Below are 72,089 nucleotides of genomic sequence, written 5' to 3'. Positions count from 1 at the left end.
AAGTCTTATATTGGCAGAAGTGGCTAGTGTTGTTGTCAAAGCTGAATCCCCCCTCTGTCACTCCAAGTGCAGAAGTGGGGGCCCACAAGGATTTTAAAAATTAATACTGGCCACTCCAGGCTTGTATTACACTCTCAAGGTTACAGCTTTTCCTTGACCTTGGCTTGGTAAACGCTGCCACCACCCAAATGCAAAAAAACAAACAAACAAACAAAAACAAAACCCTTTGAACCCAGGAAGGAGCACTTGGGAATTTCTCTCTGTGGGGTACCCTCAAGCCCTTTCACTCTCCCCCCCTCCAGAAAAGAGCTGAGAAAGAAAATAAAGGAAACTAGCTGTGGCTATTAGCTAATCAAACAACATGCACAAACCTCTTAGGACACCAAAAAATCCAATCCTGTTCTTAAAAAAAGTAAATGTTATTAAAAACAAAATGGGAAAAACTACATCTGGAACTCAGGCTTTTTGCTAAATCTTAAAATAAACAATTACAAAAATTAAGTACCCAAAACAGCTTTCTTCGGGGTTCAGCTTAAAGGTTACAAGCAAACAAATGCATCAGGGGTTAGCACAGAGGAGATCCACAAGCCTTAAAAAATAAACAGAACTAATCCTGATTGCATCTAGCTAAACATTCTGATCTACTTGCACATTTGGAGTTCAGAGAAGTAGTTCTAGGAATGATCTGATGATTTATGATCATACCTGGCTTAAAGCTGCTTATAGCATGGCTGCTCTGTCCCTCCAGCCCAGAGAACAACAGACAAAGGGAAAGTTTCTTTCCCCAGTTTAAAAAGTTCTAGTCTTCCCATTGGCTCTTCTGGTCAGGTGCCCACTTTTTTTTTTCTTTATCTTTTACCCTTTCTTTTAACCCTTTACAGGTAAAGCAAGTAAAGAAGAGCTACCAAGAGGGATTTTACAGCTGACTGGGTGTCCATCAAAGGGAGCTATCCCCCCACTTTATTTATCACAGTTGTGTTCCAGTTGGGGCTCTGCATGTTTGCACACAGGGAAACTTTCAGACCAGCTTGTTAGTCATGCCCAAGTCCCTTAGTGCTCTTGCTGGGAGAGCAGTTAATGCTTTAATAGAGCAGGTCTAGGCCATAGTTAAGGAGCTGATCACCTACATCAGGGATTGGCAACCTTTGGCCTGCGGCCTGCCAGGGTAAGCCCCCAGGCGGGCCGGACCGGTTTGTTTACCTGCCGCGTCCACAGGTTCAGCCAATCGCGGCTCCCACTGGCCGTGGTTCGCCATTCCAGGCCAAAGGGGACTTGGGAAGTGGTGGCCAGCACATCTCTTGGACCACGCTGCTTCCCGCAGCCCCCACTGGCCTGGAGCGGTGAACGGCGGCCAGTGGGAGCCGTGATCAGCCAAACCTGTGGACACGGCAGGTAAACAAACTGGCCCAGCCCACCGAAGGGTTTACCCTGGGGGGCCATGGGCCAAAGGTTGTTGATCCCTGACCTACTCAGTGAAATTAGTGTACAGTGGGTGATATGGCAATACATATAAGCAAATCATGGATGGGTATTTAATACAGTGTTGGTGGCTGTCAATGATCACTGATCAGAAAGGCTGCTAGCAATGGCTGATTCCTAATGAGTTCTTGGATTTAATTATTTTTATTTTTAAAAGGAAATGCATCATTTTGGGGACAATGTATTCTGAGAACTCTTTACATGACACAGCTTCCTTTCCTGCAACATTTCTCCTGAGCCTAGAAAATGCATATGAATAATGTGAAGGATTTCCCTTGTCCAGATGGGCACTACAGGCATTTCCTAAATCTTGCGTATTTCCTAAATCTATGTTGGCTCTTACTATTACCCAGAGGATCACCACATAGACTCAGCCTGGCTTCAGGATTGAGGCCTACTGCAGTAAAGGAACACGTTTTTGTATTAAGCAACAGGTAGTCATGGCAACTGCTGTGTACCATGAACTACTCTGACAGATGCTCAGTCTGGGAACTCAAAAAGCTTGGATGCCCAAAATCAGAAGCTAGATTATCAGAACTCCTGCTCCACATACTCTGAGATCTGAGATTTTCTCCAAATCCCAGAGCATTCAAAACAAAGTACTTGCATTTTCTGCAGCACATCCAAATAGCCCCCTTTTCAAAATCCCTTGGTACATAATTTAAACAATGGCACACAACTCCTATGAGATTGTGGCAGTATACAGTGGAGTTTTCTCTGTTATAGTGTCAGTCTTTGGTAAATTTAAATTACAAATTATTTCAGTCACTAATAACCGACTTTTACTCAGAAGGCTATGTCAGAAATGTTGTTGTGTTTGAGATTGGTGACGCACACACAGTTTGTAAGCTGTACTTAGCACAGCCACGTATAATTGAAATCATATGAAAATAAGAGTGAGAAGTATAGGGAAATGCCCTCCTACCCCCGGATCATGCACACTTTTAGCTTTAGGCTGATACAAGATAAAGCAATCCCACAATGTAGACATACTTAACCTTGGTCATACTTTCAACCTTGTGGAGGCTATTAGATACAAAGATTGAAGAAACAGTCAGTGGAGCACACCAAGAGACGAAATAAAGTTTTGGGCTGCTGCCACCTCAATCACTCCCAGTGTCCCACTTGTGAACATTCAAGCATCATGTTTTATATCCCTTTTTTTCATACCTTTACATATCCCTGACCATATTTATGTAGGGTTCAGCCCCTATTCCATATGTGGCCTTCCGGGTACCCACAGTTGGGGTTCAGATTGCTGACATAAGTGATTTGCATCAACATGGTGTTAAAATAATTCCTGATGTTTCCAATATGCTGATGGATTAACCTCATACTTACACATACTAAAAATTCTCTCCAAAAGCATTATTTCACGCTTCTGTGGTGTACTTGTTTATCACAAGCTAAATATTGCTAAATCTTATAACATTAGGACTTAGTCATGCTAACTGCTTGGCTACTAAGGCTAGCTAGCAAAACCAACAGGCCAACTAGAGTTCAGCTTCTGGCCAAGCCTACTGTTATTGTTGTTGTTGTACAGATTCTTAAGTTTCCCTACTTTCATGTCTTGCATCACAGCTCCAATAGCTTTTATTTTCCCACCTTAAAGCATTTTAATATGCATTAGCACATGATATAACAGTTTGTACCCTAAGACCAAGTCAGAGGTTATAGGTCAACAGTGTCTTTCAAATTAGCTGTATTAAAAAAAATGGAAAATTCCATAAAGGTGAAAAACATATAAGGAAGAGGAAAATGAGATTTCTCTTGTCAAGGAGTAGAGAGAGAGAGAGAGAGACCATGGAGCCTGTTCTTAAGTTAATGTTAAATTATGTCAAGGAACTTAGGAGTTTGGTACTAGAAGGGGGAAAAAGAAATAGAGGGAAACAAAGGACTAAATTTTGCTTTGTTCCATTGTTATCTGGAATAACCTCACTGATGTCAATATAGCTGCTCCATATTTATATCAATGTATTTAGGAGCAAAATTTGGCTCATTGTGTATTTTGGACTTGCCCTGACCATGGTTTTACAAATGAAGTTACTACTCACTTGAACATAACAAAAATAAAATGTTGCTATGGACCAAATTCATTAATTTGTATTTAGTTTCTAAAAACAGTGTATATGAAAAACTAAACCACTAATTTCTGGGGAGATTGCTATTCAGATAATTTATAAAGACAAATTGCTTTATAATCCGTAGAACAAAATAAATTGCTCCAGAAGAAATAGCTTTCAAAAACCAGGAGTACTTGTGGCACCTTAGAGACTAACAAATTTATTAGAGCATAAGCTTTCGTGGACTACAGCCCACTTCTTCGGATGCATCCGAAGAAGTGGGCTGTAGTCCACGAAAGCTTATGCTCTAATAAATTTGTTAGTCTCTAAGGTGCCACAAGTACTCCTGTTTTTTGAAAGCTATTTCTTCTGGAGCAATTTATTTTGTTCTACGGATTATAAAGCAATTTGTCTTTATAAATTATCTGAATAGCAATCTCCCCAGAAATTAGTGGTTTAGTTTTTCATATACACTGTTTTTAGAAACTAAATACAAATTAATGAATTTGGTCCATAGCAACATTTTATTTTTGTTATGTTCAAGTGAGTAGTAACTTCATTTGTAAAACCATGGTCAGGGCAAGTCCAAAATACACAATGAGCCAAATTTTGCTCCTAAATACATTGATATAAATATGGAGCAGCTATATTGACATCAGTGAGGTTATTCCAGATAACAATGGAACAANACACACACACACACACACACACACACAGTACTTGACTGAAGTAAATAGTGTTATATTACTACTTGATGCTGATTTTTCCATTTCTTAATATTCCAAACACTTATTTTGCCAGAACTGACATCTTGTTTGCACTTAACTGAAACATTCAATTTTCCCAGTGAGTGACAAGTGTTTTAAATTTAAACCACATGCTAATAAATTATACATTAAAGACTAAATAATTCTTAGTGTTAGAAGCAGGTATTTTCCCCATACAGATTATTCTCAAAACAAGACTCAACCTACAGGGAAACAGCAGATTTGCAAAGGGAGAATAATGGATGTGAATGCAAAAGTGTGTGGATGGGAAAATGTTAGACACAAAGCTCATGTATAGGCTTTTGCTGGTGTAAGGATGAGTGACATCTCTACTAGTACGTACATACACTCCTATGGAAATACAGATTATATGCTTAGACTTAATGGGCCCATATCTGCCCTCCAATGTGCATTTACAACTTCCGTTGCTTTCATGGGAGATGGAGCAGAGCATTCATAGAATCATAGAATATCAGGGTTGGAAGGGACCTCAGGAGGTCATCTAGTCCAACCCCCTGCTCAAAGCAGGACCAATTCCCAACTAATTCATCCCAGCCAGGGTTTTGTCAAGCCTGATCTTAAAAGCCTCTAAGGAAGGAGATTCCACCACCTCCCTAGGTAACCCATTCCAGTGCTTCACCCGCCTCCTAAGTGAAAAAGTTTTTCTTAATATCCAACCTAAACCTCCTCCACTGCAATTTGAGACTATTAGTCCTTGTTCTGTCATCTGGTACCACTGAGAACAGTCTAGATCCATCTTCTTTGGAACCCCCTTTCAGGTAGTTGAAAGCAGCTATCAAATCCCCCCTCATTCTTCTCTTCTGCAGACTAAACAATCCCAGTTCCCTCAGCCTCTCCTCATAAGGCATGTGTTCCAGGTATAAACAGCAGGATTTGGCTCAGTACAGAGAAATAATCTACCAAACGTACAGACAGATGTCTAAATGCCTTCGAAAGCAAATGCCTTGGGAAAACAGCAGTTATTAAATTGTATGAATTTATAACCAATACCAAGATTCATCAGACTCCTCTCCAGAAAAGAAAATTAAATATCTGGTCTACGTGTTAAGAATTAAACTAGAATGACTTCCCTGGCAGGGGAGCCATTGGGCAACTGAAGAAACATGCAAAAGGGACTGACTAAAGGAATCCCTCCATCAGACAGCACTCAGAAAGGAAAAACTTATGGGTTTCAGTAACACAGAGGACATGCAAAGGGCAGCCCAGATAGACAGGAATGGCAGAGCCTTGTTCATCCCCTAAGTGACACCTGATGGCACAGGAAGATGTCAACTTTAGATAAAGTCATATCCCTATAGTAAGTAACGGCTGATTGGTTTGTGAACTTTCTTACAAAGTATGAGCGGTACTGATGAGCTAAATGATCCCTGAGGACAACAGGAACAATTTACACAGTTATGCATGGGAGGCATGAGCACTAACGCTATTTATATTTTGTGAATAGGGCGTTGAAAAATGTAGTCTGTAATGACTGTTGTAAGAACAATGAAGTCATGGCAAACATTAGGAAGACTGGAAAATGTAAAGGCTGAGAAAGCCTCATATGGTCTATTAAGATCTGTCCTTGTAAATAAATGATATACCAATTTATATAAAAAATATTGAAAATGTAACTACTTGCTCACACTTTGTTCACACTCTTCAAAAATATTCCCTTAAATAATCCTGTAGAGATCTTCAGCTAAGACCTGGCATTCCAGTTGACCATGTTGGAAGCTTATTCTGCAATACATTTCAACACTAATCTATGCAGCTGTGATTATAAGCAGCAGTTTTTTAGGGTTGGTTTTACGTCCTTTCAGACATGTCCAAACAGTTTTACATTCATATAAAGCCTCGCAAACTCAACTGAAAAATTAGGTCTTTAACATTTTTAAGATTATTATCTATATTGATATTATCATGGCTGTAAGCCATTGAATGGGTATCATATTTAGCAACAGTACTGAAAGGACCATTAGTTTTCTGCTATATATATTGTGCATATACTGTGACTATCTACCCAATGCTGTAACAATGTGTCATTTGAAAATTAAATGACAAATTCTTCCATTTAGTACATAAGGATAATACTTTAAAGAGTTGCCATCTTTCTTCCTGAAACTGTCTGTCACTTGTGGGTGTTAGGCTTCTTGGGCTAGATTCATAAAGAAATTAGGTGTGTGACACTGAGCATTGCCATGCCTAATTTTTAGATGCCTAGAAAATTACCAGGATTCACAAAGCCTGAGTTCTGTGCCTAGGCGCCCTATGTATGGGCAGAGAGAGGTGCCTTAGAATGAGATAACAAAAACAGCATACTAGTTGGCTCCTTGCCTAAAACAGACAATCCAGGGGAGGGTGCCAATCCCCAGTCCTATCTTTTACATAGGTACTTAAGTCTGGGCTGAAAGGAGGATAAATAATTTTTAAAAGTCATTAGAGCAGTGGGACTGAATCTATCACTTCCCAGAGGCATGTGCTAACCACCAAGCTATAAATTCATTCCCCACACTTGAGCTTTTTCTCTCTCTGGCCCAATGGGTCTTTAATTAGTTAATCCACATTGGAACAGCTTCAAGAGGTGAGACGGAGGTTGCCCTATGTCAGAATATCCCATAGCTTCATTATTAGGGCACTCCTCTAAAAGGGGGCAGAGCCCTATTCAAATCCCTTCTCCCCTGCAGGTGCAGGGGGGACTTGAATTGAGAAACTCCCACTTCTTAGGTGATTACCTTTGTCATAAACAGATAGTTAAGGGTTAATGCCTCTTTTACCTATAAAGGATTAAGAAGTTCACCTAGCCTAGCTGACACCTGACCAGAGGAACCAACGGAAGGACAAGATGGTTCAAAAGGAAGGAGGGAAGTTCCCTTTGTCTGGGTCAGTTTCACTTTTGACTGGAGTGGGAAAGCTCCAGAATTCAGCCTCTTATCAAGTAGTGAGTATCAGTGAAGGGAATAAATAGGTTTATGTTTATTTCTGCAGAGGCAGAAACATTGATGCCTCGGGGACTTTTGTGTCCCTCTCCCTCTGCCCCCCCCCCCAAAAAAATAAGGGTGCCAAGTGAGTTTAGGTGTCTAAAGGATTCGTCATAATTTGAGGTAGGTGGCTTTGTGGATCCCATTGGGGCATGAGTCTGGGATTTTGGTGCCCTAAAGAGGCAGGCCCCTAAGTCCTTTTGTGAATCTAGCCCATCCTGTGTTTTCAGAGGAACACAGTCACAGAAATAGCAGCATCAATATGACATGAGTCCTTGATTTTTGTCTTTGACTGAGAACCCACTTCTTGTTTACTATCTGTCCGAGTGAGATGGCCCTTTAACAGGAATGGAGGTTTGGCTGCACCTGTGCCACACTTCACTTATTCCCTTTACCTGGGGAGGCAAGGTAAATCATGTAAATAAACTGGCCTGCTTGAGTGAAGGATGGATTGGAGGAGTCTGAGGAGAGGCAGAACTAACTCTGGGGAGTAGTAGGTCTATGAGAGCAGAGGAAGACTTCAGGAAAGAAGGATGGTGAAATATGGGAGTGGAGTGTTTTTATAAAAGCGGGTGCAAAGCCAGTAGGTCTGGGAGTATAGGAAGAGGTGCTGGGTAATAGCAGGCAGGTTGAAGCTATAGAGGTAAATGGCCTGGTTGTTTAGTGTTCCCAGGGCTGGAAACCCATATACAGATTGGATGTGGGTTCTTCCTATACTGCTACGCTGTGTGAAGGTGACCAAGGGAACGAGACAAAGGAATTGATTAAAACCCAGGAAGGTTAGAGCTGAGCCCAGAAATGGGTTGGGTGGAAGAAAATGGACCCTTGAAGAAAAAGGGCTGTGCCTGGCATGAGGCAGTTATTGTTTGTTTAGACTTCTTGTGACTTGACTGGAAGGCTAAATCATCTTGGATGATGATGGTAGATTGGAAGGGGGGAAAATTCAGATGTGACAGAGGGAAACTGAAGCAGTGGATGGGTCTTAAGTTTAACCAGGTAGGCCCCTGCTACATCATCTATTGAGGGTAAAAGACACTGATGTATACTGACTTTATACAGTGACAGACTTTAATGAACTCTCCTAGAAACAGATGAAGATCCAAAAAGTCTTAATATTCTAGTAATCTTTTTATTTATTTGTATTCCACTATCTGATAAACAGAGATCACAGCCTGACAGTTCTCAACACTGTACATGAATATAATAGTTCCTGATCCAGAGTACTTACTATCAAAATGGCCAAAGGGCTGGAGGAAAGTATTATCTGTATTTTTAAATATAGACTTAAGTGGCCTGCCTAAAGTCACAAAAGAAGTCTATGGCAACACTGGAAATTGAACCCTGCACTCCTAAGTCCCAGTGTGTATTGAGGCAATGTCCAGAAGCTGCAGTCAGGATCCCAGTATGCTAAGCTTTGTGAGTAAGTAATCCCTACCTCAAGTTTATACCTTAGGTCAAACTAATTCAAAAAAGGGAAAATACACAAAAATTACAAGTCTAATATTTCCACTGAACCCTAGGAATTATTGAAGAGGTCAGAAAACATGGAGTTCATATTTTTAGGATTCAGTTTCTCCAGGCCTCTCCCTTTGACATATTGCATCCCAGGTTAGCTCCTAGTTTCATACTTCTTACTGTCGGTTGTTCATACCCTCAACTATTCCTTGTTCAGATGTTAAGATGCTTATTGCCAGGTATGAAAGCATTTCTTACAGTGCTTATTGTATAGCCTCCCTTCCCTGTCCCTAAACTTACTGTATCTTCCAACTTTATTCAGCATTTCATGGACCTGCTCAACTTAGGTGAGTGAAAACATCAAAAAGTGCATATAAAAGTGTGCTATTCCCACACCAAGCTCTCCTCTCCAAACTGTGTTAATGTGTAAATCTTCATTATTCCTATAATGTGACTTTTTTCCCCAAAGATGTTCATATTCCTTTTTCTCCACCACAGGATGACTCTGGCTTTTCTTGCTGAAGAACTATTAACTGATTGTTAAGGTTTCACTGTCATGGCTTAATGTTTTGACACAATTATCTGTACTGATCTTAGTAGTACTTAATTTGAATGATCAAGAAAGTAATCAGAATCAAATATGATTTCTCAACAGACACTATCCATCCTTCTGAACATCACCATATGTAAGAAGGAGCTCTGAACTTATGGAAGTAGTGTACGTTGCAGAGACATAAATGCCATCTTCTGGGGACTCTGTGCTATATCCTTGAGTTACAGTCAATAGGAACTTGGTCAAGTCCTTTAACCTTTCTGTGTCACAGGTTGCACATTTGTAAAAAAGAGTGTGACTCCTCCTCAAAGTTTAATTTGGTAGACACTTTGAAAGTGAATGAAAAACACTATATTCATTGAAAATAGTAATGTGTGTGATGCTGAAACTTTCCCCCTTATTTACATGAATAATGTACCTATCCAACACTTGGATGTGTGCACAATTAACTTGTTGAAATACAGAGAAAGCATCTAGGACCAATGTTCATGTAATAGACCATCCTAATACACCAAATATAAACATTTTATCCCCCTCCCACTACATGACCGTACACAGATACTCCAACATGCCCCCAAGAGAGATCCTGGGGAAACAAGTAAGCTTTGAAAAGTCCTCTGAAGGCCAAAAAATTTCAGCTGTCACACTGAGACAGGAATTGGTTCCGAAGTCAATGATCCTGTTGTTGGCCTACTCATATTTAGATCCTAACCAATTAGAGCTTAAATTAACTCACACCTGGAATTGTATCCAGAAACTAATAAACTACAATCTGCACCAGCTTCCAATTAAAGGTCTCCCCGCAGGAAAACTCCACTAAAGCCTTTCTTAGATGGGCATGTTTATTGGTTATACTTGTGTAACTATTAGTATAACTCCCCATGTAGACATGCTTATTCTGGTATAAAAGTGACTTTTAGTTAGTGATATAAGCTAAATAACAGCAACAAAGCACTCATATACAAAATTAAATTTCTATGTGGGAAGTTATATTGGTAATAGCTATAATGTTTTAAACTCTCACCTTAAGCTTTTTTTTAAGAAAGAACGAGAGATTTTAAAAAAATACTGCATAGAAAAAGGACACAATTTTCAAAAGTCCCATTTTCAAAACTTACTGGGGCACTTAAGAGTCTAACTTTTGAAAATGGGACACAGACTACTAAATCACTTTATTGCTCTTGAAAATTTTACTCATGGCCTAAGTGGGGTACCACATTTTATGCTAGCTAGTTTCCAAGTATCATTTTTATATAGTCCTAAGCGAAGACCACTGCAATAATTCAACTTGAATATGATAATCACATAGATAGAAAAGGCAACAGTCTTCTAGACACATTGTAGATAGAATTGGCAGTGTGTTTTATTCTATCAAGGTATGGAGAAGTAGTCGAATAAAGATTCAGGGTCACCATTTGGAGGTCCTATTGGATAGCAAAAGACAGGTGCAAGCATTCAGGTGAAGAGGTTGTTATATTACCTGTTTCCTCCATTTCCCTCCTCCCCCCAACCCAACAACATGTACACATGTTGTCTGAGTTCAGCCTTCAGGAGCTCTCTCATCCAAAAACCACCCCTGGTCAATCAGTGGATAAATTGATCAACTTGCACAATCAATATATGGTGAAACAGAGAAATGTCACTGTGTCATTCACATACCCATACAGTCTCTTAATAGTCCCATATACATTTTCAAAGATGGAGTTGGTTGATAATCCCATTTTGGCACCCCACCTGAGATTTCTTGGGATGGAGGAGCAATATCCCAATAACACCATTTGAGTCTTATCCAAAAGAAAATAATGCAGTCACTTAAGAACAACTCCCCCTACCACAATACACTGACAAATCCTCATGGTTGGTGGTTGTTGGAAAGATTTTCATCTAGTAGCTAGAAGGATATTGCCAGCTAACAAGCATACCCCTTTCAAAACAGGAGCTGAGCGACTTGTTTAAAATGGTGCAATAATATAGGGGAGGAGGGTTAAAGCAAGGAGGGTAGTGGGTGCCCTTGGTGATGGTGGCAGCAGTCTTTGGTGAAGGCTGGGATCACATTACTAGGGTATACTTAGGGTTGTAGTTCAGTGTTTGTAGTGGATGATGGTGGTTCTAGTGGTAATGTGTGTCTGGATGAGTATGTATGGTCAGATACCTTCATTTTTCATATAACTGTTTTTATGGTTTTGTATCGGGTATTCTTTGTGTGTTTAGATCAGTCTTAAATGACACACAGCATAGGGTTAGTGTATTAATATTAATGAAAATGGAATTTATTATCCCATGAATGCTTCTGTTACTAGTAATGGAGTTAATCATGTGCTTCAGATGCCTCAAAGGAACCCCATAACTTTTACCTGACTTCAGTAGCTATAAACAACAGGGTGGGTTAAAGAGAAATTCTAAATATATCATTAATCATAACTTTGTCTGGGCCAGAAGTTGCTTTTCTGAAAAATGTCATTTTATAGTTTAGTATGTCATCCTTGATGATTTTTATTTTCATACACAATCTGTTCCTGTAATAAGAAGTTTGCCTGATTGTTTGTCAGCTATTTTTCTATGTGATTTATTTTTGAATTAGTTCTACCTCAAAACCCCCATGTTTACATCAATCACTTTGTTCCTGACTACTCTCAAGAACCTTCTAATCATGTGGAGGTGCTTTTTCACAAGTAATAGACCAAGCTTGACTGACCTGTATGAGAAACTATAGTCATACGCCCTAAATATGAATTGCTATAGTTTGAACAACCCACGTGTTCTCTCAGTCTACCCTGAATTATTTAATGGCAACCTGTTTCTCATTCTCACTTTAACACACTGCATGTGCTAAGTAACTTAGGACTCCAGTTCATTGGACAGTACTATAACTTTTTTTCCTCAGATTCAATGTTTTTGTGCACTGACAACATTTTCATGAATATTTCATGGTTCTTCAAAATATGAAACTCTTATGAGTAACTGCTAACAACATTTCCTTTATTTCCCCAGTGAAGTCAGCTTTACAGATCTGTAATAACACATCTCTTCTCGATCCTTCCTGCAGTAGACTTTCCTGTTGAAGTTCTCTCTGCTCTTAGGATACATATCATATCATTAGTGGACCAGCAACATCTCTTCCATTTTTTCTACTCCCTTTACTATTTTCTTTAGAATTTGTTGTAATTTAACTGGTCCTTTTCCTCATTAGCTTCTATGATTACTAACTGACTGTTTACATTGGAATATCCATCCAGACTTTTTAGCATCAAATTTTGTTAAACCCCTCTCTCCTCCTGGGTGTGAAACCAGACTTCATTTGATGACAAAGTATAGAATTTCTTCAGATCTCCATGTTACAGTTAGTTGTCTACCCACCTTCCCATTTGTTTTCCTCATTAGTAATCATTGACTCTAAGCTAGCTATTGAATTATAACGTACATAGACCATGGTAGGTATTTAAATTTAGAAAACACATTAATATGAACTCTATACATGAAGGTAATTATTTGGATGGGGGAAATTAATAAAACTTCATAGGTTGAAGCAGTGTTCATAAAGCACTCAAATACCTCCTCCCTTCTTAATAATTCTGATTTCTTTCCTGAATCCCCTATGAGACAGTCAATATGAATAGATGAGCCTTGCAACATGTCTTGAGGATCAACAAACTAGGGTTCTTTGGGATCAGTGTAGTGGAGCCAGGACTCAACTGTAGTCTGATAGACTACTGAGTAGGTCTTTAAAAACTCCAGTTGTTTATATTGAATAGGAAGCTTTCTTATGCTTCAGCTTTATTTTATGCAGACTCTAAGCTTTCACTTGTGAACATTTCTAGCTCTCATGGTTGCAGAGTTAATCTTGGAAACTAGAACTGATACTAACTGAAGAAAAGCTGCCTTCCTATGTTTGCAACCAGTTCTGGTACCTCTCTGCTGCTCAGAACATTGACAATATGTAGCACTGTGAAAACTGATCTGATATTTCTAATTTTTCACTGCTGCTATTCAGAATGTTGTGAGCACTGTTAAACTGACTATCAGGTCAGTTTCTCTCCTACAGTTTGTGGGTGAATTTTTATATTTTTATATATAATATATTATACATGCACCCCGCCCCACACACAAAAATAGGATTCCAGGATTGTAATTCTGTATATCACTCTGAAGCTTAGAATGTCTGTAGAGTCAGTGTGAAGCAATGGAAATACCTATAAGTGTGGTTGAGACTCTGAACAGAAAAAGCTATCACCAGATTCAGTCATCACAGGGGTCTATGGTCTGTTACTGTCCAATCTGCAAATCTTCAACCATTTTGACCTTACAGATTACACCCATGTGAAAGCAAGGCAGATATCCATGCCATGCCAACAATTCTAGACTATTGTGGTATCAGAGGTAACTCAACTAATCCCTACCCTTACAACCACTGAAATTGTTGTATTCAAATTAGCTATAGCCTATGAGACACACTTCACAGATGGAGGATTACTTAGCTCATCTGCCATATTTATTCAAAACCACACACACAACCTAACCAGCATACATAAATGCAAACACATACAGCCCCTCACTACATCACACATCTCATTTGCCACCTCATTGCACAAATGAACACAAATCTCCCAGCACAACACAAACAGCACACACAATAACCTAAAACATCACTTTGAAGCCTAGAGTATGTGTTGACTCGATGTGAAGCAATAGAAACAGCTACAAGAATGGTTGAGAACTTTGTGTTGAGAGCTATTTGTAGCTTTCTTTATACACACATGAAAGCCTGTGCAATTGCTTGTAGTGAGCGACAAGCAACCATTAGGGAGGAAATGGATCCAACATTGGACATCTCAGAAATAAGAATAGCAGACATGCCAAGTGATTCTGAAGAGGGAACAAAACAACATTTTATTCACCCAAATCTAAAAGTGGAAAGCAAACTGAGCACAAGGAGATGAAGGCCCTGCTTCACAAAGGGACATAGGCATTGTGACATTCAGCATTTCAATGCTTAACATTTTTTGGCAAATCACAGGAGCAAAACTAAGATCCACAAAGCCTGGTTTAGGTGTGTAGGCTCCCCATACAATGCATTGGGAGAGAGAGGCATTTAAGTGGTATCCACAAAAGCCATCATGCTGTGTGAGGAGCTTCTTAAACTAGCCAATGGAAAATATTGATGAGAAGAGTGTCCTAAGCCCTGCCCCTATCATGGAGTTCAGTGCCTAAACCTGGTCTGCAAGGAAGTGTCTATCTCTCTGCTCAGTGATCTACAAGTGGGAAACCCTCTCTTGAAGTCAGGCAGCTTAGGCACTTAAGTTTCTTGCAAGAACAAGTTAGGTGCCTGCCTAACTCGACATAAAATGACCAGAGGTGGTCAAGTACTTAGTGACTGACTCTGTAGCCTGGAGGTCAGGGCACCCATGTGGAAGATGGGAGATCCAGGGGTCAGTCCCCTTGTTCCAATGACTCTTTAAGTATTTATTCACATACCCAGAGGCAGAAACTTGGGCACTTAGGGAACTTTTACTGCAAAAACTTGGACACTAAATGAGTTTAGGCCCCAACTGGGTTAAGCGATAACTGTACAAAGGTTTTGTGGATTGTAATAGAGCCTAAAACTGGGATTTAGGCACCTGTACCATTGTGGGTCTTAGGCAAAAGGCCCTTTGAATGGGCTAGTAACAGAAATCATCTTCCATTGAATAGCTGACATTAAAAATTCACTGAACCATGGAATATGGCTTTGTGATTAAGTGATTCAGCTCTGTCGGCAGTTGAGGTCAAGTATGGAGGCTAGAATAAACTGCTTTGCCTGTGGGAAGGAGAACCAAAACCAAGGGACTCGTGGCTTTTTTTTTTCTCTGTAAATGTTTACATAGAGGTGCAATTTCCTGTATTGGAGAAAATATAAGGACCATCTGAACACAAACTTAATGCAAGTAAGTGGTTAGGGCACTCACCTGGGATATGAGCCTGAGGTTCAAGTCCTGGACTTGAATGTGGGTTTCCCACGAAGGAGGTGAGCACACTAACTACTGGGCTTTTGGCTATTCTGGGTGTCTCTCTCTCTGACCAGAATTTCCATCCTGGATCTGACAAAGCTTCCTGATTTTTTTTTTTTTTTGAGTTGTTTTTGGATGAATCAACATTTAAAAAAAATGAAAATCAGGCAGCCAGCTCTAATAAATAGTGTCACTGTACTGAGTTTAGTGGTGTAGTCAGTCTGAATTTGCTTGCTCTACACTCATTTGGGGAAAACATGACTTTTGCTTACCCCTTGAAATGCTTACATTTAGTAGCTGTGCTATAGTTCATCCTTCACCTATAATTGTCCCAGAACTTATCCTCAGCCACAATACTTTCATGACTAGGTTGAGCTCCTCCCGAAACCTGCTATTCCTGAAACCAAAATCATTCTCTTCCCTGCTACTATGGTTCTACTGGCTCTCTAAATACAGATCTGGGCCCTGGGGAGAGGGCGTTAGAATTCAACACTTTCCAGTGCAAGCGGCACACCACACTGATATCTAAGTATGCAAACACACGCCAGAAGTACAGACACCCAAATACTCGTGTATCCTTCTAATCTGAAGCAGAATAAAACTAGGCAAAAAGACAATGTCAAGTTGATTTAAAAAGAAACACTTAACAGATTACTTCATCACTATATATACAGAACACAACATCCTGTTGACAAGAACTCCTGAGATATTACATACTCATGTCCCTACCCTTCTGTCTCCCATTATACACTGTTCTTTTTTTATCACATTTTTCCCATGAAGCTTCGGATTAAACAATTCTAAAGTAATAACTCACTGTCTTTCTTTTGGTCAGGTCTTTCTTTCTCTGCCTGCCTTATTTTCCCTCACATTCATCTGTGGTGTATTCTCACTTCCTCCTATCTAAATAGCTCCCTCTATTCTTTCTCTTCCCCTTATTTCTTCCTCTCTGTTTTCCGCTTTCACATCATCCTTTCTCGATACCCTGTATCTATCAAGCAGTTTAACCCCCACACTTCTCTTCTCTCCTTCCTCTGGGGTTTTTTGGTCCCTTGTATTTATCCCTCTCCTGCTCCCCCAGGATTTCTCCACTGTGGTTTCTCTCCCCATGGAATTCCTTGTGTCTCCCTGTCCCTTTCAGCCCCCTCCTTGTAGACATGAGGATCTCCTGTGTCCCCCTCACTTCACATCACCAGATGTTCCCTCCTCATTATTGGTGGAGGCATGGTGGGAGAAAGGGTCTGTCTTTTACCTGCTGCAGCTTACTACCTCCTATTACCCATGGGGATTCCTTTTGCATCACTGCAGTCTCACCTAGAGGTAGAAGGAAGGGATCTATCTGAGCCCATTCCTGAAAATCCCCCTCCCCCACTACCTTGCTTCACACACAGTAGAAGATTTTCCTTGGTGTCCTCTCCAGACTTGGGTCACTAATGTATAGATAGACAGCAGCAAGGTCCCCAAATCTGTGTGTGAGGGCAGGATAGAACCTCCTCTGTTTGCCCTGCTCCACACTTTTGGTAGAGATTTGGAAGCAGCTAGCAGAGGCAGCAGCAGCTGCACCCCTCTTTGCCCGCTGTAGCAGGAGACAGCAAGAATAGGAGCACTTGATCTGAGCAAGTAAAAATTAATGGGAAGTGATGCTCTCCAGTACACCCTCCCTGCCCCAGGTGATTACCACAAAGAACAACTTCTGTCAGAAACAGATTCCTGGCATGTCTAAAGTTTATGACATGCCATAATTATTGCAAGTGTTTTCTACAGTCCTTAAGTGCAATTTGTATCTGACACTTTCTCGGGGTGCCCAGGACTGAGAGTCTCTGTGTAAACCCCCTGCCTCAGTGACAGAGACTTGCTATTGCTAAGCTGGGTGTCAGCTCCTTGACACGACCAGCCTGTTTAGTGACCCAAGCAATCTCTTCAGGGCTCTGCCAGTGTTTACTTTACCTTGCAGGTTAACACTTGCTGTACCCCAGAGCCCAAGCTCTGAAGCATCTCTCTATAGTGACCAGCCTCTGTCATTGGATGTTCACAGAAATTACCATATAAGCTGTCCCCGAAGAGACTGCACAGCTCAGAATCAGGTCATCTGTAACATTACAGTACTGAAATGTTACTATCAATGTTAAGATTTAAAGAGATACTGAGTAAGGACAATGGAAACAAATGATTACATACAAACAAAAGGTATAAAACACTTTAACAGGCCAAAATCCTAAAGTAGTTTCTCACCTATAGCCATCTTCCAGCACAACCAATCTACATGGCTGGAATCCACTGTTCAAGGATTAAAAAAGCACCATTCATTTTGCTCCCTCAATGATGAACCAGAATATGTCACTAGTCCCCCAATGTTTTCTCTGGTGTGCTGTCCCTATATTTAACTCAGGTCCTCATGTTTGACTTGCAATGCAAATATAGCTTCCATGGTGTTTGACTTATGAATACTTAATTTACATCAGACAGGGGTAGGTGAATAGACCTGCTTCATCTGGGAGAAAACCTGTCTGTCAACTCTACCATGTTACATAGTTTAAAACATATATTTTAGTAGGTACACACAACTCTGTGAAATGTATGTAATGATGATATTTAAAATGATACTAATGACCAGGATGACACTAGTTTTCATTTGCTATCTTACAAGACACTATTTATGAATAAATTCTAGGCAAATGGTGTGTTAGACGTTATGAGTTTTTCAGGCCTGTTAGGAGTTGCTGACACAGAGTAGTGAACTCTTTTTTCCAATTGACACCAGTGGGACTCTGTCACAATATCTCAGTAAGGATGAAGGAACTCAAAAAACTTTCCTTTATTCTCTTCCCCCCCCTCCCCAACCCCCACAAAACTTCTCAAATTATATGAAATTTCACCACAAAAAATAATCTTTGAACAAATTTCAATTCAAACCATTTGGTCAAAAATGTTTCAAATTAATGTGAAATTAAATCTTTTTTTCTTCATTTTGATTTCAATGAAACTAAAACTTTGTTTTCCTCCCTTCCCTTCTTATTCCTCCTTCAAACCCTATCCTTCTGAAAACAGAAAAAAAAAATCCTTTCAATTTGAAGTCAATTTTTGGATTTGAATAATTTTGTTCAAAAATCACAGAAATGAACAGAAAAGTTGAATTAACTAAAAATAATTCATTTAGTGCCTAATCTTTTTGCAGAAATTAATTTCCATTTTTTTGACCTGTTATGTCTTTTTATCTGTCTCCATTTTACCATTGAGTGGAACCCAGGTCTGGCAATAGATAGAAAAATTGCCTATATATATCCAAAAAAAGAAACATAATTCATATTCCCTGTTTTTGGTAGGATACCACTAATTTGAGGAGCATATGCAGAAAATCCTAGACAAAGGAGACTTCCCTTTGCTTCCTATCTTCTTTCATCTACTGCCTCTAGCATAGATTTCCCTTTGTAACAGTCCAGCAATCATAAAGAAGACACTAGACAGGTTAATCCAAGAGCTTCTTTCTATTGCCAGAGCGGATGGGAGAATCATTCAGTAACAGCAAAGGTTGAGAAACACTATGCAAGAGAATAAGTCAAAAGGTTAAGATGAACATCTTCAAGTTGACTTTCTGTTGATTATGATCATGTTTCAGATCAAAGTGACTACATCTGAATCCAAAGATGCTACCTCTGTTTGATCTTTTAAAGACCAAGCTATCTGAGTGCTTTCAAAAATGATGACAAAAGGTCAAAAGACTAGTGGCCTAGAAGTAAAGTAGCTTTTGAAAACAAGTGCTAGAAATCAACATTTAAAAAAATCAAAACAAAATCCTCAGTGTTTTGTGGTTGGTTTTTAAAGTCTTGAAAGTAGTTTTGAGTAGATGTCTTAAAAATGGGTCTCGACACTGAAATACCATGTGTACACCAAACTTGGAGAGGTTTACACCTCTTGTACCTCTAGCTGCCTTTGACTCTCGCATTTGAGCCAACAGATTATTTTACTTTCAACGTATTTCACCTGTGCTTCGTCAGGGTTCCCTCCCCACTCTGAATTCCGGGGTACAGATATGGGGACCCACATGAAAGACCCCTTAATCTTATACTCCACAATCTTAGGTTAAAAACTTCCCCAAGGCACAAATCCTTTCCTTGTCCTTGGATGATGGTGTTGCCACCATCAAGTGATTTAAACAAACATTCAGGGAGGGGCCACTTGGAGCCCTATTCCCCCCCCCCGAATATCCCCCCAAGCCCTTCACCCCCTTTCTTTGGGGTGGGGGGACTTGAGAATAATATACCAACCAATAGGTTAACAAAGTGAGTACAGACCAAATCTCTGGTTTTTAGGACACTGGAAATCAATCAGGTTCTTAAAAGAAGAATTTTATTGAAAAAAAAAAAAGTTAAGGAATCAATTAGGACGGAAGATAGCTTTACAGAGTAAATAAAAAGATTTAAAACCCCTCTGATTCTGCTTCCCAGTTACAAAACAGGAATAAAATTACCTCTTAGCATAGGGAAAATTCACAAGCTAAAACCAAAGATAATCTAACACATTTCTTTGTGATTACTTACAATTTCTGTAATTTTAGATGTATCATTTCAGGATCTTTTTAGGAGATTTTTTTTCCCTGCCCTGGTCCCTCTCTCTGTCCAAGAGGGCACACACAGAGAGCACAAGCAAAACTCCCCCCCACCCCGCCTCCGATTTGAAAGTATCTTCTTTCCTTATTGGTCCTTTTGGCCAGGTGCCAACCAGGTTATTTGAGCTTCTTAACCCCTTTACAGGTAAAGGAGGGATTTTATGCTACCCTTAGCTGTATGTTTATGACAGCTTCATACTGTCTCTTTAGTGTAGAGTTCTGGAGGAGTCAAAGAAAAGGAGTTTACTTGAATGGTTTGGTCACTGGATATCCTGTCAGAAAGCTGTCAGATTCTAAGGTGGGCATGCTGCATGCAAAATGTTGTATTTGACTCCATCTTCTCCAGAGTTGTACAGAAGTTGGTGGGTATATGCTTCTGAGGAAAACATGACTGGATGACTTCACTCTCCCCTTCCACAAGTTTTAGAGCTCTTTGCCTATTTTTCCAATTCCTTTGATTCCATTTATCAGAGCAGGGGAAAGTGAGACCAATGAGGAGTTTTTTTGGGGTGAGATGGGGTGAGTAGGTATTCAAGATACTTGTACAAAATGAAATAAACAGAGGATTTCAGTTTCCTCCTGAACTGTATATCTAATATCTTTCATCACCACTAAATTAACATATAAGGGTGTATTTAGAAACAAACCTCTGAGAAAAGAAAGGTTTGCTGGGATATACTAATAAAACAATAATAATAAAAAAAAACCTCTCCTCCTCATTTGGAGGACAAGGGGGTTCCAAAGCATTTTAGTAACTATATAAAAGGTTCACTTAATCTATCACTGAAATATAGCTGCCTTTGGGTGATGTGTGGCAGCTGTTCAAGATTCACACACACTACACTGCAATGAAAGTTGACACAATTTATGATCAAATCATGGAATGCTGAGAGATTTGTTTTTCCCTGAAGTTGATCATGTAATTACATGAGAATCTCAATTTTAATTAAAAAAAAAAAGTAAATTTCTAGCCCTTATGAGTTTCAGAGGAAAGCTTGCAAATGTGACTTGAGGGAATTTGGGGATGACAATACTGAGTCAGTGGACAAAACCAGTGTATCCAGCTGAAGCTATGGGGGGAATTTTGTATTGGCAGAATGTATGTATTTGACTTTGGGATTTGGCTGGGAGACTGACATTTACATCTCTACTCTTGTGAAAAGTGCCAAGTGACATTTAATGAGAATAAGTGTCCAGGCTCTCGATTTTACAACCCTGGCAGCAGTGCTCTGTTTAACACCATGCTGGGACAGGTTTAGGCCTGAGTCATAGGAAGCAGTGCTACTAAAATTATGAACACCATTTCTGGCAATACACTGCATTTTACTTGGGGACCTCCCATTTAAGTACTGACTGGGTTCAATCACGGTTTAGCTTGTGAGAGCTGACAAGATTACATTTTGGGATCAGAGGGAAGCAGGACAGAGTTCTGACCTGAAGAAGAGCTCTGTATGGCTTGAAAGAATGTCTCCTCAACAAAAGTTGGTCCAGTAAAAGACATTACCTCACCCACATTTGTCTTTCTAACATCCTGAGACTGACACGGCTACTATTACGTTGCATACGTGTAAACAATTGTCACTTAAAATAGATTTGAGTGCACAAATCTGTATTCTACAATGCACTTTAGTTTCTAAGCCTCCATGCTTTCCAATTGTTTACAATTATTTATTTGGTTTAAAATTCATTTCTAGGTTTAGGGAGGAAAATAGTAGTCTTATGAGTTGTTGCTTCTGTGTGCGTGCATTTTCTGTCTTAAACTCTCAGTGAACAATCACCTTTTTGCTTCAACTTCAAAATAAACCAATAGCCTCACTGCACAGCTAGGTGAATAACAAGAAAGATACTTTCAGCTTAGTGCACACGTGAACAAAGACGAGTTGTTTCTACTGAACTATAAAAGTCCTTCTCTGCCCTTGAATTCAGACAGAAGCTATACAAGTTACAAATGGTTCAAACTTATGTTCTTCCAGTTAGTTTTATTTAAATAGAGTAGCTTTAAATATAAGGCCCCCATAGTGGGCGTGGGGAAAGGGAAGAATTGGATGGATGTGCATGTTTCTTTTTGCAAAAATGTCATGTTTTTATGTCTCTGCAGTGAGTGAGAACAAAGGATGTGATTATTTCCATAAAGGGAAATCAGCTACTCTAAAAAAGAGATACAAGAGGTTTCAGAATGAAACAACAAAGTAGTAAGTCAAGAATGGATGTTGTAAACAGATAGTGGTGTTTGATTCATCTGGGAAGGAAAGTGTGTGAGAGGGTGAAAAGAGTCTATTTTTTCCCCTTTTACAAGACTTACAACAGCCGTATATTTGCAGCTCTAAGAAAACATAGAGACATGAGTGTAACTAATGTGAGTTATCCATGGTAAAATATCTGGCAGGCAGATGCTAGAAGATAAATACATTAATCATCTGTCTGCTTACTGCTGATATTCAGTGGATATAGCTACAGCAATATGTTTAGTCTCTACAGGGTTAGGATGAAGATTTGATCAAGATGAAATTTGCTTCTGAACTCAGTTGTACCATTGAAATATATAACAGCATGTGTTACAGTAGCACTGCACTAGAATACTTTATATAGTTAGCTAGGAAAGCAGGCTTAAGTGATTTTAAAAGGAAATAGGGCAGGTGCCTTCTAAAAGTAGAAGAAAAGTCTCTCAAAAGTTTTGAGACAGTAACCAGGCTGAGGAAAGGTAAAGTGACAATATATTAGAGAGTATTTAAGTCAGTTAAATATTCATACAGGTTTCAGATTTGTAGGCAATTAATCAAAAAAACCCCACATATAGATGAAGGAGCGTGTGGTATAGTAGTTTAAGCAGAGGACTGACTTTCTGAGTAAACTCTGGAAAGGCCCTTAGTTCTGTTGCAGTCTTTCCATCTGTAAAGTAACTCTGTACTAGAGAGAAGAACAACATATTTGTATTTTCATCTACTTCCTCTAATACTAAGATGTTTACTCAGCCTTGAGGTTCAGTGCCAGTGTTCCCCACCATTATTGCTCTATCACCTCCAATACAGCAGCTAGACTCCAATGAGTAGCTGAAAGCTTGTTACTTACTTCTATCATGTAAAGCATCAGTAGGAGTCATTGGAAATCCAAACAATGAACAAATGTTCTAATGAGATACCTATTGCCATCTCACAATATTAATCTTGCAGATCAGTTTGTCTGGATGTCAAGACCTTTATGGAAATACAGCTAGAAAACTCAGGAAAGAATCTCCTGTTCTCAACTAGGTCATCTGCATAACAAAAATACTTCATTCTGACATCGCAATTTTCTGTCAGCCCACTGGCTCAGAAGGTCAAATATTCTCCATTATTGCCAGGGATTAGCAAAAATTTATGGGAATAAATTGTCACTTCCAATTTGGCAGCCAGTTTGCAAGGATCATTCCATTTTTTTTTTCTGAAGTGACTTTTATATTAGGATAACAATTTTTGTTTTTAGGTTCTTTTTCATAGCTGCATTAATACTTAACTCTATGCTCTTTATAATTAAATATATTGATCTTAAATAGCACTTTTCACAGCTTCCCAGGTCAGGCTGGTGTCTGCACTGAATTTTTAGTCCAGTGTTCATTATAATACCATCTATTGCCATGGAAATTATTATGGTGTAACAGACTTATCTTTAATGCATCATGCAACATCCAAACAGGAGGTCAGATGGAAAATGAGGGGGAACATTAGTGTTTTAAATATAACTGGTAGTCTCTTAAAATATTTTTCATTGATAAAATCCCTACTGGAAACACACATTAAAAGGCAAAATAATTTATTTAGATTCTTTTTATCACTGGAAAATCCCATTAAATATGATTATGGTCAGGACATTGATGTAATTAAAAATGACATTAGAGAAAATTAAACTATGTGTATTTAGATATATTAGCTTGTAGATAATATGAAAAAAACAAACTATGTTCATGAAAGACGGAATTGAGATATGGTGTATAAAACTAGCCACAGCTATGGAGCAAGACATGAATCAACTCATTTTATAACATTATGAATGAAAACTGCATTAAAATTATTTTAGCAGTGGCATCTCTCTAGTTCAACTTGCACACACTTTTAATACTGGTGCAGATAGGTGCCAGAATAAATGTTGTGAAAGAGGGAGCTGTATCCATATGTAGTGGGCTTGTAGTAATGTAAAAATATGACTGGAGAAAGACTGGAGAGTCAATAAAACTAATTACAGCCTGCAGTATTGCTAATGTTCTAAAAAAAGTCACACAGGGTCTCCCAGCGAGAGTTGCTTTCTACAGTAGTAATTGCTTCCCAAGAGCACCAGTACAAGCAATAAGATTGTTGTACTCATTTGGGGTGGGTGGAAAGCACATGTTTGCATGCATCCCCTTCTTTCAGCATATTAAAGACTTACATCACAAGTTATGGTCAAATATTAAATGCCTTTTATGTATTCAGAGAAGTAGTTTAGTGGCAGTAAAGCCAAAAAGTATACAGCCTTTTTCTCAATTTCTTTTTGATAAAAATGCTTAAAAATCCATCACATCTATCAAAAAGACAGAAAATAGAACTTGCTAGAACAGTTGGTCTAAGCTTATTATTGTAGAGAAATTCTTGATATTGTGTATGAATTTAAAGTCAATCATTATATAGAATATTTCTAAACAGAAGGGGGCAGCTGGGAGGCAAAGGGCCAGAGGAACAGTATCTGGTACAGAATGTAAAGATGGAAGTTATGGTAGTAAAAGTTTATACCTGTTGTTTGAATTGTAATTGTCTTTTTAGATATAGATTTGTATGTCACCTCCATGTGGATTAAGTAATTCATGTTGATTTAGCTGGCAAATCGTATTGACTTTGCATTAATTGACAACACTGCAAGCACAAACTAATATTTGAAAGCCAAGCTGTGGTTGTTTCTATCTTGCACATTTATGTGTGAACTATTACAATTTTGGAATTCTGCACCAAATGCTTATGTATACATCTGTTTCTACAAAGTATATTCCACTACTTGTGTAACTGTCGGTAGATAAAAAGCTTGCATCAAATGTCTATATATTCTTTGGTGAATAATATTTCAAGTATCTGTATACAAAATCTGTATATTGGATATGTGTATTTTACATCTGTACCTGTATGTCTCTGTAAATACCCCTAGAAACACAAGGTTCAGATCTCCCTTGCACCACATCTAATCTAAGACTCTGTGTTGCTGTAACATAGGAAAGTGTTTCAGTGAGCCTAGAGAACATTCTAATGGTCCAAGATGACTGGAGCGCATCACATTCTAGCCATGCCCTTTGCTTGCCTCAGAATGCTTTCCATGAAAGGGTGTGTGGCATGAATAGTATAGACCTTTCTATGCTGGCTTTACATTACGTGGGATTGCCCTACAACAGAGCAATTTCCATCTTCCTTTTACGTCTATTCCAACAGAATTTAGCTTGACCTGAAGTTCTTGTGTAAACAGATTCTAAAATAAAAAACTTGACTGGCAAGTTTATTGCATGAACAAAATAGAACAAAATAGAAGGCAGCTCATTTTTACACAGGTCTATGGACTCTGTAGTTCTGACAGCAGTAAAAAGTCATTTCTTGTTAGAAATTAAACAGCTGTTTTTCAGAACATGCACATCTGATATGTGACAGTTTTACAGGCACTTTTGTGACCATAATCTCATTAACCAAGTCAGTTATCTCCTAGTATGAGTTGACATTAATAGGCAGTGAAAGTAAAACATTCAGGGGCAGGTAAAGTAAAATTAGAAAAATACCAAAACCTATTTTACTTCATTATCACATTGTCAGAACTAACTTTCAGCACTATAAACAGTGTTGACAGTGATGAGATTTTATCTTGTTGGTCTGCAGAAACTTGAGCTGTGTGGTATTTGACAGATACTAGAAACGATAGGGTTAATGACATCATAAACGTTAAGTATCTGTATGCTCAGAGAAATTACGTGGAAGTAATGACTTCTGAGCTGATAGAAAAGGCTGGTTGCTGTTTCCTGCTGTTTGGGAAGATGGTTTAAAATAATAATGGACCAAGGTTGAGTGGCTCAGACTGGACAGGAACTAAAGTGTTGAAATGCTGATCTGAACTTTATCCAAACTCTTTGAAACTCTTGAGTTTGCAAAACTTGACTGAATAAATCAACAGACTAGACTTTTTTTGGTCAGATCTAGGGTATTTCATATTTCTAGGAGGGCCTGAAATACATTAAGAAAAGGCTTTTTTTTGTGATATTTCAAAATTTATATGTCAATATCTGCAATTTCAGTCTGAGCCAGAATCCAGAAGTATTGAGGCACAGGGGAAAAGAGAAGTAGAAAGAAATATTAACCAACTCTTTTTGTACCTCAAAAAGCTTGATCTGGGATGTGTTGGACTTCTGGAAGAATTATTGAATGGGATAGGAACTACTTTCCACATCCCTAGTTATAACAGGTTATATATTTGTAAGTGTCTGTTTTATATAGTAACACACTGAGACCAACTTAATTTGACATCTGTTTAAGATAATAAAAAGAACAAATTTAGATTTGCAGCACACAGGCTTCTTTGTACAAGGCCCCAAATGGTTGTATTTAGATAAAAGATTATGAATAACAATAGCATATCTATTGCACACCAAACCTTTTCATTTTTTGACACTGAAAAGAAACAATTGAAATTTAAAACATAAAAGATATTTTGCTTATATTGAATATATTACTAATTCTGCATTTTCTGTAAATAAGGTTATACCCAGGATGGTTCTGTTGCGATTAAGTGGAGACAAACTGCTGTCATTGGCTCAAATATGATCTCTGAGGAATGACTGTGTTTTTAGACAAAATAATTGAGTAGATTATCACCCATCCTGACTGAGGCCCCAATCATGCAAGCACATTTATATGTGCATAACTTTACCCTCATAAGTAATGCCTATACAATCAATGGATTAAATCTTGGCCTCCCTGAAGTCAGTGGTAAACTTCCCATTGATTTGAATGGGACTAGGATTTCACCCAATGGGACTATTAACAAGAATGACGGTGTGCACATGCTCGATGAGTTTTCAAGATTGGGGCTTTAGTACAAGGCACAGTGCTTCAGACTGCAAGTAGTCTGTTCATGGTGTTTGAAAGTGGATGTTTATATTCCTTTTCCTTGATCTTCTTTGAAAAATGTACATTATTTATATTCACTGAAATAAAATTGTTCCCAAATGCAAAATCTAAATTAAAAATCAGGGATTTGGAGCAGTCAAATTTTTGAATTGCTCCGCTCCAGCTCCGAGCAAAATCCTACTGCTCTGCACTCCAGCTCCAGGCTCAGCTCCAAAGCCCTGTTAAAAATATCATTGATCTGTCATTAGAGTATGCTACAATAAAAAACACAATACTTTTTTGGTTTCATTTTAGCAAAGAAAGAGTTTTACAATTTGAGCTTTCAAGGGATTGCAATAGCAATATAGCAAACATTTTCTCAAAGGACAAACTCGTTGGAAGAAATGATTGCATAAAACTGCAAGAGTGATAATATACCCAATCTAAAACTGTAAACTTTCTTTTTTGGGAGGGGGAAATAAAAAATCATGTACATGGTTGTATAAAATGTTTTATTCTTGTTGACCAACTGTTTAGATTCCACAAGAACACAGCCATGGGAAAAAGTGAGTAATGCTGACAGCAGATGTTCTTGCTTTTCTTCAGAGTTTCACAACTTATGATTCTAAACAACAAAAGCTATAAAGACTCTTCTTTCTATTTTTATTATCCTAGAGAACCTGTTATCTAGGAGCAATAATGGAAAAGTAGGTGGTTATCTTAGTTTTAGTGACTTCAGAATGCTTTTAGCACTCTAATACATGTCAAACCCCAAATGTCCTACAAACTGAAGCTAATAAGTTATCTTTCCTATAGAAAATTACATTCCATCATCGATAAAGATGAGGTTATGAAGTTCCATACTTATGACTGAAAACTTACTCTTGTTTGTCATCAGATGGATGTAGAATAGCTTTTCTCACACCTAAACAAGAAAATTCTGTAATGCCAGGGATCCCAGTTAATTTAAGATCAAGCATATACATTTAATAAAACTTGAGTATTACTTGCTTTTAGGGTAAAAATTCCTAAATGCCTAAGCTTACACTCCATCTTACTACTTTAAAAAAAGTGGTATGATGTGTACAGAGAGCCTCTAGGCATAGGAAGATGTAGTTCACAGCAATCACTGTCCCAGATATAATACTGATATTAAGAGGTATGCTAATGGGCTTTGGGTAAAATTGATTTTATTTATATTTGGGGGTTTTGTAGTAGCTGTTAAAGGTGGTCTTTTTTTTTTTTTTTTTTAAGCACTTAGCAAACAATAATAGAGATTAGGAACGTAGCAACATAGTGCAACTAAACCCACAAACATAGAAAAGAGAGGTTTATTTTCCAAAAGCTCTATGCCACAGGACCAATCGAGACAGACAGCGGAGTCTGTAAATGTAACGATCCTGTATATACACAGGATATGCATTGTGTAGATGATATCCTCAATATCTTACATTCTTCTTTTCTTCAGAGATCGCATCAAGGTCCATTGAGGCTAGCTCAGTGTTTTGGCTTGTTTGTTTTGCTTTTGTTTTTAAGTGTTCAAGGCTGAAATCCACTTCATAGTCGGGGCAAATTCTGACAAATATACATGCTAGCAATGAAATCATCATTTATTGCAACATGGGGTAAGGAATAGTAGGCTACACTGAGGCTCTGTGGTGGCTCTTTCTGTAGGAGGTTTGGGGTCAGGATTTCTACAAATGGTTGTGGTTAGATAAGTCTGCAAAGAAGGACCCCGATCCTGTGAATGATTAAGCATGTATGTAACTTTGCTCAGGTGAGTAATATTACATATGTGCTTAAGTGTTTGTAGGATTGGAGCTCTATGTGGCTCCCTTGGTCAACTTCTCCTGCCCCTGAGCACACAGTAAATCATAGCTGTGCTATTAGTATGGGGAGGCTGCTGTCACAGCTTCAAAGTGGTTGAGCAACTGCTCCACACTTGCGGATTCACAACGCTGCCGTGGCAGCACTGTGAAGTGCGAGTGTAGTCGCGCCACCAGCGCTGCGAGAGCTCTCTCGCAGCTCTGCAAGTACTTCACCTCTCCGAGGGGAATAGCTTGCAGCACTGCGAGTGAGCGTGCAGTGCTGCAGGCGCTGATTACACTGGCGCTTTTCAGTGCTGCACTCGCTGCGCGCAGGGGGGGTGTTTTTTCACACCCCTGAGTGCAGCAAGTGCAGCGCTGTGAATTGCCAGTGTAGCCAAGGCCTTAATCTAGATTTGAGGTGATTATTATATAACTCCCCCAAAAATCATTTTAAAGAGAACAGTGTAATGAAGAACCTTTCCATTTGAAAGGATATCTAATTAAACCCATAGCCTAAGTATTTCCTTTTTTTAAAAGGTTTAATTTGTTTGTTCAACAACGTTTTGGATTGTCCTGGTTGAGTTGCGATTAAGGCTTTGTCATCAGTTGAAAGAAATATATTCACATTATTCAGCGTAGGGACTTAAAATTGAGGCTACAGGACATGGATTTTGCGTACCTGGCATGCATCAATTTTTATCCTTCCAGCTCTTCATTTGCAGTAATTACATTGTTAAAAGATACAGAATAAGGAACATTATAGTTTAACTAGTGTGTAAATTGCAGCTCTACCCTGGCCAACTCCTGCAAGTCCTCTTTCAGTTCTTCTTGTGCAAAACTTGCACCGTCTTCAAAGAGAGCGAATACCCCAGATAAAGGACTGCAGGATTTGGTGAAATTAGCAAAACCATGGTATAGTGGTAAAATACAGGCAAAATCCAAACCCAATTTTGTATAATGTTTGTCCAAAGTCTGCTTTTTTTCCTCTTTGCTACCGTACTGCCTTTAGTTTTCACACTTTCCTATAGGCTATTGAGTATAGTGAAAAGTGCGTTTTTGAGAATTTTCATGTTTTTTGCTTAAGTCATGTCTAAGCTGAAGGGACTTCTTTGCAATCTTTTGCATTCAACCTACACTACATAAATTCTACATACTAATTTTAAACTGTGGACATGTGAGAAGTGACTTGGTTGTACATAAAATTGCCCCCCCCCCCCCCAATATCAAGGTATTTCCTAATTGTGGGTCATCAGCTTTCCTTGGATAACCTTGTAAATTTAAGAATGTGTGCAAGCCGGGGAATAATTTGACCCTCTATGACATGTCAGCTTTCTGTACAATTTTTACTACTGTGAGCAATGCAGAGTCAATATAACTACAGTAGTGATCACTGATTTCCCGTCTGACTCATGTATAATCAACACATTCGAAGTGCAGTCACTATTTGTGGTGATGATGCATGAACCAAAAAGATTCTAAGTTGATTTTCAGGCATTGAGTTGATTTTTTGCAGGGCTACTGATTAGAATTTAAAAAAAATCTTTTGATGTATTAACTAAGCAAATCTAATGAGGCTTGTGGGATAGGAGAATTATGGAATTCGGTAAAGTTGTTTTTGACAACAGTACTTTAGCCGTTAGTAGATACTGTATGTAAGTTAGTGAGTTACACTGGAGAATGGAGCTAGCTTAGTCTTTTGGATGGTTTACACTACACTTAGCCTTACAACTGAAGCCAAATGATCCTTTGGGAAATATTCTTCCCTTAGTTACCTCTGTGTTTCCCCATTGACTTTGTTGGGTTGCATAGGTTTATGAGGGGTTGTTTTTCTTTTTCTAAATGCTTAGACATAGCACCTAGAGGTCCCATAATGGTGGGCACTGAACAAACACTTAACAAGAGACCACAAACATTTACACTCTAAACAGAGAATAGGAGAGAAAACTGCAGGACAGTGGCTGAGCCAGAAATAGAAACTTAGGTCTTCTGCATCCCAGTACAATGGTCCACACTACCTCTGAGGTGTAACTAAGGCATTAACTGGGCCCTAAGCATACAAGTTCAACTAAAGTCTTGATGTGACAGCCTCAGGTGAAGTTAGATAGGAATAAAGACACCCCATATAGTGATTGTGGAGCATACCAAAGCCATGGATCTAAAGTAATCCTCATGAAATGCTCATGGGAGAAGGGCAGGGGTGAAAGTAAGATGAAAGACTTACTGGTACAGAGACCTGACTCTGGGCCCCCGGAAGGGGCAGGGCCTCGGGGGTCAGCCTCCCCCAGCCAGCCCTTCCGAGCCGCCTAATGCTCCAGCGGCGACTTAAAGGGCCCGGGTCTCTGGCCACTGCCGCAGTAGCGGAGGCTGGGAGCCCCGGGCCCTTTTAAACCGCCAGGCCCCGGGACAGCTGCCCCTTCCTCCCTCTCTCCTACCCATCCCATCTGCAGCCTTGGGGGGAGGGGTGCAAAAGGGGCAGCGACGATAACGTCATGTGTGTACGGGCCGGTGCCAACGGCCATTTCTTACCAGTATGCCATACCAGCATGTATCAGCCCACTTTCACCTCTGGATGAGAGAACCAACAAGGTTCAGAGAAAGTAGTTATTAATTAGACTGCTTGGTATTGGTTGGTAGTATGTATTACTGTTACAGGAATCTCTCACATGAATGGATAATGGCTCCTGCCATGTGACAAGCATATCTGCCTTGGGAGCCCTGAACCAGGTCATGTCACTAGCCAAGAAATAAAGTTGCAGTTTCTTGCCAGCACTCCAATATGTCAGACCTTCATACAATTAACACAACTATTTCCCTCTCAATAAGATCAAAAGACTGCTGCAACAAGTAGAGGCATGTTTGGGTGGGAGTGCAGGTATAGGGAGAAAGAAATAGATGTGATGAAAGTCATCTAAATAGAGTCTTAGGGCCTTTCCCAACACAAGGCCGCCCCCCCCCCCAAAACACAAACAAAAACACCCAGAAGATGGCAAGGAGAGGTACAACCAAATGAAGCAAAAAAAGAAGCAGATTTCAGGACTAAATGCCCCACATTAGCATGGAGTCACTTGGAGAAAAGGGCCAAAGTAATGACCTTTGATCACCTCGAGTCTCCGTCGATGAGCCTTTTTATCACCCATTCAGTATAGATGGTGATCTTCTACAACAAAAGCAGCCAGTCTGGGGAACTGATGGCTATTTGCAAGGTTATTTTTGTGGTGGGTCCCACCAGAGCAGGTAATGGGACAGGTTCTGTTCCTCCAGGAGAAATGCTTAGGGTCGCTTTTTCATGTGGCGTGGAGACTTCAGCTGAGTGCGTGGCCTGGGCTGGGGGGGCACTACCTGGTACTGAGTTTGAGACTGTGGAGGGGGTCTCTGCTGCTGACATGGCTGCTTCTGGGGAGCGTGAACTAGAGATTGAGAAAGCTCCCGATATTTCAATTCATCATCCACTTGTTGAATTTGCATCGGTGTCTCGTCATCTGCAATTACAAATCCGCCAAGTAATTAGTTTATGACTCAGCATGAGTCATGTCACCAGTATAAACAAACAGAAGATAATCCAGGCTGGTTACAGAAGGAGTCTGCAGGGCAGCCTGTGCCTGTCTTAGTTAAAGAAGCTGCTGAGATCTTTCCTAGGCCCTGTTCCTCTAATGGGGTCCAAGGTTTTCAATGCGCTGGGGGTCAGTGTTAGCAGAGGTATCACGCAGAAGCTAGTGCCTTTTAGTTATCTGGATATTTTGGAAATATAAACAGAATGGCAATAAGAAAAAAAATTAGTCAAAAAGGAATGTGGCATTATGGTGAATAGCTACTATCTAGGGAAGGAGGCTTGGACACTGGCAAGCAGTCAAATGCTTGCATAGTTTAAGTGGTATGGTGTGGGGCACCCTGTTTATTTCAATGAAATAATAAAACCTGAATTTGCCCTCTACTCCCAGATTACCCCTATGGCCCAGCTGTTGGCTGGTAGGGGTCATGGTGCTCATAGAGTATTTCTGTCAGTTCCATCCCCTCCTATCTCAGTGTGCCTGCTCTGCTGGATAGCTACAACAGCTTACAAGCAAGCAGGAAATATGCCAAGGAGACTGAACTCCTCTCATCTTTGGAGGTGATTCCTTGAAGACAGGGTTGAGACACATCAGCAGGGGGCAGCATAAAAAGAAGTTTGCCCTGCTGCTGTCCGTGCTGTAATTGTTCTGTAGGTAAATAGAGGAGTCCGTTCACAAGGGCAATCAATCTTGTACTTTTTACCCATACTAAATGTACTTCACATAGATGAAGTAGACTAATGGTCTTTGGCCACTTTATTACCATTTCTGAAAGGCCAGTGACCATGTATGATTTGATTTAGGGAGTGAGTGACCCACTGGCTCAGATACTGAACTGATCCTAAACTCCTATTGAACCATTCCAAAGGACTAGTTATCTTGATGGTAACTAACACAGAGTTAAATGCACCTTAACACTCAGTGAGGACAGAGACAAGTCAGTTTTAAAATTATGTCATGGATCATGGGTAAATCTTTGGTTCCAGTAAGGTTACCCATGATCACTGGTAAGACGTTAAACACAACAGTCCCTGTCTACACTAACTGCCAGGGCACAAAGTTAATGAAACATGGTAACTAAAACAAATTGTTTGCCAAAAGCTGGTAGTGGGTGACAGGGGATGAATCACTTGATGATTGCCTATTCTGTTAGTTTCCCATCAAGCACCTGGCATTGACCACTGTTGGAAGACAGGATACTGGGCTAGATGGACCATTGGTCTGACCCAGTATGGCCGTTCTTATGTTCATGACTCCTCAAGATCATGTTCTAACATGTCTTAGTTTTCTAGTGAAGACAGACCTAACAGGTCTGGAGTTTGGGTTTGGTTCAGATGAGCAACCAAAAGTTCAGTTGCTGAACTGTCCAAACCTCTGAGGTCTGCAGGGTCAGACTGGATATATTCCAAGGAAAGGCTATTGGGAGATTTATGGTTCTCCCTATTGCTGGTTAAGCCAGTCACACCATGAAAACATCTCATGAGCATGTAGGACTTAGTTAAACCCCGTTCACCCTAATCATATGATTTACCTGTAATGATGATTTCATTGTTAATTATTTATAGCTAATACCTCTGTATTCTTGAATTTGATTTCTCTCATTATATACCTTTTCTTCTTTTTCTGTGACCAACAAAACTAAAACTCAATCTAAATTTTCAAAAATTACTAGTGATTTTTGCATACCTCTATGTCCAGGTGCCCAAGTTGAGACACGTTAATGGGGCCTGATTCTTAAAGGATGAATAAATAATAACAAAACTTCTCTTATGCTCTGTACTTTCTGAAAATCTGGTCTCTCTGAAGTCTCAGGCTGCATATCCAAAAAAAATGAAGGCACCCCAAATCACTCTCTAGGCATGCCTACATTTCAAATGCAATTAGTGATGTTGGTTGTCTTTACATATATATAAGTTAATGAGAAAGTGTGTTGGTGAGATTCTCAAGCTTACATGTAGATCAAGGATGTTCAAATAATCATGGATGCTTCTCTGAGACAAGCTTTTGGACGGTCTGTTCTCCCCTCACTGGTAAATAATAGTTCTTGAAAATAGCACTGTCTTGTTAAAAACAACCATCAGTAACCAAAATTAAAACTGGCAATTTAAGTGTAGAATTGCAGTGTGACAAAACTCAGTTCTTTTCTCTCTCACTATTTCTGAGCAGTTTGTGGAAAGAACTAGGAGATTTTAAGTGGTCAGACAGCAACATGAAAATTTCAAGGGCTTACCCTGTGCATATCTTTCTGCTCTCTTCTTCCTGATACAGTAAATCAGCAGAGCCAAAAAGATGATAAAGACAATTGAACCTCCTGCAATGCTCCCGATGAGAACAATGTCCTGTGGCCCTAGCTCGGAAAGAAGAAGGAGATGTCACAGGGAGAGAAGAAAACTCCAATGCAAAGTCTGGAATTTGGTCCCAGTGATCTGGAGGATGTACACATGTGAAGCCTTTCACATGGATAATGATGATAATATGAAAACCTTGTAGTTATATAGCATTTTTTTGTCCCAGCATCTCAAAGCATTTTCACAAACAAATTAAGACTCATAACACCCCTCTGAGATAATGTTAAGTATTGTTATCCCCATTTTATAGAGGGATAATTGAGGCACAACAAGGTTAAACCACTAGCTTATGATCACAGAAAGAATTCTGCATCCTGCCAAGTTTTCATGGAACACAGAGTTCTGAAATGTGTGTGGGATGTGCTTTGTTTGATGAGAGTTCTAGGGAAAGTTTGAGGCAGAATTCACAGGAGTACCAAGGAGTTTTACTTAAGCAACAGTAGGTGTCATCTTGCTGCTAGTGATGGTCAAACCTCAAATGTCTTGTTCTAGATTGGCACACAAAGATCTGAATGGCCTTCTGGCCCTTTTAGGGACTTTCAAAATGCTTTGAATGGGCAAAAGTAGGGCTCAGAGTCTGACAAAAAACAGACTTTTTCAGGAGTGCTTCCTACTGGGCCAGAAATACTGTGAGAACAGCTGGTCTCATGGTATTTCAGAGCTTGCTCTTCTAGCCTTGGTTGGAACTCAAAACAAGAGCTACACAATAATTAACAATAGTGAAGAAACGGAAAAACTATCCAGACTTTATGTAACCTGAAAACAAATGTTTGGTTTGATCTGAGGGTGAAGGTTGATTGGGTTGTTCCTTATTTTATCCAAATAGGCTTGCTTATATCTCTACTTCTCCCATCCAGCACCACACCTCTTTGGGAGTGCACCTGTGCTTCAGGAATGTCTGTCTATTTGATTGCATACATTCAAGAGCAGGCCCTTTCAGAAGGGATGCTGAGGGGGGCTAAATTCAACACAAGTGTAAAGTTGCTCATTGGGGGTAAGTTGGTCAAAAAGTACAGTAATGTGCACTGGGTGTGCAAATGAATGCAATTTACATACTGAGGATCAAAACCTGACTCAGTCCTTCCTTGGGCAGAACTCCCATTGAAGTCGATTACAGTTGTATCTACATAAGGACTTCAGAACTTGTGCCCAGTGGACAAAAGAAAAGTGGGTATCAGGAAAGGCAACCAAAAGGAGTGTGTAAGACACAGTCCTCTTCTACCCCTTCAATATGTCACTTAGACTTGCTTTGCACACTCACTGAATACGAAACTAGTGCACATTACAAACCTTTATACCTTAAAGCTTGTGTGGGTTTGAGATTTTTGCACCTATACTGATGCACAAATCCCTAATGTAGAGTAGATCCTTGTCATAACTATAAAGGGAAGGGTAACAGCCCTCTTGTGTACAGTACTATAAAATCCCTCCTGGCCAGAGACTCCAAAATCCTTTTACCTGTAAAGGGTTAAGGAGCTCAGGTAACCTGGCTGACACCTGACCCAAGGGACCAATAAGGGGACAAGATACTTTCAAATCTTGGTGGAGGAAGGCTTTTGTTTGTGCTCTTTGTTTTGAGGGTTGTTCGCTCTTGGGACTGAGAGGGACCAGACATCAATCCAGGTTCTCCAAATCTTTCTGAACAAGTCTCTCATATTTCCAACTTGTAAGTAAACAACCAGGCAAGGCGTGTTAGTTTTTATCTTTGTTTTCTCAACTTGTAAATGTACCTTTTTGCTAGAGTGTTTATCTCTGTTTGCTGTAACTTTGAACCTAAGGCTAGAGGGGATTCCTCTGGACTCTTTAAGTTTGATTACCCTGTAAAGTTAGTTTCCATCTTGATTTTACAGAGATGATTTTTACCTTTTTCTTTAATTAAAAGCCTTCTTTTTAAGAACCTGATTGATTTTTCCTTGTTTTTAGATCCAAGGGGGTTGGATCTTGATCCACCAGGAGTTGGTGGAAGAAAGGAGGGGGATGGTTAATTTCTCCTTGTTTTAAGATCCAAGGGGTTTGGATCTGTATTCACCAGGGAATTGGTGAAGTCTCTCTCTCAGCTACCCAGGGAAGGGAATTAGCACTTTGGGAGTGGTGGCAGAGGACCAGATCTAAGCTGGTAGTTACGCTTAGAAGTTTTCATGCAGGCCCCCACATTTGTACCCTAAAGTTCAGAGTGGGGAAGCAGCCTTGACACTCCTACATAGAGCTGGTCTGATTTTTTTACTCCTCACTGAAAATTATGACTTTTCAAAAAATCATAAATGGAAATATTTTGGCTGACAACTGAAATAGTTGAGTTCAGAAATGGCACCTTGGAGCCCTATGGGCATGGTAGATCAAGTGCTTTATGCTTCAATTCTCTTTTGTAGGCTGGGCTCCCAGGTTAAAGTATATCCTCAGAGATGCACCACAGTCTCCCTCCACCCCCAGGTTAGGGAAGGGGATCAGGCTGGAGAAGTCCCCGTTGAACAGCTCTACAGTTGGTCTATTGCTTGGGAAGAGGATTCCTCCTTACTGGTCCTCGCCTCTTTGCCCATATATTCAAGACAGATCCTTGGCACAGAATTTGCAGAAATGGAGGTTCAAGGTCTGCACACATTTTTACATGGTTACACACATTTATGTTTGCATACAATTCTCCCAAATGTGTGTGCATATGGGGCACTGGATCATATAACAAATGGATATTGGAAAGCCCCATTTAAACTTGCAAATTCAAAGTTTTGCTCACAAAATGGGGGTGATTGGGTATGCAAATGTGTGCACATGTGCGTGCAAAAAGGTATACATACTTTGAGTTTTGTGTCTTGAAATCTGACTTTAATTATCACAGGGCTTCTCCTTCCCCTCTAGTAAAAGAGGTGGCATGCTGCACGGCTTAATTTCTTAGTGTCTGTGAAGTGCTTTATGATATTCCAAAAAAAAATACCCTATGTCATCATCATTAATATTATTTGCGTTGCAAAATGGCCCCTGTAAGTAGCCCAATTAAAACAAGAGATTCAAGTAATAATAATACTGAGCTCTTACATGTTACTTTTCGTCCATAGATCTCAGTAGATCAGTATCATCCCCATTTTACTACAGGGGAAAACTGAGTCACGGGACAGTGAAGTGACTTGCCCAAGGTCCCCTAGCAGGCCAGTGGCAGAGCACCGAATAGATCACAAGTCTACAGAGTCTTAGGCCAGTGCTCTGTCAACTAGGCCAGTGGTTTCTAAACTATTTTTCTGGTAACCCAGTTGAAGAAAAATTTTGATGTCCGTAACCCAATGGAGCTGGGGATGAGGGGTTTGGGGTGTAGGAGGGGCTCAGGGCGGTAGTGTGGCAGTGAGGGCTGCAGGGTGGGGCCAGGAATGAGGGGTTCAGGGTGTGGGAGGGGGCTCTGGGCAGGGGGTTGGGGTGCAGGAGCAGGTCAAGACTCTGGGATGGGGCCAGTGATGAAGGATTTGGGGTGCAGGAAGGGGCTCCTGGTTTGGGAGGGCTCAGGGCTGGGGATTGGGGTGCAGAAGCAGGTCAGGACTCTGGCCTGGCAGTGCAGGCTCTGGAGTGGGACTGGGAATGAGAGGTTTGGGGTGCACAAAGAGAGTGCTGATTTGGGGGAGGGGGGTTCACGGCTGGGGATTGGGTTTACCTTGGGCGGCTCCCGGTCAGCAGCACAGCGGGGGTGTTAAGGCAGGCCTCCTGCCTGTCCTAACACCACGCTGTGCCCCGGAAGTGGCCAGCATCATGTCCAGCTCCTAGGTGGAGCATGCAGGTGGCTCTGCATGGCTCTGACCCGCAGGCACTGCCCCCCCAACTCCCACTGGCTGGGAATCCATCAATGGAAGTGCAGAGCCAGTGCTCGGGGTATCAATTTACACCCACTGAGGATTGGCCCTGAATGACGAAAGAATGAATTATTCATGCAATAAGCTCCAACTATTTAATATTCATTTGTGTATGTGACAGTAAAACAGCAACTTTACACTGCCTTATGGTGACTCCATCTTTGGACCACCCATCCCATGCTTGTGCATCAATTTAACAGGATTATTCCTGGCTACCTTTGAGAACTGTTCCTTGAGTCTTATATCTGTACTTACACTCCTCTCGTGTTTCAGGATGCCACCACACTGTCTGACGTGGTGGTACAGCTAGGAGTAAAAAATTGGATTTGCCCCAACTCATGGTGGATGGGCAATGACCTGTCCCTGGGGAAAGTCTGGAGGGTTGGAGACAGAACTTCCCTACTCCTGCATAAGGGGGTGGGGCAGGTCTTTGTGTATGTCACTGGAGGATGGGGCTGAGGCAGTGCCCCCACCTTCAGATGCCTCCACCTCCAAATCACTGAGCAGAGGCAGGGGCTGGTCAGTGCAGAGGGATCCACTGCAGTGCAGGTGCATCTCCTGCCAGTTGGCCCTGGCTCTGTGCCAAAGGGCATGCCATCTTGGGCAGCTGGAAGTACGTGGCCTCCCTCTGCAGGTGGCTGCACTCAGGAAAGTGCTGAGGCAGTATCAGCAGCAGGTCCTGCATATAGTCCAGGATGTAGCAGAAGAGGAAACCAGTGCAGTTGTGGAAGAAGTAGCCTTGGCTATCCTGGGAGAACATGCACCACAGCAGTGTCTTCCACCGACACCACAATTCTATGCCACGTCTCTCACATGCCTCCCCACTTTCAGCCCCTCCTCCCCAGGAAGGTGGATGAGCCTAGACCTGCTGTGTTAGCAACACTCTACCCCGGTTCAGTAACTGCCCACCACTGTGCGCTGGGGCCATCCTAGAGTGAGCCCACTTTGACCAGGGAGAAGCCATTTCCTGCCCTTTTTCCCATAAGTGCCTGGGAGCAGCATCCTCTTTGCCTGCAGGTGGTGGGATGAGCCACTTCTTTCCCACTTTCGCTAGCCTCTACTCCGCCCTGGCAGAGCCTTTCACTTCTTCTGTCACTCCACATGCTGGTTAAGCTGCCACCTCTCAGGCTAGGTCTATGCTACCCACCTGAATCGGCGGGTAGAAATCGACCTCTCGGGGATCGATTTATCGCGTCCCGTTGGGACGCGACAATCGATCCCCGAATCGGCGCTCTTACTCCACCAGCGGAGGTGGTAGTAAGCGCCGCCGACAGAAAGCCGCAGAAGTCGATTTTGCCGCCATCCTCACAACGGGGTAAGTCGGCTGCGATACGTCAAATTCAGCTACGCTATTCACGTAGCTGAATTTGCGTATCTTAAATCGACTCCCCCCTGTAGTGTAGATGTACCCTCAGGCTCAGCTCGGGCTGGGCCTGGTGCTAATGGGTGGACCATAGCCCTGTCACTGGTCTGAAGGGAGCAGACAATCACCCTTTCACTGCAATGAGCTCCACCTTCTAGGAACCTTTCCTCACCCCCTTTGAAAGCTGACTGGTTTTATTTATTTGCAGGCTTTCAGTGGCACTTCATTCTGCAGCATCTGGCGTAAAGGGGGGCATGACCCTGACAAGTTTTGTGACCGGTGATCTAGATCAGTGCTTCTCAAAGTCAGGCTGCCGCTTGCGCGGGGAAAGCCCCTGGCCTGTTTGTTTACCGGCCACGTCCGCAGGTTCGGCCAATCGCAGTTCCCACTGGCTGCGGTTTACCGCTCCAGGCCAATGGGGGCTGCGGGAAGCAGCGTGGGTACTGGCCGCTCTTCCCTGACAAGTGGCGGACCAGCTTGGAGAAGCACTAATCTAGATTATAAACTAATTAGGGTATGGGCAATAGGCCAAACTCTCTACGTGGATAACTTCACTGAAGCCCAAGGAATTAAATTCCTTAGAGAAGTTGACTCCATATCTTCACCTGTATACCATAGAGCATGTAGTGCAGAGTCACTGATTAACACATTTTAAACAGTGATGATTTAACCCTTGGAATCCCTAATTTAGAATAGATGATTCTTTTGTAATAGCTGTAAATGCCCAGTTCTGCAGCTATGACTCTGGCAAAACTACAGGGGTAAAGCTTGTAGCGCTGTTCCCATTGTAATAAGTATGTAGGTTTCTATCACCTGATTAATAGTAATATAAGTAAAATTAACAAACTGCTTGGTGTCTGAAGCTGCCAGATGCCCAGATTAACACGTCAAAGGGAACACGTTAATTGCATAGATGGAGATTCCTAGACTATAAAGCCAGCAGGGACCATTGTGATCATCTAGTCTGACTTCCTGAATTACACAGGCCACAGGACTTTACCACAGGTGGGAAGCTATCAAAGCTGTTTAAATACTGTTAAAAACTAAATTTCATTACTTATTTTTCTATTGCCACTTTAGCTTATTTAATGTGAAAGGATTTTGGAGACCTGATTAATTTTTAATTTGTTGACTTCTTGCATTTTACCCAAGTTGGACAATTAAAGAAAAAAGACTGGTCAGTTTCAGGTGTTTCACCGATTGCACACTAGCCTAATGCTGCTGGACTTGCCTCTCCAAAACTACAGGACACAGTTTCAGTTCAAACAAAAACAAAATTTCCACTGACTTTTTCCCCTTAAAGTTTCATGAAAACATTTTTATGAAGAGCAAATTTTGTAAAACTTCTCCTTTAAGAAAATCTACATCCAAGGCCCAACCTACTTGATTGCTCATTTAAGCCAATTAACTCCTAAAACACAGCTAATTTCCCAAAAGCTCACTGCAAAGGAAGCCTATACTTTATATGCACATGTTAAATAACAATCAGGATATCCATTTTTGTTTTCTATCAAAAGAATCCATCTGCCAATATGGCACCACTGACTGTGTAGATACAAGGGTGGAAAAGTTGAAGACTTCCTTGCTTCTAATTCTCCTGGCACTTGGGGCTTGTCTACACTTTGAAACACTACAGCGGCACAGCTGCAGCACTGTGGGCACTACCTATACTGACAGGAAGGTAGCTTGGCATGGTAGCTAAGTCAACAGAAGGATTCTTCCGTCAACCTAGTGCTGTCTACAGTGGGGGTTAAAACCTCTGAGCGATGTAACTGGGGCAACCTAACTTTTAAAAAATGAGATTGACCTAAATATGTTGCTCGGGCCCATACAAAATTTTGTGCCTTGAGCACCGTAGTTAAGTCGACGTAACCTCCAGTGTAGACGCATCTAGGTTGATGGAAGAATTCTTTTGTCAACCTCGCTACGGCCTCTCAGAGAGGTGGATTAAGTCTAGTGATGGAAAAAAACCTTCTGTCACTGTAGGAAACATCTACACCATTGCACTACAGTGGCACAGCTGCAGCGCTATAGCTATGCCACTGTAGCACCTGTAGTGTAGACACAGCCTTACACTGGTGTAAATCAAGAGAAATTCCATTGAAGTCAACGAAGTCACGTAGGTGTACAGTGTAAATCTGGATTAAGAGAGAGGAGAATGAGGCCCATTCTTGGGAAATGTAGGGTGTTAACCGACATCCTGACCAATTTTCAACTTGGGTAATTTTATTCTATCCAACTAAAATGAACCCTGAAGTTGTAATGGTCTGTGTAGTGCAATGGATACTGTTGGTGCTGTAGAAATAATAAAAGAACAACAGCTGAAAAAAAGGGTTTTGTTTTTTGCTTCCTGCTGTGTAACACTGCATAAAACCTACTACATGTCAATTCCCTCGGTTATTTTATTGGGCTGACACTGGTTTTAGAATCAGCACCCAGGAGACAGCTGTACGTTTGTAAGTCTTTGTGGGCTGTGATTAGGAGACCTTGTCACAATATAGACTTTGTACCTGAACATTTGATTTCCTGATCATCAGTTCTCTTGCTAACGTCATTTTTAACTTCACATTGGAACTTTGCAGTAAGGATTCTGGCCTTGGGTGGATATTCAATCTTCCATGTGCCATTTGTATATATTGGCCCATTTACAGAAAGCGTTCTGTTATTTTGAAGCAAATACAAAGCAGGTTTGTTCTTCTGTTTCACCTCACATATCACCTTTATTAATTTTTGTGAACATATCCATTTGATTTCTGGTTTAGAGACAATTTCTGAAAGGGAACAGAAAAGGCAGTCAGTGAAGATTTCTAATTTTTAAAAGTTAATTATTAGAACTGGCAAGATCCACAGAATGATACAAAGGAACCTGGCGGGATTTTAGAGGCATGGACAGAACATAACAAAATGTGAAAGGCTCTAGGGCAAATTAGTCTGGAACACAGATATTCAGAGAGAGAGAGAGAGAGAGAGAGAGAGAAGCAATGCCTGAAAAAATAAAGGGGAGAGCGAACAGCAAATTAGACCCGAGGTGGGGATGTGATGTGGCAACAACAAAGAAAAGGCCAGCACAACACTGGCCTGCATGCTTTTTTTTGTTTGTTTGTTAAAACTTGTTTATTTAAAACCTTTATGACTCATTATCACTTTCCTCTCTGTTCCCTCCCTTCAGACCTGTAGAGTGTTCCTTCTTGAGATAACATTTAATTGTTTATTTACAGAGACAGAATTCCTGTCCAGGACCGGCTCTAGGCACCAGCAAACCAAACACGTGCTTGGGATGGCACATTTTCAGGGGTGGCATTCCAGCCACCTTTTTTTTTTTTTTTGCGCGCTTTGGGCAGCAAAAGCTTAGAGCCAGCCCTGGCAGCAGCAGCGCCTCGTGTGCGGGGGGTGCCCTGGGGTCACTGCGGTTCACACCGTGGGGGTTCAGCGCCCGCACCTTGTGGCTGGGCTGGGCAGGCTCCAAGCAGGGGACACTCAGGCTGGGGGCTGCCCCGCGGGGCACTCGGAGCCGCCTGCAGGTGCTGCAGGGCAGCCCCAGCGCCACAGCTGGGGCTGGGCAAAGCAGCTTAAGCCGCCCAGGGACTGCGGCAGGGTGGCCAGAAGCAGCAGCAGGGCCATAGAGGGCAGGGCACTGCCGTGCGGGGCCTGTGTCCTGCTCTCCGGGGCTGCCCTACCCTGGCTCTTCAGCCCTCTGCCGTGCAGTCCCCCAGCTTGGCCCTGCCAGGTCCCAGCCGGTCCTGGAGGCGGGAGCCCCAGCTGGAGGGACCATGGGCGGAGGCATGGCCCGGGAGCCCCGCTGCTTACCCCAACCCTGCCAGCACTGGACCAGCTGGAGGTGAGGGGGGAGCGGGTAGAGTCAGTACTGGTGGGGGGGAGCGAAGAGAAGAGAGCCCAGGGCTGAGGTGGCAGGGCACAGGGGTGGGGGAGGGGAGCAAACATTTTTTTGCTTGGGGCAGCAAAAAGCCTAGAGCCGGCCCTGGCCCAGTCCCTTTGTCCTATTCAGTTTTGAAACACAAGGGGCCAGATCACTCTAGCTCAGGCTATGTCCACACTGTGCACCTTACAACGGCGTGGCTGTGCTGCTGCAGTCATGCTGTTGTAAGGAGAGCTGTGTAGCTGCTCTTTAGCACCGGGAGAGACAGCTCTCTTGGCAACAAAATAAAACCACCCCCAATTGCCGGGAGAGCAGCTGATGTGGCGCTGTCTACACTGGCACTTTTTGTTGTTAAAATGTTTGCCATTTGGGGGCTGGGGATGTCAGACCCCTGAGCCACAAAAGTTTTAGTGCCAGCAAAAGTGCCAGTGTAGACATAGCCTCAGTAGACTGCGTCTCAGGATGTCTCCTGGGGCTCTCTGTAGCCCGTGATATTACAACACTGAGTGGTTTAATTATTAACCAATCAAGATGTTTTTACTGTGTTATTAACCAATTAAGTTACCAACTTGCACTACCTTATTTGCTGTGAGAATAATAGATAGATATACATACACACATAATATTTCCTATCTATCATACTGTTTGGATGTTTCATTTACTATAGTAATATTCATAATGAATTCACACTACTGTGGCTCTTTTGGGTAATGTTTATCATTAATTTGGCTCCTGAACCACTGAGGTCTGAATATCACTGTTCTAGTTCGTGGAGAACCCACACAGGCATAGCTGAAGGGAGGAGCAAACTACCAGCTTCCACCTGCAAAATTTTTGCTGCATCATCCCATCTGGTAGACAAGTTACAGGATCCTGCAGACCTGGTAGACTGCAAACACTCCCAACAACTCTGCTCTCAGGGGTCCATGGATACAGGAACGCTATTCCATCCATACAGAGCCTGGAGTCAACTTGCAGGCTCCACTGACCACCTCCCTCTTTGTTTCAGGAGTAGAGTTGGCACTAGCTGGGGTGGCTGCTCATTAGGCATCAGGGAGAGGACCCAGATCTGTATCTCTACTACCTTGCTCAAAGATTTAACAGCTTCCACCTCGATCTGTGTGCGGAAAACTGAGCTCAAAGCAGGGAGAAGAGCCAAGGAGAGCAAAACATCAACTGCTGCTCTATCTCCACCCACAAATACCACACAGGCTCTCAGACACTAAGGTGGTTGCTTGGGACATAGGGAGACCGCACTATTTCCTCTCTTCCATACAGGAGGCCATCAGTCCAATTAAGCAAACACACATTGCAGTTACTATGGGAGAGAAGCTATGCTATGCAGGGAGGAGTTGACATAGAAGGCATGGGGAGGGGAGAATTACATGAAGGCTTTACATCAGAGCAGAGACAATAGTCTCCTTCTATGCATGACTGCATCTGCAACCCTGCATTCAGTTTTGGGCACTAGAAAGACTGGAAAAGCTATGGCAGTTTTAAAAAAAAAAAAAAATTACATCCCTGCCTGCCATAGCTATGATGGTATAAGTGTATAGCCCAGGTCTTAGTCACGTTGCTTAATGCACAGCTGGAACGTGTTCAGATATGACAGTGATGACGGTGTTGGGATCCACTAGGCATAGCTACCAGGTAACTCGGGAGAGTGGAAAGCCAAAGTGTCGATGAAACTCTTTTGCTCTGGGCCTATCTGAAACCCCCAGACTCCATCTTGTGAACTTTCATCTACTTCTGTGCTAACTGCTTACATGTTAAAGCAGAAATGTACTGGTCAGCGTTTCTGGTAGATGGCTGCAGTTTCACTCACACTAGCAGAAATAATAGAGATAAGGAGGAGGGAACAGAGAGAGAGAGAGAGTTAGTTTGCAGCTGCTTTCCCATATATCCCCAAGGTATTTAGTGCAAAGGGTCAAGGGATGTACCTTCTTCTCCCTTCAAAATGACAAATGTATCCGCAACAGATGTCTCTTGTATCCCCCCCCCCCCAAAATAATATATGTATCCTGTGTAATCTATTATCTATCGGTCAGCATAATGACGCAAAAGAATGAATGCTAAGTTGTTTGTCTCTCTGTATAAAAGAAGCTCAGTTGTGCTTGTAAGGTGTGTCTCTTCTGGCATAAGTCGAGGAGCACCCTCTCAGCTGACTGACAAATAAAGGACCTGGTACCCATCTTCTTGTCTCTCCGTGCCTCCTTGGTGTAATTAGGTAAGCTCCGGGGGGAAATGGGCCCTATTTGGCTAACAACGGCAGTATAAAAACAGATTAGACTAGAAATCATTTTAGCACTACAGAGGCAATGAAGCTATGAATAAGCTGGTTTCTGTTTCCTATGATGCACAGTGAATTGCTAATGGAGCTCCCTTTGTGGAATCTTTATTCCTGGCAATGGTACATGAGCCACAACTAGCCCACTGTGTCTCTGAGTCCAGGTTGAAGTTGCAGGCACATCAGTTGGAGAGCAAGAAGCAGCAACTTTTTACTTTTACACTGAGCAAATTCAGTCATTGCAAAAAGCCTGGAAGCCCTCAATGCTAGTTTACAGTCAGTCATTTTTCAGAGTACTGCACTTCAACTAGAACACTAACTACCGAGCAAACACTGCAATCCATCTAGTGAATACAGATTATGTATATGTGCAAAGTATGGTCCTGGTCCTGCTAACACTTAAGCAATTGTTGTGGGCTGGAAACACTATTCATAGATTTTAGGGCCAGAAGGGACCACAGTGATCATCTAGTCTGACCTCCTGTAGAACACAGGACACAGAATTTCATCGAGTAATTTCTGCATCAAACCCATAAGTTCTGTTTGAGCGAGCATGAATTTCAGAAAGATATCCTGTCTCGAAGCATTCTAGACACTATGGACAGATGGCTAGGGTCAGATTCCTAGATTCACACAATGATGCCAGAAGCTCAGCTTTAACTTTTAAAAATATTAACCTTAATATTTAAAATCAAATTTACATAAGTTTAAGAAAGAAGGTACTGTACATTTGGGGTCAGGCTTGGGTTATGGGGGATTGTAAGTATTGGTTACAAGGTTCATGAGGTACATAGATATCACATACCCAGCATAGACCCAGATTGGGGTGTGGGAGTTGTTAAGGCATCAGTGGATAAGTGGACTCGGGTAGGCCACCCATGGAATGTATTAAGAGTCCAAGTCAGTATCGGTCTAGAGAATAAATACATGGGTTCATCAGGGAAGGAAGTGGTCGGCGGTCTCGGTTACTCAACCTGGTACTGGCGGTGTCCTGTGATCTGTTATGTGTAGATGTCTCTGGAGCACCTGATTGTGTCAGACATTGTGAGCTGTCTCACGAGCCGGGCGTAGCATCAACCGACTCCACACGCTCTCAGTCCCAGCTCGTCTATCTGATCCTAATGGCCATCATAGCATCTCACATCACTAAGCAGGGTAGATAAAAATCAATGATTTAAAAAAAATCAAGTTTAAAAAAATCCATTTTTTTAATTTAAATTAGATTTTTTTTTTCTTCACAAAGCATTTTATCAAAAAAATCCATCTAGAGATTGTTTTAATTAAGGTATCTTTGGGCTATAATGCATCTCATCATGGAATAGGGATTATAAATTCTATAGTATGAGACAATATATTCATGTAATGTTTAAGAAGAGGTCTGTAAAGGAGTTCCAATTGTTTGTGGATTAGGGACCCAATCTTATGGGGTTCCAGGGGCTTCTGTATATATTATTTAGGTTAATCTTTCTATCTACCCTCTGGGAGTCCATATCTTCTAGACTGAGCACTATCAGAGATGCTTAGTTTTGCAAGTCTCAAACTGTAGGTGTGTGTCTCCAGAGATAACATGCTTGTTAACAGCAAAAATGTTTTAAATAATATATAGAGGTGAGAAATAACAGACCTCAACCTATTGTCCATCTGCAAATTTGTGTACACAGAGTCAATCCCTTACCTCTCTCTAAAAGTGAGAAGTTTCAAAAAGTTCACTGAATAGAAGATTGTTGAGTGGAATAGATCTGGACAAGGAGAAGAAGTCTGGAGATAAATGTGAGAAGTGAGGAACAGGCAGCAGAAACAAAAGTGAAACTGTTTGAGTAGCATATTCCAGAAGTCTTGAGGTCTTTCTGAGTGTAGCCTTCACTGATTTGAGATCTACCATACCATTCTCTCATAGAAGGCTGTAAAAGAGACCCAGTTTGGGAATAAGATGCCGATTATGTTTTAAAGAAAGTCACACCAGTGAACTTGTGGAAGTCACTTAAGCACTTGGATTCAGAGACTGTTAAAGTGATAATCTCACTTTTAACAGCAGTAGCTTCTTCTGCCAGTGTAGAAAGAATATTTTCTTCCTTTGGACTAATTCATTCCAAATTGAGAAATCATTTGGGACCTGAAAAAGCTGGAAAGCTTGTTTTTCTTTTCCAGATTATGAACAAACAGGAAAATGAAGGTGAAGACAACTGAATTAGCTGGAAAAGCCAATATTTGAAGTTTCTCATGTTGACTTGGCTGACAGTCAATTTTTTTTTAAATATTTCATATAACTATTTTAGTTAACACTGTTAACAAAAAACAAACTTGATTTTAAAAAAACTTGAATGTTTAAATTAAAAAAATTCATATAACTTGTTTTGTTAAAATATTATGTTTGCTGTTGAAAGAAAAAAACCCAGAATACACAACGCTATTTTAGTTAAATAAAACAAAATGTAAATGTGTCTGGTGATGTCATCCTGTATTAGGAGGAGAACAAGAAAATCCTCCAAATATTAATGATTAACTTGTTGAATTGGAGATATTTATGAAGTCATTGGGAGGTGAACTATCTGCTTCAGTTACCTTTAGTAAATGAAATAACGAAACAATCATTCATTTTCTGATATAGCTGTAAAACTAATCTGAAAAGTTTTCAAAATAAAACACTTAAAAAATGTACAGTGTGTACCTTCTAAAAATGAAACCTACATCTATCTTTGAGTTGTGAATAATCTGTATTAAGGTTATAACCAACAAGAATGCACTTGTGTAGAAATCCATGATTAAATTGAGTCTTCTTGTCTAGTGATTTAAATCAAATCCACCCTGTCACTAATGGATCTTGTCCTCCCAACACTTCTAAGAGCTACATCCCCATGTCACAGTTGGGAATCTGAGGCACAGGATAGATTAAGTCACTTAACCAAGGTCACACAGGAAGCCAGTGGCTGAGCTAGAAATTCTATGCCAATCTTATTAATTCCAGTCCAATGCCTTAACCAGTAAACTTTGAAAAATGTGACCCAAGTATAACGAATATACTGATGCCTACCCGAGTCAGCAGGCAGCCTGCCACAATAGCTCAGAGAGTGTTGATTTGCGTGGTCACCACTTCAGAGCTTTGCTTCGGCAGTGGCAGCAGGAGTCCACATACACAATATAATTCATGCTTTAACTGTTCTTCCTGCTTTGCTGTGCCTCTTATCATGGCCCCCAAAGTCCCATTAAACTTCACCACTAGGCCATTTGTCTGATGGTGGTAAGGGGTGGTAACCAAGTGGTTCACCCCATGAGCTTCCCAAAGACGTTTCATGGTCCCTGCCAGGAAGTTAGTTCCTGAATTTGTAAGGATGTCAGAGGGCCAGTCTTGTAGATGGTAATAACAGTCCTTTTGCAGGAAAAGGGAGGCTAGTTGAGACAAGATGGAGCTGTTGCAATACTTTTCCTTCTAAAATTTTCTTGGCTGAAGGGAAAGGAACCAGTCAAAGATGTCTGAATTGATACTGGTCACCTCCATCTAAATAGCAATTATCCCAATAAAGAAAAACTTAAGACATTAAAGATTTCTGCATTTTTTCCCTTCAGCTTATACATCAAGTTAGTAGAAAATCAGGAATGAATGTCATAGTAATTTTTTTAAATTCTGCTCACGTTTCTTTTCTTTAGACATTTATAAAAAAAAATTCAAGATTGAAATATTAAATGTCGTCGATCAGCTGTAATAATTGGTCAATAAACAAGAAAAAAATTCCAAACATTCCCCCCCGCCCTTTTTAAAAACTTCAAAATTTTGTCAATTTCTAAATACAAAAAAATTCAAACCAGTCCTGCTTATAAGGGATGGAACAAGTGAACAGTAAACTGGAGACCCAGTTAATTACAAGTAAATAGGGGGCCAGTTGCCGAATCATTTACTAATTGTCAGGCTTCAGATACAGCAGTTCAACATTAATGAAGGATGTAAACATGCAAACAAGCTGGTAGGCTCAAAAGCAAGGCATGAGAATAAAGTACTGTAGAAGAAAAATCTTCATGTTACAGAAATTTGTGCAAGATCTCAGACTTTTTCAGCAGCCTCTTGTTTTGGGAGACTGCTTAAGTATTCCAAATGTACAGAGCACAGTTCTACTCCACATCCCACTGGTTAAACAACCTAGAGGTATCAGTCCCTTGAATGGAAGCTTAAAAAAAAGTTTCACTGTCTGTTGTGAAATCAGGACTTGAACTGGGCAGCAGCACATGTACTAGCACTCTCCTGAGCTGTCGTTTTGGGTTCCAAAATGTGTGTCTTATGGAGAAGAACACAAGCTTAAGGAGCCTAGCGGAGTCCAGGGGTATATTTGAACCCCAGTTAGGGAGCTGAGCCCAGCAGAGCATGCAAACAGTTCAAACATCTCCACAATCCATTGTGAGTAGCATCTCATTTTGAGGTCTCAAAGGGGTTATTTTGTAGGAGGAGCGTGGAAGAGTCCTACCACCATTTTTTTTTCCAAGTTAGACCCTTGCCTCCCATCCCTCCCAAATGTATATATAAACACTAGGGTTTCTGGATATTTTGTGTAGCAAAACAAAGGCTCAGTGTGACCTGAGCTAACTTCTTCCATTGTTCATAGATACCATTCTGTTTGCCTGGCAGAGTTTGTGGCTGATGTCAGAGAGAGAAGAAATCAAGACAGCAGAGGGACTGAATAGAGGGAAAGAAGGGAACAGGGAGACTCACCTGGCAAGAGAGGAAAAGGAGGAATCCATTCAGGAACAGAGAAAGGGAATAGATGCAAAAGAATTAACTCTTCAGTGAAAAGGAGCCCATGCGGCAAAGTTAGAGACCACAAGGAAACAGGATGAAGACCCGTTCAGAAGAAGAAGAGAATGGGAACAAGGGGGTTCACCCAGCTATGGTGGGAGGGACATGGAACGTGACTCACCCTGAATGCTCAGAAGTAAGTTCTTCTCCACTTGCAGACGTCCCGTGGCACTGTACACGGCTACTTTGTAATTTCCACTGTCCTCTTCCACCAGACAATCTATTTTCAGGGTTCCATTGGTGAACATCTCATACTTTTTCCTATCCTTGTAATATTTCACGTTAGAACCTTTGCCTTTCGTGAGGTGTATTGAATTTTTGAGCCATATTATTTCGTGTTGCTTTTCCACTTTGAAGTCAGGAATGTTCAAGAAAACAGAACTGTTCTGAATACCATACACTTTAGGGTCTTTGTCTGCAGAACCTTCAAACGGGAAAAACAATACAGCCAGATCAGTCTCTGTCCAAAGCATCTATGGATGACAGTTAACAGTAAACACTGCAGCATTAAATAAACTTGGTCAAAGTTAAACTCCCACTTTTCCCAAACGATTCCCCATTAATAAGGGGGGCATTTATATAGCTGCTTTCATCTCAGGCCCTCAAAGCAACTCCCAAACATTAGTTAGTTAAGCCTCTCAACACCCCATTTTAATTCTGAACACAGAGACATTATGGGCCAAATTTTCAGGGTGTCTTGGTTTCGGAGGTGGTCCTTTTAAGATCCCTTGGGCCTGGTTTTCAAAGGCGCTGAGCAACTGCAGCTCCAAGTCAATAAGGACTGTGAGTGCACATTTCCTCCGCAAATCAGGCTGTGTTGTATGTGCCTCAAGATGGGCACCCGCAACTGAGGCAGCCAAAATTACTCAAAACACTTCTGACGATTCAAACCTGTGGCCAAAATTTTTAAGTGACCAGTGATTTTAAGTGCCTCAATTTAAACTTGAGACAGGTTAAAGTGCAGCTGCTCTGCGATTTCTGAAAAATCAGCCTCCTTTAATGTGTCTCGAGTTGAACGTTGAAAGTCCTTAGTCCATCTTCAAAATCTTGGTCTAAGTAACTTCCCTGAGGTCACAGTGAGGCCTGATCTACACTGGGGGGGGGGGGGGGAGGAGGGGAAAAAAATCGATCTAAGATACGCAACTTCAGCTACAAGAATAGCGTAGCTGAAGTCAATGTATCTTAGATCAACTTAGAATCACTTTCCCGCGCCACGAGGATGTGAAGTTCAATGGCCACCACTCCCCCCTTGATTCTGCTTCCGCCTCTCGCCATGGTGGAATTCTGGAGCTGATGGCAGAGCGATCAGGGATTGATTTATTGCAGCTACACTAGACCCGATAAATCGATCCCTGATAGACGTACCCTAAGTGAGTGACAGAGGTGGGAGTCAGACCCAGAGGTCCTGTCTCCCACATTGCTGTGACCTCAGGATACACTCCCTCCCTCCAAGAGCTCTATTTCAGGGGTACTATCACCTGATAAACACAGGCCCAAAGGCAGGTTTTTCCCTCTTTTCAGGTCATCTTTGACTTCAGTTCCCTTTGTGCAAAACGGATAATACCCAGTTCACAAGGGTGCTACTGCAAGTGGTTGTTCAGCACTTGAAGATGTTAGGTGTCACATAAGGGCTAAATATTGGTATTAAGAAAGGTAAAGGCTGTTTGGCCTTACTCATGTTGTTCTTATAAAGAAACATTCATCTTTCTATGGTATGTTCTGTCACAAGATCTCATGCCCATTTATCTCAAACTGAATCTAAATCTAAAAGTCACAGCCTCTGCATACTGAATAGTAATAGCAGATTGGGTTTTTAGAGCACAGATTTTGCCTGAAGGGGACTTCAAATGAGAAACTGACTCCAAACAAAAGTTTGTGTGGATTCATAGCCCGTACTGCATAAGCAAGTTGATAAATAATATTGAAACTATCAGACAGGTTAAATACATGCTTGTAAGTGTTGCTGGCACAAAGGGCCCGAGGGGGGTAACAGCGGGGTTCGTTGCCCGGTGTGCTTCGTGCCAATGAACACACCAGGGTGGAGAAGCAGACAAAGTTTATTCAAGAGCTCTGAATAGGCACTAGGAGACCAGCATGTCTCAAATCAAGCACCCTGATACAAGCAGTTTTTCCCTTTTTATCCTTTCCTTCCTGCCCCCTTCCTTCCCTACCTCCCCCGGGTAGGGGTTACATTAAACAACCTTGGCTGTGTAGCTTGTTTGCAATGTTCCCTTCTGCACGTTATTTTGTCCTTCAGCTAGAAGCATGTAGGTTCCCCTTATCACTACCGCTTTCCAGCTGCTGGTTTGTGAGGTTAGTAAAGTTTAACATGGAGGGGCTTTGGTTCACTTTGGCCTAGAGCAGGGGGAGGGGGGGGCTTCATCAACTCTCGTGGTCTTCCACCCCCCGAGTTACCTAGGGTGATGCCTAGTGATACCAACATAAGTTTCAAATAAAATAAATTAATTAACAGCAAAACTTTGAATAATCCCTGGTTCTGAATGAATCTTCCATTTACTAAATTAATTCCCCTCCAATCTACAGGATAAAGCTGTACTGGTAGCATGGTGAGCTACGCTGAATTTTATTTTTATAAAAACACAGTGCAAGTTCTTTTCCCCATAGAGAGAAACTAGGTTTATGAATCTTTTATTATAATATATCATCATTTATAATAAAAGTTATGTCTAGGATATGATAAAATACATCAGAGAAGAAAACTGAAAATTAATTGCTGCTTTGTGGAATAGTAATATTGAAGTCAAATAAAAAAATAGAAATTCATGCTTATGCAGCAAAATAATTTTTAGAGAAATCTGAGAGGGACAGCCCATTAGAGCCTAAGAGAGGATGAAGAGTTTCATGTAGGGTGACCAGATGTCCCGATTTTATAGGGACAGTCCTGATATTTGGGGCTTTGTCTTATATAGGCCCCTATTCCCCCTCAGCGCCCTCCTGATTTTTCACACTTTCTGGTGACCCTAGTTTCATGCAATGCATCCGCCAGCCCAAAGGGAAGCTATTATTGAGCTATCAAGTTTCTTAAAAAGCATTCAGCATTTCTAATGGAACATTCTGAAATCACTCACTTTTGGAAGTAACTATTTTAATAATATTCATTGTCCCAATAAGTGTTAACAGGAGCACCAACACCCTTTGTAAAACCTGCAGCATCTTTGACAAAGAAAAAGAATGTAATTCAAATACTTGTTACTCTTCAGAATTACTCCCAGATATTTAGCGTTATTATTACTCATTATTAGTTATATTTTGCATATGTAGATGAGGGAGCTCTGGACCAGACAATCCTGATAGGTCTTTAAAAGTTTGCTTGGTCTCCCAAATCAGTGGAGCAGAAGTCTGAGCATACCAAACAAACCGAACATTTGTTTATAGACAATGAAACAATATTTTTGATAGTGCCAGTTGAAATACTCTGCAAAGGATAGTGATCAGAATTTAGCTGCAGTCACAAAGAGGACGGGATGGGATGATTCATGTGCGGTGAACTAAAAGGAGCTGCACTTATAGTACTTTACCCATCTGAGAAAAGAAGCATTTTAAACAAATAGAACCATTCAAGGAAGTCAAGAGTCTGTTTTAAGTCCATAGCAAGAATATATTCCTTATTTATCTAGTCCTTGTACAGTACATAGAAAACATTAAATAGCCATCATAAATGATCTACTGTTGGATTTATTCCGGACATTCATGAATAGTTCTTGGGTACTGAATTCACTACTACTTGTTCTAATCTATAAACCACAATCGCAACTAAATGTTAGATCAAAGTTTTAAAAAACAATTGCTATAACTATAAATACTAATATGTATGCACCTAATGTAACTTACAACCTAGATGGACCCCATCCTACCAGATGATCGTTTGTGTTTATCACCCTTTCTTTTAATATTCCTGTGCAAAAAAAATACTTGCACTGTCAACAGTTCTGTTTTCCTTTACTAAAATGTTTGTTACTAGAAAAGAGAAATGGGTCTACATGATGCACAGTGAAGTCGCTCTTGAATAGGTTACGAAAAAAATGCAACAGCTTCATTGAGGGCAGTAGGAAAACTCCATGCTGGCATTTACCTATATTAATACAATGTCAGATAAAGGATTGTTAACGTGAAGCTAAAATCATTTACAAAGTATTATTATAAATATTATAATAGCAAGCTCAGGTCATGGGTTCCCCTGTACTGAAAGCTAAATAAAATAATAATAGCCAAGAGATCTTACAGCACTTTGCAAAAGAAGGTAGATATCATTATCTCCATTTTACCAATGGGAAAAGTGAGGCAATGTGCTTAACAAAGAGTTGAGCACTCTGCCCCCAACTGCAAAGCATTTGAGTACATGATTCAATCTAACCACGTGAATAGTTCTTTTGAAGTCGGTGGGACTACTCCCATGCTTAAAGTGAAGCATGTATTTAAGCAATCTGCCTGGACTGAGGACAGAGTGCTGACAGCTTTGCAGGATCAAGCCCTAAGAGTTTTAGGGTGAAATCCTGGCTCTATTTAAGTCAGTGGCCAAGGATCAGGGCCAGGAATTTACCCTAAAGAGCCCATTGCTATTTTCCCAAATATCTGCTCTTCTCTGCTTCATAGGGCTAGCTACAGATGAGAGGGCTGTATAACACTCTTTAAAGGATTTATTTATTTACACTGTACTTGCTGTGGCAATAGTGATAATTCTCCTAGAGACAAGTGGCCAAATTCATCTCTGATTTTAGTAGAGTTAAACCAGGGAAGAATATAGCCCATGATATTTAAGTAAGATCCAAGAATTTTATCAGGTCCTCCATCCTGCCCCAAGCTTTCCTATTTAGCTTTAAGTAGAAGATTTGTGGCAGAGACAAATTACATTTGTCACATGTAATTGTGCTTACACATTTCTATATTAAAAGCACTATAAAAGGAATAATTTAAAACAGTGGTAATAACTTGCTCAACTACAACTGAGTCAGAGGGCAGGCTTAAAATGTGCAGTGTGGACACCACCCCAAATTATCATAACTAGGTGAAACCCTGGGATAGTGCAGTTATAGGTCCCATCTTGAAAATTATAGCCCTTTTGGAACTGGGTCACTAAATCAATTATCATTGTGGCATAGATGGGCCTAATCAACACCCTGTTAAGATATTCATCACCCTTATCTGGGTACAAGAAGTGGGTGTTAACAATCTACCACCGTTTAAAATGCTTTCAGTACCCTTTTAAGCAAAGCCAGCCTGAAAGAGCAAACAGCCGGTGCAAACTCACCTTTTACACAGGAGAATAAAACCACCAGGCACTTGGCTAGAAAGATCTCCCTAAACTTCATTTTCAAAATCATAGCTGCAAACTGCCCCGCCGGGAAGAAAGCTCCTGGCCAGGGAGATGAAGTTCTACGATGATCAGCTGCCTTTCGCTGCAGCAGCTGTGGGCTGGGAAGGGGGCGGGGCGGGTCGCGGTCAGCCCTTCCATACTGCGCGGGGCTCCGGCGGCTGGAGGCCCGGACCCTTTTAAATCGCCGGGCACGGGGGGTAGCCGCCTTATTTGCCCCTGCCCGTGGGGAACAGGGGCTGGGTTTCTATGATTAGCAGATAATGCCTCAGCAGCAGGCGCCGTTGAGGAGCCTGTTAAACTTTTCCTTTATCTCTGATCCTTCATTGTCTAAGGCAGAGCTTTATCCAACTGGGCTGCCGTTCTCTGCCACTGACTGCCTTGATGAAGTTGTAATGAGGAAGGTTTCCATGCTGCTCGACCCAGGCTGTTTTCTACTAATTGTCACTCAGAGAAACCCATCCCTTATTGGGCCATCAGGGATGCATTGCGTTTACTGGTATCATCCAGGGTAGGGAGTAAAGTTAGCAACTGTGCACCAGGGGAAGAGAATTAAGTTTGACGGTACATAACTATCATGAAATCAGCTTTAGGGAGAGGTTACTTTCTGGACTCTATAAAGAATTCCAAGATCATTTAGCCTGACTGGGTCATGAGGATTCAGCTGAACTTTTGCTGGGAATGTATCAGGGCCCGGATCTGGGCCTAGATCAGGTGAGATAAAATGTAGGTGCTTTCTGCTGTATTGAGGTAGTAGACTTATTCCTCTTTAAATAACCTTGATCAATATTTATTCAAGAAACTTCCTGACTCTCTACTAGTTGCATTATATATCAATCTGAGCAGAATTGTATATTAAACAAAAAGAATGCGTGACATGGAAATGAACAGTCTGATATTGATTCACATGTGGTGTAGGCATCCAAAAAAAACTCACAGGGAGATCTCATCTGCTTCTATACTTCACTGCAAATCACTTTGAATGGTAGAGAGAAAGAAAACTTTAACAACTTCTTCTTTGAAACATTCTCATCAGGAACATTGGTAGTTTCTTTGTTTGTTTGTTTTTCCCTGCCTCCCAGTTCATCCCAATCTGTGCTTTTATATGTCACATTCTTTCAGTGCTTAAGTAATTTGGAAACTGGCTTCCAATTGAAAGTTAATGGGCTGCAGGCTCCTAAGTCACTTAGGTGCTTTTTATAAATGACTAAAATTTTCAAAAGTAACAGAATGACATTAATACTCTCTTCCCCCTGTAAAGTAAACTTGGCTGGGTTTGCATATGCATTTGTTTGTCTTTTATGTAGTATTTATTCTGAATACCATTCTGATCAACTGCTTGTTTCTGTTTATTTTCCTCAGGGTAAGGATTAAATCTTTCAGTAAATATGTGAAGAATAGAAACCAAATATCTGAAGAAGAAGAAACCAACAACCGTTAGTTTCAATTTCTATGAGCATAAAACAAAACAAGGTGCCTGTTATATCCACAGTTATGCTAGCTTTTCAAAACTGATCTCTATTGGGGGGAGGGAAAGAGAGAAAGCAAAGACTTTGAATATGATGAAAATTAAAAAGAGTTCAATGTTAGATCTTAGGAAAAGCATGTGCAGTATTGGACACCTAGAATGCACAGTGTCTTTTCTGCATTGACATATTGGCAAATTAGGATAGATTTTGACTACAGAAATATTAACTTTTCAGTACTAAACATTCTGAATTGCTTGCAAACAATTCAATATGCTGTTTGTTTTATTTTGCATTTTAGAATGATGCATTTTTAATTTCCTGTAAGGAGATTCTTTTAACATAATAAGAACCATTTCACACATTCTGGGATTGAGTGGTACAGCTGGGTGAATATTGCAAGAAAAGTATGTGGCTATGTTTAATTTTTTTAACAAATTTGCTTTGAATCTGTTTACTCCTTTTTGTGTGTGCTTACTTTTTGAGAATATACTTGTTAAAGAGTCTATGGGCAATGTTGAAAGGAAGGGGCAAATGTTAAGCAAACATTGGAAAAAAAAATTTCCCCCACAAACTGAATTTTGAATCCACAAAAGTATTCTGACTGGAAAACACCCTCAGCCAATCATTGAACAAAAACATAACATAGTGTTGGTATCAACTCGAAATGGATCAACATTTCTGAATATTAAATACTTGCTACAATCTGTCCATAATAATCCGCAGACCAAGAATTATTTCCAGAAATTATGTGGCTAACAAATGCATTGATATTTGTATTATGTCTGCTTTCAAAGATTCCAGAGAGACAAGATGGGTGAGTTAATATCACAAAGATTCCAATCACAGGAGAACCTTGTTGTATGGCACCTAGCTCAAATGCTTGCAAAAACAGTCTTTGCCCCCAAAATATCAATTGTAGAAAAATAAGCCTGTCTATGGCAATTTTTGGGCGAAAAGAAAGGGCAAAATTGGACTGTTCTTGGCTAAAATTATTCAGTCACATCAACTAATTCGTAAAAGGCTGATGTCTAGCCACTGGATCCTGAAAAGACTTAAGCATGTGGATGGCTACTCACATGAGCAGTCCACTTAAATCAGTTGTAGGTAAACTTTGTATATTGATACTGTCCAGGCAAATATAACAGCTCTTAACTAATTGCTCACCATAGCTTTGGCAAACAAGCCTGCCCTATGCATAAATATAAATTATTAATGGTAGTGGTTACTTACATCAGATCATAATTCTTCACCGTGTCAAATTCTTCCACTGCATATGTTGATGATGCGGTAACTTCACAATACCTTGCATACATAGTAACTGGAACTTTTCAACAACCCTAAGCTGTACCAAACTCATGGCACCACTACAGTATAAAGTGTAGCAAGGGTCCTTATTTTCTCTGATTTGCAACTTTTTTCATAAATCTGTTTAATGTTCTTGCTGCTCATGTTACATTGGATAATTATCTACTTCAGTCACTGTCTCTGAGCTCGGAAGGGGTCACTGTGTAGCCCCAATGTTACTTTTAGGAACTCAGAGTATGAAAACTTTTTGAATCATGCTTTAAGCTTTATACTTGAGAGACTACTTCAATGAAGGCCACAATGGGCTCTATGAGCAGGCTGTCCAGGGCATGATCTCTTCCCCTATTGTAATTGACAAAATGAGTAAACCTTCAGGAGTTTCTACCTCCAAGAGCTCAGCCATTCTAGAAGACAATCAGGGACATAATTTCCTGGGTTTAGTTAATCTCTTAATCAATATTTCCTGATTAGAATATTAAAAATTCATCTCAGGCCACCCAGTTCTCTCAGATCTCTGCACTGTTTCCCAGGTTGGGGTGAGCCTCATGCTTTTCTGTATTTATAAGCAGCTCTGACTCGCCTCTTCCATTATTACTTCAATCTTAATTTTCCTTGTTATGCAGATAATATGCAAATGTCTTCTGGCTTGTTCAAATCCATTCCTACTATTACTGATTATTAGCGTTCATTACAATCCTAGATGGAACATATTATTAAAAAAAGTTACATCAATAAAATGACTGTCTAATTTACAGTTCTTTGTTTTCTCCCAACCCAAAATACACATTCCCATATTTCAGTTTTTGCCTTTCTCCTCTAGTCTTTTTGGTCCAAATGTATCCTTGGAGCATATTGTTCTACATAATTCACTAAATTTAAATGTTACCATTTTAGAAATATCTTCTAGATTAGACAGAGTACATTATACTATACAAAGGATGTATCGGGCATTATAACACTTGTTCTCTAGGAGTGATTATTGCAATCCTCATTATTTCCATGATATTTCAGAAGGGTTAAAATATGTTGTAACATTGACAGGTTTCATTGACAGAGTAGCAGCCGTGTTAGTCTGTATCCACAAAAAGAAGAACAGGAGTACTTGTGGCACCTTAGAGACTAACAAATTTATAAATTCGTTAGTCTCTAAGGTGCCACAAGTACTCCTGTTCTTCTTTTTGTTGTAACATTGGTTTCCAAATAAAATCTGCCGCACAAATTTATCATCAACCTTTCCTGCTTTTTAAATCATCAGGCTAGTTTGCAGAGGGGAGTATTGGATAGATCTCAGCAGGATCTGCAATGGGGCTTTGGCTTTTTTTTTTTTTTTAATCCACAGCCTTGCTTTGGTCTGGCACAAAGTCATCCAACCTTAGTTAGCATTCAGGGAGGGAATGTGTCTCAGGAGGCAAAACACCTTTGAAGATCACAGGCTCATGGAGAAAGCACATTTACTGCTGATCTCCCTTAGGCAGGTGGTCTGTCTCAGAGCCTATGTGTAAGGAGCAATGCTAGGCCATGCCTCTGCCCCTGCCTGTTAGAGCACCCTTTCAGGGGAAATGCACCTGTTCATCCCCTGCACTTAACATACCGGTATCTTTGGTGACCCACTCAGGAGTCAGCCACAATTTGTGCATTAGCCATATAGTATAAAATTCACATTAGGTCAATGCTTTAAATGAAGTCCAGGCTGGTCAAGATTAGTGATAGGTAAACATCAATAAGTTTGAGGTCCAATTTGCAAATCCCTAGTACTGAGAATCCAGGAAGTTTCCTATGGCCTGTAAAACACCCATCTAATTAACTGGGAGGAAGGGTATTATGATGATGATGGATGCCTGTACAAAATCCTGTGATAGATATAGATTCAGACCCATTCCCCTCTGCGAACATCAAGGGATGGGGTGGGGGGCAGGGCTGGCCTTACCATGAGGCGAACTGAGGTGGCCGCCTCAGGTACCAGACTGTGGGGGGGCACCACTAGGACCCAGAGTGTAGAAATTTGTGATTACTGCTGGTGCATATGTATTCTCTCTGCTCTAGATGCACAGAGAGGGTGGAGTGCTGTGCTGGAGGAAGAAGGGCATAAGAGACATAACAGGCAGGCAGGAGAAAAGGTGAGAGGGAATAACAGAAAGCAGCAGGAGCTGCAGGGAGAGAGAGGAGGAGGAGCCTTTTATGTACCTCTCTAGCACCCCCAGGAGCCTGGACTGATTAACACCAGCTTCTCAAGGAGCTTCCTGTTTCCTGCTGCTTCCCTGAACCCACTTGAGGAGAACAGGCAGTCAGCTGAAGTAGTAGGAGCCAGTTAGGCCCTTAAGATGCTGATATCTTCTCTCACTCAGGCCCCGCTACTAGCAGGGCCGGCTCTAGGCACCAACAAAACAAGCTGGTGCTTGGGACGGCACATTTTTAGGGGTGGCATGGCCGGCGCCAGAATGCCGCCCCTAAAAATGTGCCCTGGCTGCCCTAGCTCACCTCCACTGCTGCTGCCACGGCACGCGAAACAGCTGATTCGCGCGCTGCTACTCGCCCTCCCTCCCAGGCTTGAGAGCCTGGGAGGGAGGGGGAGCAGCGGTGCGCGAATCAGTTGTTCCGCGGCCACTCGGAGTCTTCCCCCCCCACCCCCCCAGGTTTGAGAGCCTGGGAGGGAGGGAGGGGGAGACTCCGAGTGGCCGCGGAGCAGGCGCTGCTTCTCCCCCTCCCTCCCTCCTAGGCTTGAGAGCCTGGGGGGGAGGAGGCAGGGCTGGGAATTTGGGGAAGGGGCGGAGTTGAGGCGGGGCCGGGGGTGGGTTAATTAAAGAAGCGGGGGGAGGGAGGGGCGGCCAAAATTGTTTTTGCTTTGGGCGGCAAAAATCCTAGAGCCGGCCCTGGCTACTAGCCTGCTTATTTGTCCCCTTCAATTGAGTGTTGAGAGCCACTATAGCTGGCACAGAACAGCAGTCATGAGTGAAAGAAGAAAACGCCCCTCTGGGGCAGAATTCAGAAAAAGAAAGAAAGCAAAGGAAGCTTTTCTATCTAAGCAGGAAGGAGCTCTTCTGAGATACACAGACACAAATGTTTACGGTGAGCCTTCCGGCCCCAGGGAAGATGTGAATGGTTAGGAGATGCCTGATCTTCCAGTTAGAGTGCAGGTGACCTGGCAGCTACTGCAGCATCCATATCTCCATCTCAAATGGATGTAACCATGCACATTCCTGAAGAAAAGTGTAGATCAGAGAAGTGTGTGGTGGAGGCACAAGAAACAGCTGCTGCTGAGTTTAGTTCCTTAAGTCTAGATGATGCAGGACTGTGGACCCACTTGAGCAGTAACCTGAGGGACTTCCTTGTACTGCATGGGCCACAGCAAGTGAAAAAGTCCATATTCCCCAAAGGCAATGAAAATAGAATTTTTCCATCCAACACATTATTGGCGGGAAATCCCCAATGGTGACAAAGTGGAGAGGCCATGGCTTATGTACTCAAAAATCCAGAATGCTGCATACTGTTTTGGTTGCAAACTCTTCTAGTCTAATGTTCCATTGGGTTTTACAGGAACAAAGGACAGGAAAAATCTGGCTAGAAATCTGGCATGCCATAAGAAGGCAGCAAATCACCAGAGAGCATTCCATAGGTGGAAAGATCTTGAGATGAGACTAAGGTGAAAGGCCACCATAGATGATCAGCATCAAGAGAAGATTGCATCAGAGTCTCTTTACTGGTAAAATGTTCTGAAAAGGCTCATTGCCATTGTGAGAATGCTTGCTACCCAAAACCTAGCACTGCGTGGCACTTCAGATCAGCTGTATGTGCCAAACAATGGAAATTTCCTTAAAACTGTGGAGCTGATGGCTGAGTTTGATGCTGTATTTCAGGAGCATCTAACAAGAATCACCACCCAAGAAATGTACAAACACCACTACCTTGGAAAAACAATTCAAAATGAGATCACACAGTTACTGGCAACAAAAGTCAAACAGAAGATTGTGGCAGATCTGAAGTCAGAAAGATATTACTCTGTTATTCTGGACTGCACACCTGACATCAGCCATACGGAACAAATGACTTTAATGGTGTGTTTTGTAACAACAACAGAACCTACTGAAAATGTCCCTGCAATGGTGTCATAGGTTTCACCCGTACAGATATGGGGACCTGCATGTGAACCCCTAAACTGAATTACCAGTTTAGATCTGGTTTTGCTGCCACCACTCCCAAGTTCTAACTCCTTTCCCTGGGTAGCCTTGAGAGACTTCTTCACCAATTTCCTGGTGAAGACCGATCCAAACCCTTGGATCTCAACACAAGGAGAATTTAACCATCCTCCCACCTTTCCCCCACCAGTTCCTGGTGAGTCCAGATCCAATCCCCTTGGATCTTAAAACAAGGGAAAATCAATCAGGTTCTTAAAAAAAAAAAAAAAAAAAAAAAGGTGAAAGACAAACCTCTGGGAGAGATTAGCACACCAGCTACTCTCTCAGACAACAGATTCAAAACACAAAGGATGTTCCCCTGGGCAACAACACAAAATATACCCAATTTGATTATTCCCTAATGCCCAAGACAAGTTACAAAGAAATAAACATAAACCTATTTATTTCCTTCACTAATACTCACTATTTGATAAGAGGCTGAATTCTGGAGCTTTCCTACTCCGGTTGAAACTGAAACTAAACAAAGGAAACTTCCCTCCTTCCTTTTGAAACATCTTATCCCCCCATTGGTTCCTCTGGTCAGGTGTCAGCTAGGCTAGGTGAACTTCTTAACCCTTTACAGGTAAAAGAGGCATTAACCCTTAACTATCTGTTTATGACACATGGTGACTGTCAGAGAGCATTTTCTAGAATTTATTGATATTGATGATACTACAGTAGCTGGTATGACAAATGTGCTTATTAAAAAGCTGGAAGATATGGGAATTGTGGTAGTTGAAATGAGAGGTCAGGGCTATGATAATGGTGCCAACATGAGAGGAAAGAACAGAGGAGTGCAGACATATTCCGAGAATTAAACCCTTGAGTTTTTTTTGGCCCATGCAGTTCTCATTCATTGAACTTGGTGGTCAGTGATGCAGCATCAGCTTCTAGTGCGGCTGATGAGTTTTTTAATGTAATTCAAGGCATCTATGTATTTTTCTCTGCATCAACTCATCGATAGCAAATTTTGAAGCAACATCTGGGAACATCCTCTCTGACACTGAAACCACTGAGTGCCACATAATGGGAAAGTCGAATGGAGGTGATAAAGCCTATCAAACAACAAATTGGGAAGACAGATGATACCATAGTTTCCATTATGGAGAATAATGCTATGACAGGAACTGTTCATGGGAGAACAGTGGCAAATGGAATCACCAGAAACATGCATAACTTCACATTTCTGTGTGGCTTAATGTTGTGGCATGACATACTGTTTGAAATAAATGTTGTAAGCAAGAGACTCCAAGGTGTTGGCCTTGATATATCTGGAACAATGGAACAACTGGACAAAGCAAAGTCATACCTACAGTCTTACTGGTCAGATGAGGGATTTCAGAACGTTCTGAAGAGTGCACAGAAGTTGGCAGAGGAACTTCACACTGAAGCTATTTTCCCACCCATTCAAGAATATAAGAGTCACCAAAGAAGACATTTTGATTACGAGGCACGGGATAATCCCATAAGAGACCCCAGACAACAATTTAAAGTTGAATTCTTTAACCAGGTGCTAGATCAGGGGCCGGCAACATTTGGCATGCGGCTCGCCAGGGTAAGCACCCTGGCGGGCCGGGCCAGTTTATTTACCTGCTGACGTCGCAGGTTCAGCCGATCGCGGCCCCCACTGGCCACGGTTCGCCGTCCCGGGCCAATGGGGGCGGCGGGAAGCCACAGCCAGCACATCCCTCGCCTGTGCTGTACCATGAGAGGAGTAGAACAGGAAGAAGGCAGAATTGAGACCTTTCAAAGTTTTGGCCCAAGCAAGGGGGCATGGGGCATCATTTGAGCTCCCCGCCTCAGGTGCCAAAATGTTGTGGGTGGGCCCTGGGGGGGCAGGGGGGGGGAGTCTTTTTTTCCTATATTTATTCTCAATAGAGCTGTGTGAAAGTCTTCAATCTGTGGGGCTCATGAGAAGCCAAACTACAGAGTTTGCACAGCTGTTTTGAGAATAAATGAAGGAAGAGAAATGCTCTCATTTCCTGTTCTTTAACTTCTTGTTTTGTGCTGGGCTCAAAATGTCCTAAGTTTAGGTCTGAATATCTCATTCAAATAAACCCCCACATTGAAAGCAAACTTCATCCACTTTTTTTTTTTCTTTTTCAAGTTTTGTCTGGTTTAAACTCAAAACCATCTGAACCTACCAATTTTGCATGGTTTCTTCCTGAAAACTCATCTGTTCAGCCTTGTCTGAAACTTAGGCCACATTCAGAAACCTGAGCAGAATTTCAGTTTATACTAACATTTGAAAACTCAATTGCATTCTTTCTGTTTGGTGATTATTGTTGTAGTTACACTTTTTTTTTTTTTTTTTTTTTAGTCTGCCTTTAAAGATGTGGACCTAATTATGCTAGGGGTACAATTTTCATAGATAATATTCAGGCTAGTGATAGGTGAAGCATTCACAAAGACACTCAAATTGTTTGGAATTTGTACATTTGCATTTTATGGAGCACCTATATTGGTCCCTTTAAAAACAAAAAAAACCCATACTAAAGTGGATCCAAAGTCAGTGATGTGGATTAGCTTTGGTGGGTTTAAAAATGTTTTCAGAATTTTTTCCATCACCAAATAACTATTATGCAAAATTTGGGGATTGTGGCAATGGGCAAAAGTGCAGAAATGGTGATGATAATCTACATACAATAACGAATAGTTGCAGGACGTACCATAAAAAGGAACATTGGTAATTACTCAGCGTTGGTCCCATGATACTACTGTTGTGGGTGAAGGTACTCATGTGTAAGTCACTGAAGGATTGGATGCATGTTTTTAACAAGACAGAAAGTGACAGCTTGTAACTGATCTAAATGTCTTCTTCAAAAATCAAAGGATGCCGTTCAAATAAGATTAAAAGACTTTTGATTGTCAAAATAGAAAAAGAGTGTGGAAACAGGTAAGAGTAGAGAGAGAATTTGTTTGTTGAAAACAATACCCCATAAAGAAATGTTGTTTGTTCATATGGGTCAGTATTCATTTCAATTTATTCTGACCTAGTCCTGCTCTCTAAAAATCCAGCCTTTAAAAAAGATGTATTACTCTTTGACAGAAGAGGGCAGTGTTTCTTCACTGTTGCTTGGGGGCGGGGGGGGAAATCTGAATATTACTTTAAAGATCATTCTCAAGAGAGTGTTGTGAACCAACGAATTTAAATGTAATAAATGCCCTCTGAATATCATGCTACTTAGTAAAAATAACAGGTAGTGGAAAAGTAGGCATTATTGTTACTTAATTATTGTCAGCATTAAATTGTATTGACCCCAAAGAATAGCATATAACCTTCAATATATCAATTGATTTTTGTTATGCTCAAATAATTAATTCTATGAAAAATATCTTAGATTGAAAAAGGTAAGAATATGATTAACCTAATACTAGTCATTCACGTTCTTTACTAAGTAAATTTCTATAAATAAAAATAGCTTACTACAAATTTAACAGGAAAAAAAACACATAGCATTGATGATCTGATATTTTAGAAATAACTCTTTGTACTTCCATGTTATGTATAAGCAGGGTGGCTGAAGGCTCTGGAAATAGAAACTGGTTTGGCTAAAATAGGAAATCAACCCACATCTTTGTACTAAACCACTTGTGAGATAGCCCTAACTCAGGAAAATACTTAAGCACGTGTTTAATTTTAAGAATGTTAAGCCTCTATTCTTAAAGTGCCTTTCCTGAATGGGGATGATTTCCTGAATTGGGGCTATGATAGGGGTATGTACATCATACTGGCATTAGTGGGCTCAAGGCACCTGGTTGCAGGTGGAGGGCAGGCCAGGTCCAAATGAAGATGAAGCCCAACTGGGGGAGGAAATGGGTGGTGACCATAAAAAAAGGAGGTCCAAATGAGGTCTTTACTACAGATGGGGATACATGTAGATTTAGCCTGGATGGCAGCACATAATGGGATAACCGAATAAAATATCGGACAAAGCAGCTAAAAGCACTGTAAGAAATGGAAGAATTTCATATAGAAATACATCTGAGTAAATAGGAATTCAAAAGCCTAGTACAGAAAAATTTAAAAGAGGAATGACAAAAAAAATTGGATCAATGAAAAAAGATGATTTGTTGAATTGTGCCGTAGAGTTGAGGATAATGACATACTTGGATAGGAAAAATGAAGTGATCTTTGTTTAAAGTACTAACTGGCCTTTGTGGCTTAAACAATATTTTTTCTGACTAAATAAACGTAAAGGTAGACTATGTTCATGTTGTAGGGTAAAAGGTTGATGGCCACTATAAACTATCCAATCAAGTCTGCTTTACCATGGAGGAGACAAAGAAAGAGGATTGTGGGGAGTGAGGGTGAGAACTCTGTGGTTCCTTTTTGGTTATTAGAGAACGAAGAAAGGCCTATGTACAGCAAGCCCTGGGAGGGACTGTGGGAAAGGACATGAAGGAAGGCCAAGGTAGGAAGAAGTCCAGGGATGCCACAGGGATTCAAAGGGAGCAGACTTTAGCTGCTTGCCACAGGGTTCATAGATTGGAATCCACAGGAGAGGAATGGCGTGGGTCTCCCTACTTTTCCTGTGAAAAAGGTGATGTGGAAAGAGACACGAGAGAGGATTATTGAGTTTGGAGGCAGGCCTCCAGTGAGAGAGCCTTGGGAGCTTTTGTTGTGCACAAGAGTTGGAGGACAACCCTGCAGAACCTAGGAAGAGGTGAAAAGTCTGTGAAGGAGTGAGCCTGGGTAGGGGCAAAGAGTTATGATTATTTGAGTTGAGTTTATTGAACCCCTTGTTTACTCCAGAAGGGGGGTAGAACTATACATGACCTGATTGGGGGGCCAAATTATGAGAAGAGGCAGAAAACTGCAGGGCCAGAGGGTAGATATGCTCAGCAGTGGGTCCACTCTTCTACAAAGGCTTACATGACTGATTTGTCTCTTTAGCACCTCCCCATGTCTCAGTTTTGACTGAAATGACACAGGAGACCATAGGAAGTCAGGGGGGGAAAAAAGGTATTTCTTTCTTTTTTTTTTTTTAAAAAGTTAACATTTTAGTACTAGCTCTCCACTAAACATGTTGTGTTAGCAAAGGGTAGTAGAAACTGATTACTTCTCTTGGGGAGCAATGGGGATTTCCTAGCTCTTTGTAAGAGGCTGAGGTTTCCACTTTCAGTCCTAGGAAGCTAAAGAGTTCGGTAAGAGATAAAGGGTTTCCCCAGTACAGAAATGGGGGGTGGGCTCTGTAAAACAGGTATTACAACCCAAGCTGTTGAGTCCAGAAGTGGAATGGTGTGCATCTTATCCTTGCCCGCACCCAACACAAGGCTACCCTCTCTCTATCCTCAGTTTGCTTAATCTCTGTGCCTTTATGTGGACCCTAGACCCATGTAGGATCCTGTCTAGGATTCTAGGAGGGAAATGACAGTGCCACAAAAGCAACTTATTTTCCCTTCCCAACAGTAACTTCCACACAGTAAAGGCAAGATCCACATGCAGAGGGTCCTATCTACATGGAGATTTGTATAACTCACTTTGGACCATAGATCCTATAACATACACACTAAGATTTTCAAAGCTGCCTAAAGAAGTTGGATCCTATTGTAATATAGTCTCCAACCACCTTAGTTGGCGTTAGAAATCTCAGCCCTGTAGTGTTTGTTACAGAAACTGCTTGTGTCAATACCCTTTGCATTATGGAAGCCACTTCTATTTTATCCCACTCTAAACCACTGAACACACAATTTTAGCCATGCTCCCAAACACGGTCATATTTAATTTCACTAAGGCCTGGCACTATGCTCCAAGTGTAGTTGAAGCATTTATATTTGCATACAAAATGCTTTCCTGGTGAAGTCTTTTTAGGAAACAATAAGGAACAATAATTTTTAATTAAGCAATTTAACGGGTGGGGAGTTATAATGAATCCAAGGTCCAAAGTGTCCTGAGAAAATGTTTTTTTTTTTTAATTATTTTTTTTTATTTTTTCCCATCTTGTTCTCATTTTTAAAAACTTTTTTTCCAATTATTTTAATTGAACTCAGTGCTCTGGATAAGTGCCAGATTAAAAAGCTCTGAATACAGTAGACCTCATTCCTCAGAAAATGTGTAGCTCAGTGGGTGGTAGAACAAGATTTTTCTATATTCCTCACCAGACATAGAGGAATCTCTTATTTCTTACTTCCAGGCTAGACACAGAAGAATCACTGTTCAGTCTTTGGCTTCTCTCCACCTGGGCTGCCAACAATATTCCCTTTAATAATGTTACCTCTCAAGATAGTCTATACTGCACACTTCTTTCTGGGGTAAGTAGAGTACTTACACTACACACACCCCGGCACGGGTGGACACATAGCCCAGTAGTGGACATGGGAAGTCGCTACTCAGACAAATAAAGACACACCTGAACCTGGTGGGTATGTACTCGGGAATGTACCCTACACAGCCCTCTACTCACCCAAGCTGTACCTCCCTGTCTGCACTGCTGTTTTTAGCAGTGTAATGTCACTCTGACTCTCCACTGCAGGAGTTCCTCCCCTCAATCCCTGGCAGCAGGGAAAGACTACTGAACTGGGGGCCTGACAGTCTTTCACTGCCACTGAGAAATGCTCCTGAAATGGGGAGCAGACAGAGCCTTTAACTGACACGTAGCTACATGCCACAGCATAGATGTAGCCTGCTTTTTCACTGCAGTGTTTTGCTATGTGTAGCCTGCATGCTGTGTAGACATGGCCTCCGATTGAAACAGAACGGATGCTAGCATATCTGCTCACATGAGCTATCAAAAAGTCCTCACATTTTCAGGTAATGATTTTTAGGAGTTGACAAGCTGGATGCACTCTGATCCGGTGACCTTGAGGTGAGAATCTACATGCCTCATTGTTAATCCCCTAAACCAGCATTTCCCAAAATGTGGGATGTTTCCCTCTGTTAGTGCATGGAATATGGGGGAAGCATGGACAGACCTCTCAATTGTTCTCTTGAGTGTGATATCATTTTTTTTAAATTTAGTCTCTAGCTGTTCTGAAGGTTCTCTTCACAACCATAACGTGACCAGAGTATAGCCAATGAAGCAACATTTGCCTGAGTTTGCAGCATTCTGAAACAATAGCTCTGAAAGTACAGACTACTTCATTTATTTCAATCTATGTTACCTCAGTTATCAGAGGGGATTCTATAAATGTCAACATTGCTCATTACTTCAAAGCTCATCCAAGACTATAAGAAAGGAGAGGAAGTTTCATATTATAAAGATCTATGAGGAAAACACGTTAAAATACAATTTAATTTGATTTGATTAAAATTCCAAAATATGCCTAGGCCTTTAACAGCACATGGCTGGAATGACATTGGGGGCATACTTAACTTTAATTTTCCTGCAGGGGGAATCAGTTTTTAGAAATCTGTGAAAGGCTGCCCAAAACTATTTATCCATTCCCCTGTTCTTCTAGCTCTTAAAGATTTTTCTCATGTTTACTCACTTTACCTATTTTGGCAACTTTTTATTAATTTGGGTTTTACAATTTCCTTGCTATTGGATGGCATACAAGTAAAACAAGAAAGCTGATTTCCCCCTTCCCCCCCCCCCCCAGTAAAGTGCACACACAATGATAAAACATAAAATCACCATTTTCACATCAAAGCATACAGTAATATCGGTATTTTCTTATATTGATCCATGCCCACATCTAGACATTGTATAAAAAAATCAGTTCATTTAAGGAAAGAAACTTAATGGAATAAAGAGAAGACATGCATGGCAATAAATTAGGTTTTGCTTAAATTGTAATAATGCAGCAACGCAACAAAGAATTAATACGTTCTTCTCCAGAAATTTCTCATTCAAAACCCACAGTGATTTTTGAGACCTGAATGCTTGAAGAATTGTGAGCAGTGGAGAGGCTTGAATTAGACCCACTTGGTATGTTGTCTGTGAAGGGGACTTAGATTTGGAACTAATCTGCTGCCACAACACAAATGGATAAAAATCTGTGTCCTATGAAATCAATGGTAAAACTTCCATTGACTTCAATGGGGGCCAAGGTTTCACCAATGATCAGCAATAGCCCGTGTGTTCAAATGGGCAGTCCCTATTGGCTCCTACTGGTAAGTGCTGACTGTGTGTCTTAAGATGCAGGGCTCAAATATCCTGTTGGTTCAGGTTTGAAAATTGGGCCCAAATCATCTGTGCCAAATCAGGGTTTTATTTATCTCTTTCTCCCATTCAGATGCCAATCACCACAGCATCGAGGAGCCATAGACTGTAGCCTTGTACTGTGTTAATCAATCTATTTGTATTTTAACTTTTCTGCTTTAAGAAAAATGGTGCAAAAAGCGTGAAAGAGTCTGAAAACTGAAGAAAAGAGGAAACTTGTAGCACTATATCCACTCAGAAAGAATAACTTAGTCAGAAATCATAAGGACTGAATTGGTGCCCAGACTACCATAATTCTTCTTTCATAAAGATATTAGCCTATCACTTTCACTACTTTGTGAATGGAATATTAAAAATGTGCATCACAGTACACTGACTTTTACCATACATGGTTGTCGATGATGCTGAATGTGATTCTTCATCACAATGCTGAAGGTAAGTCTATAATTGTTGACCTAGAGGATTTGTACATAGACAGGGTAGCTCCGTATCAGTTAATACTTGTATAATTAGCTGGTGCGTGTAATGGCATGGCCCAATCCTGCGAGATGATGATGATGGGTGTTTCATGACAGCCAGAGAATGACTGCCTTCAGTATGCTGTTACATAATTAGGAGTTATGTAAAGTAGCTTTTTTTTTTTTTTTTTTTTTTTCCCCTGGTGGGCAATGCTTGACAGTGAAGAAAGTTAGTTAGCACAAACACAGGGCCTGATTTATAGACAGACTTCAGTGGGAGTTGTTGTGGGTTCCCACTACCGATGAAAATCAGACCATATGTGATTTAAGTTTTTGTATTCACTGATAAAATGAGTCTGTTATGGATAAACTATAATCTTTTTTTTTTTTTTCCAAGGCCAGGGTTTGGGTACTATTTCTATACTTCCACA

General features: G+C 40.9%; 1 protein-coding gene and 1 long non-coding RNA gene across 3 annotated transcripts; one reads left to right on the top strand and one right to left on the bottom strand.

Moving 5' to 3' along the window:
• Window positions 1-29,065: 29,065 nt before the first annotated feature.
• Window positions 29,066-56,531, bottom strand: LOC117889059 (T-cell surface antigen CD2-like). Of its 2 annotated transcripts, XM_034792882.1 has the most exons (5): window positions 56,087-56,531; window positions 50,939-51,241; window positions 42,381-42,641; window positions 34,560-34,676; window positions 29,066-32,260 (listed from the first exon to the last, which is right to left on the bottom strand). In XM_034792882.1, the coding sequence occupies exons 1-5, from the start codon at window positions 56,157-56,159 to the stop codon at window positions 32,052-32,054; spliced, it is 963 nt and encodes a 320-aa protein (XP_034648773.1). In that variant the 5' UTR covers window positions 56,160-56,531; the 3' UTR covers window positions 29,066-32,051. The 2 variants fall into 2 exon arrangements, with proteins under 2 accessions (XP_034648773.1, XP_034648780.1); XM_034792889.1 differs by lacking the exon at window positions 34,560-34,676 and having other exon boundaries at window positions 56,087-56,525.
• LOC117889075 lies at window positions 45,761-59,624 on the top strand. The gene is made up of 3 exons (XR_004648404.1): window positions 45,761-45,974; window positions 50,650-50,953; window positions 57,512-59,624. It is a non-coding gene; the product is annotated as an uncharacterized LOC117889075 (long non-coding RNA).
• Window positions 59,625-72,089: the final 12,465 nt, after the last annotated feature.

The sequence above is a fragment of the Trachemys scripta genome, chromosome 1 (assembly GCF_013100865.1).
Source record: "Trachemys scripta elegans isolate TJP31775 chromosome 1, CAS_Tse_1.0, whole genome shotgun sequence".
Taxonomy (NCBI): Eukaryota; Metazoa; Chordata; order Testudines; family Emydidae; genus Trachemys; species Trachemys scripta.
The sequence above is the reverse complement of the archived record's forward strand: the minus strand, read 5'-3'. Positions and strand labels throughout refer to the sequence as shown.

Bases quoted from the DNA above. Each gene is read 5' to 3' on its own strand.
- LOC117889059 (XM_034792882.1), bottom strand. From the start codon at position 56,159: ATGATTTTGAAAATGAAGTTTAGGGAGATCTTTCTAGCCAAGTGCCTG. The intron at 51,242-56,086 runs GTGAGTTTGCAC...TCCCGTTTGAAG, and splicing joins TTTATTCTCCTGTGTAAAAG to GTTCTGCAGACAAAGACCCT. The intron at 34,677-42,380 runs GTACAAAGTCTA...TTTCCGAGCTAG, and splicing joins TCAGGAAATCAAATGTTCAG to GGCCACAGGACATTGTTCTC.